Here is a 72,089-nt window from a genome sequence, read left to right as displayed (position 1 = left end):
CCTTTTCTTTGTTGAAGAGGGTCTGTGCAGTCTTTCTGCCTCGTCTGCCATCTTACTGGCCACCTCTTATGGTTTCTTGAAGTAGTGTTTTATAGTTTTCTTTGTACAGGTCTTTTGTGTCCTTGGTAAGATTTATTCCCAAGTTTTTTTGTTTTGTTTTGTTTTGTTTGTAGCTACTGTAAATGGTATTTATTTCTTTATTTCTTTTTCAGCAATCTCTTTGCTGGTATAGAGGAATCCAACTGATTTTTGGTTGTTGATCTTGTATCCTGCCACAATGCTAAATCTCTCAGTTCCAGTAGATTTTTGACTGAGTCTTTGTTGAGTTTTTTTCCAGCTGTTCTATCTTTCATTGAAAGTGGTGTATTAAAGTCTCCCGCTATGACTGTGAAGTTGTCTATTTGCCTTTCAACTCTTTTAAAGTCTGATTTATGTATTTTGGGGCTCTTTCATTGGGTCTGTAGATATTTATTATGGTTATATCTTCTTGTTAAATCGACCCTTTAATCATTATATAAAGTCCTTCCTTGTCTTGTATGGTGGTTTTTGTCTTAAATTCAATTTGATAAAAAATTAACATTGCCACTTCTGCTCTTTTTTTGGTTGCCATGTGCTTGACATTATCTTTTTCCAACCTTTGATTTTTAGTCTGTTTTTGTCTTTGTCTCTAAGGTGTGTCTCTTGGAGACAGCATAATGATGGGTTATAATTTCTTACCCAATCTGCAACTCTCTGTCTCTTGAGTGGTGCATTTAATCCATTAGCATTCAGTATAATTATCAACAAATATGAATTGGTTGCTGTCATTTTGTTATGTGTTTTTTCATGGTGTTTCTGGTTTCTTTGTTCCATATAATTTTCTGTGCTGAGCTCATTATGTTTATGAATTGTGTTATCCTTTTCTTTGTTGCTATTATTTTAGTATTTGCTAAATATTTGTGCTTGTCCTCTTTTTTATTGTGGTACGAAGGTTTATCATTTTTCTTTGAGGTTACCCTAGGATATATAATTTTCTCCCCGAGTTTAGAACAGTCCATTCTGTCTTGTAACTTTCTTGACTTCTTCCCCATTGAGAAGTTCTGTAACTATACTGTTTTCCCTCTTTTTGGTTTGTAGTTGTCCTCATTTGCCAATTGATTTCTCTGGTTCCCTGTTTAAAATCTTGTAATCTTATTTTACTTTGTATACGTCCACAGTTGTGTTGGTTTCTGGATTTTGTCATCTTGCTTATTAATGATAAGTTGTTTTTTGCTATTGTTGGTTATCTGTTCAAAGGTCTCCCTTTAGTATCTCTTGTAAGGTTGGGCTGGTTTTAACAAATTTCCTTAATTTCTGCTTATTTGGAAATCCCCTAATTTCACCATCATATTTGAGGGACAATTTTATCAGGTATATATTTCTTGGTTGGAAATTTTTCTCTTTCAAAGTTTTATATATACCATCCCATGGCTTTCTCACTTTCATGGTTTCTGCTGAGAAATCAGAGCTTATTCTTATTGGTTGTCCTTTATAAGTAACTTTTTGTTTTTCCTGTACTGCTTTCAGGATTCTTTCTTTGTCTTTGGTTTTGATGAGTTTGAGGATATGTCTTGGTGATTTTCTTTTGGGGTCTATCCTGTTTGGGGTTCATTGGACTTCCTGATTGGATATATTCTCATCTTGCATGATATCAGGGAAGTTTTCTTCCAAAAAAATCTTGGACAATTTTCTCAGTGGTTTTCTTTTTCTCTTCTTGTTCTGGAATTACAATGACACATAGGTTATCCGTTTTGGTGATATTCCACATGAACCTTAGGCTTTCTTCATTTTGTTTTGATTTTTTTTTTTCTAAGTGAAGTGATCCCTTTCCAAAGAAGTATTCGGGTATTTGTCTTCAATCTCATTCATTCTTTCTTCCATTGATTCAATTCTTCTCCTTTGCTCTTTCAATGTGTTATCTATTTCTGAAAATTTAGTATTAATCTTCTGGATTTCTATTTGTAGATTTCATATCATTTCTAATTTTTCATTTGTTTTGTCATTTTGTTCTTGTATTTTCTTCCAAAATTATTCTAGGGTTTTGTCTGTGTTTTCCTTAATTTTTTCAGTGTTTTCTCAATCTTTTGAAGATTCCTAAGTATAATTCTTTTGAATTCCCTATTAGAGAGTTCCAATGCTAAGCAGTGTTGCTCAGGGATGTGTTCTGGGTCTGTATCCTGCTCCCTGGTTTTTATCACTTTATCTTGCTTCTTTGTGTGGACTGTGATGGTCTGTTGTCTCTGAGACATTGTGACATTGTTGTATTTAGATCTCTGTTAACTGTTTGTTAAGAGAAATTAAGAGTGAGTCAGGCCCTTCTTGGTGGTTGTTTATCATTGACCTGTTGGTTGAGAAGGAAGTGGTGGCTCTCACTCAGTAAGTGGAGGTTTAGAAGGTGTGTGTGTAGTTGTGTCATATGGGCATTGTTGCTGTCTCCCACTCAATTAGACAAAAACAACAATCAAATAACCATCAAAAAAGTAAAAGCAAGTGGACAACAAACACATCATATAAACACAAAGGAACAATAACCAAAAAAAGAAAAAAGAAAAAAAAATGCCCTATTATCTGGGGAGAAGGCAATAAGAAGACAAAAGGTAGCGTAGGAGAATAATGAAGAAAAAAATGGGAAAAATGAAAAAGAGAAACAAGGAATGTGGTTAACCACTAAAAAGAGAAAAATGGGAACCAGGATCAGGGAAGAGAGAAAAAGCTGAAAACTAGAACCTGGGAAAGGAAGAATAAAGAATAACAATAAAAATGACCAAATAATAATAATAATAATTTTAAAACAGACAATTTTTAAACAAAAAAATACTAAGAAAAAAAAATCTGGGTAGGGCGGAGCAGGGCACCCAGGCTCTGTCTGAGCACACAGACTGGGATGGCATTCCTGCTGGCCCAGAAGGAGGGTGGGAGTGAGGGATGGCTGCAGCCCCGTTCACAGAGAGGGTGTGGGGTATAAGAGTAACAAACGGAAGTACCGCACCTTTCCAGTGGTCCAGGTCCGGAATGTCCTGGTGGTTCTGACACCTGGAGCTTATTCTTAGGTCCCTGGAATCTGAGAGAATGCTATTGCTTTAAACATCCAGAATGGTTGAACCACTTTCAAATGTTCAAAATTACTGCATCCTCTGGACAGGCCAAAGTCCATAGCTCAGCCCACTTTCCTCTTCGTTGCTTTCCCTGTTATTCATCAGTCACCAGTGTAGGCCTCTGTGTAGGCCATGGCTAGCAGGGCCAATTTTTAGGTTAATTCTTAGGTCCTAACACCATTCATTAATATCCACGCTGTCTGTGCTGTCAGGATTGGTGCCAGACTGCAGCTCCAGATGTCTCCTTTTTTGGTGTTTTCATGCAAGGTCTTCTACTGGTTGGAGTTTAGGCCACTTCTCTATCTTTCCGTTCAGAGATCAGGTCTCCAGGATTATCTTCTGTATCTGTGTTAATTGGCTCCCTTTTTATTTGTTGAACAGGGTCTGTGCAGTCTGTCTGCCTGTTCCGCCATCTTACTGGAACTCTCAACCATTCTGGAATGAACTTTCTAAGGGCTTCGCAGGGAAGCCCAACTGTCTAGATGATTGTATTCCATTTTCATCTTTCTATTTAATAAGCTCAACTTTGAAGCATTTTCCTGGATGGCTAAATAGAAATATAGGAAGCTAAAATGATTAACACAGAAAATTTAAATGGTAAAACTGCTCTGGCCAAGAAACTCAATCAAACCACACCAGGGTGCAGAATTTCATATTCTCCAAATCATATCCAACCATCTTTATAACTAATCCTTCCCAAAATGTGCCTTTTCAGCTCTGGACTTGAAAAAAAAAAAAAACTCAATTTTTTCCCATTCAGAGTGATCTTACTCATTTGTCTCATCTTCTTCTTGGTGTCACGGGAGTGTGGCACTTTTTCTAAGGAGGCTGAGGGACAGCACATAAGATATGCATGAGCAGAGCAAGCATAGCTCCTTGTAAAATTCTGCATCTCATAGCTTAGTGGTAATGGTGGCAACTCCCTAAGGATTCTCTTTTTCATGCTGCTGCTGAAAATGTGTATACAGATGGCTCCTGGAAGAAGAACAAACTCCATCCTAAGTCTGTCCATAAGTCGAGTTAGTACAGAGGTCAGAATGGTGAAGTAGGGTATCTGACGTCAGCTGGTCGCTTGTCTGTGTGTAGCATATAGGGCACCTTTTTATGCCTACAAACAGTAAAGAAACACTTTCAGATGCACTAAAGCACCCCAAAGTAGTAATATAGCAATGATAATAATAACATATGGGGGCGCCGTCACAAAGTAGTGCCCAGCTGTCATGGTGAACCACTGTGTGTACCTCAGATTTGTAATACAATAGCCTTTATGGGGGTGGTCAGTAACTGTGGATTATATGTAATTCACATGTGCATAACCTGGGGACTCCTCTGTACACACACACACACACATACACATACACACATTCACACACATATAGACACACATATACACAGAGACACACACAGACACACATGTATCTACACACATGTACACACATACACACATGCACATATGTATGCACACACACATACATATATGCACATACTGACACACATACACACACATACACATATACATGTACACAGGAGCTCTGGGGGCATAGTGCCTAAGGCAGTTGACTGCTAACCAGAAGGCTGGTGGTTAAACCCACCAGCCACTCCTCGGAAGGAAGGTTGGGCAATCTACTTCCTTAGTGATGCCACCTCAGAAACCCAAGGAGGGGTTGCTATGAGTTGGGTCGACTTCATGGCAGTGGGTTTTTTTTTAAATACATCTACACATCCCTATTCATATCCATATCCTTATCCAACCGCATCTACACATCCGTATCCATGCAGATGCTGGTAAGCTGCCTCCAATGCAGGTGGCCCCGGGTGTGTCCAAGCAGAGCTGGGCCCCATGGGGTTTACCATGGCTGCTTTTTCAGATGTAGATTGCCAGGCCTTTCTTCTGAGGCACCTCTAGGTGGATGTGAACCCACAGCCTTTTGGCTAGCAGCCGAGTGCATACATCCTCTTAAAGGATGAAGACAGAGAGGCTGGTCACCATTAATGGCACAGCACAAGTGCACAATTAGGGACCGTCTGCTGCTCACAGGACACACGCTGCCATGTGCCGCCCCTGGGTGCCCCCTGTGACACAGAGACCCCATTGGCACACCCTCACCTGGGACACAGGGCTTGCATCTTCCTTGCCTATCCTGCAGTTTGTTTGGCTTTGAATGTGACTTTAATTTATTAATGCATTTGTTCGGCATTACTAATATGGACTTGCAAGCAGGAGTTGATTAGCTTTATTTGTTTCACATTGGCAATTATTTTAAATTGGATGTTGAGTATTTTATAATTAGACTTGCTTCCTGTGAGCAAAAGGAAACATATAGCATGTGATGATGGCTACTTTAAACAGAAAAAATACTATATGTAATTATAAAATCAACGCGTGGCAGCCCCAAGTCACATCTGAAATGATTATAGGTAAAGCTGTTCAGGTCCCGAGCTTCCAGGAGCAGACTCAGGCTGTGTGCTTCCCGGGAAAGCAGCTCAGTGGAGGGGTCCAAATCATGGGAACCTCAGAGACCTTTGTGAAAGGGGATGAGTTGAGGCACTCGATTCACACACCCGTTATGTGAACAAGATGCAAGAAATAAGTTGTCTGAGATATCACTGAGCTCACTGGGTTACTGGCTCTGTCCTCTGGAATTAATGAAGTGGTGTTGCACACCCAGTTAGCGGGGTTGCCTCTGCAATCTTCCTCCATGCTCCCAGGAACAGCAACCAGCCTGTGTGGTGGAACACAATGGAAGGAACCCACATTGCCATATTGGCTTTCAAGCGGTAGCTTTTAGCTCTTCAAAATGATGCCCACCAATTCAAGGTATGTGATGGACACAGTTATCTTCCAGCTACAAATTATAATCCATATGCGAGGTTACACGGACTCCATCTTCTATGAGGCAGTCCTTATGAAAACAGTCATAGTTGGCCATCACCAGAGCGTATCTGCGATTAATCCTCAAAATGATCAATGCGAAGAATGTCCTTTTGCCGCCACATCTGGGTTATTGATGTCCTCCCATTAATTATGCCTAATTTCCTGTTGGCACCTCTCTTCCTAACGTAATTCAATTTAAGCATACCCTTCTACAGACTTATTAATAGGCAGGGTCATTTGTATTGTGTAGCACAAATATTTTATAATCCACTAATCTTGACAAAAAGGCAATGCCTTCCTCATAAAAAATGTATGGGGAGTAATGGTCCCCTATTAATAACTTATTAGGTCAGATCACACAGGTTGAAGTGTCTGTTACATCTTAATTTTATCAGATTCCTCCGTGGAGCGAGCCTGGCTTCCTTTATCTTTCCATTGCCTTTGTTTCACGCACCACCGGCACGAAGAACCAGACGCCTCCGTGGCTCGCCATTGCAGCCTTGTGTCAGGGAGCGTCCGTAGAGATTGAGGGGCTTTATCATTATCATTTTAAAGTGACTCTTTGCTCCTAATAAGAGATGTTGAAATGCGATAGATCTCTAATCGCCTTCGGTTAACTCACCCTTTCAAAAATTTAAGGAGGGCAACCAACTCTTTCTTCAGAAAATACACACATACACAGAACATTCAAATGCAATTTCAGGGGATTAATAGACCCCCTGAAATTAATCCATGAGGTTTTTAGGGGTTAGAGGAGCACCACTTAGGAACTTTGGTTGAGACCCTCTACATGTCATGACAGCTGGTGACTGACAAGTAAATCATGCTCTGGAGTCTGTGCGGTCTCCAGCTTTGACGTGGCCATATTTGATTTGCTCTGACCTGGACATAAAATGCTTCCACTGAGCCAGAGGGCTGCAAATGATCCCGTGCTGAGTCTGTCACAGGCCCGCCCTCACCTAGCTCCTTATCTACAGAGAGCAGTGGGACACACGCGGGAAAAGCGGACACAGTTTCCTAGGCAGAACTCGGTCTTCTCTTCTGTAAAGTGAGAGTTGAACAAGTCATTGGGAAAGGCCCTTCTGACTTCAATTTCTTAATGACTACGGATCCGATAGACACATGTGATGTGCAAATGCGAAAAACATAGAAAAGGGCTGCAATGAATACATGTAGGTAGACTTGACTTTTGGCAAAGAAACAACCCAACGATGTCCAGAGACACCGAGGAGTGGGCGCCTGGGAAGATGCTACTCATCTGTGTCCCACTGAAGGACCAGGTGCAGAGTGTGGGTCCTGGTCTGGGAGTGAGTTACGTAGGCACGGTGTGCCTGCAAAGTTGTCTCCTGGGGAAATGTGCTGTTGTTGCTCCCGGGGGCCGAGGGGCCGGCTCTGCCTCACAGCAACCCTATACAACAGAACAAAGCACTGCTGGGACCCCGCTGTCCTCACCGTCCGAGGCTGGCCGGTTTTCCCCTGGGAGAGCCTTTAGGGGCTGCCTTTGAAGAGACTTGAATGAGGTGACTGTCACCTAAAGTGGACTTTGAGGTTTCAAGTGAGGGAAGATTTGAGAAGAATACCCCGGTGAGGCTAAAGCTAGGATCAAGCTTGTGTGCCTTCAGGGGCACTGCCCGTCTGGACAGACGCATGTGCTAGATCTCCCTGAGAAAATGGGCTCCACTCATGCAGCTGTAAAGTGAGGCTGGATTTAAAAATGAAATTCTTCATTCTTTAAAGATAACTTATATTTTGACTGTTTTAAAGTCATTTTTCTATATTTTTGTTTTTATCATAAACATCAGTGTGTACCTATGAATATCACAATGTCCTGAAGAGTCATTTGAATGGAAGAAAGCATTCGGCTTGTGCATGTGTGTGTATTTTTTTCCCAAATGTACTTCTTAAGCTCATGGTTTGGACAAAGAGGCCTCAGTGATATCCATTACTCACTGCCATTGGGCCTGCTTTGATTCACAGCGACTCCTCCTTGGGTTTCCGAGGCAGTATCTCTATGGAAGTAGATTGCCCAACCTTCCTTCCAAGGAGTGGCTGATGGGTTTGAACCGCCAGCCTTCTGGTTAGCAGTCACATACTTTAGGCACTACACCACAGTGATATACCAAAAAAAAAAAAAAAAAAATACAAAAACCAAACCTGTTTTGGTTCATTGGATTCTGACTTGCAGCGCCCCTAGAAGACAGAGTGGAACTGCCCCACAGGGTCTCCAGGGCTGTGAGTCTTCACAGAAACAGACTGCCTCATCTTTCTCCTTTGATTGATACACCTTCTAAAATTTAATTCCTTGTGATTCTCCAATTATTTTCCTAGACACTTTCTCATCAAGTGGGCCCTGAGCTTGGTGCTAGCTGATACAGGTAGAGGGAGAAGTAAGTTAACCCAGGATCTTAGTCCTGACACAAGGTGACAGAACTGAGGTTGATGACAATGCTGTGTCCCAGTTTTTGCATGTATCATTGAGGCAGTGTTGGTGCACACGCAGATTTCGAAAGGCAACTCTGAGGAGTTACATGATTTACTCCACATCATACAGACAATAAATTACCAAGTCGGGATGCAGAACACATCTGCCGTGTTGAGTATTCCTACACTGTAGTCTCAAAAGTAGAATAATTGATGGCCATAAGCAATGGCAGTAGACAACCGGATGACACAGGGGACAGCTAGATAATTACTCCAGTACATCGTTGGGAGGATGGCTTTGGCCACAGCGGTCAGCAAATGATTCACAGAGGCGTGATGCTGATGAAGGGTGGGGTTTGCTCAACAGACATTCAGATCTTCTAGGCTGGTAGGATAACTGAAAAACCAATCCCACTGCCATGGAGTCCATTCTGACCCACAGCACCACCTAGAGGACAGAGTGGAACTGCCCACAGGGTCTCCAAGGCTGTCAGTCTTCATGGAAGCAAAGCCCAAACCACGCCCACTGCCCTAGAGTCCATTCTGACCCACAGCACCCCTAGAGAACAGAGTAGAACTGTCCTACAGGGTCTCCAAGGCTGTCATCTTTACAGAAACAGACTGCCTCATCTTTCTTCCATGGAGCTGCTGGATGGTTCAAACCACTGACCTTTTGGTTACCAGCTGAATGCTTTAACCACTGTGTCAATAGCTTACTGGAAGAAAGAAAGAGACAGCATTAACTTTGGTGTGATCTTTGTTGATCTCAACAGTGGAGAACGCTGAGGCACTGGCCAGGGCCTTGTGACCTTTCTCTGTGAGAACTCAGGTTCAAGTTGTCTGGAGCCCAAGTCTCCTGTGGTCACCACCATGAAGTAAAGGAGAGAAACTTGCAGCAATATTAGGATAGACCAGTGTGATCACAGAGGGGCTCCTGCAGCAGCACTGTAGATGTTTACACAAGATGAAACATGGTGTCTCCCTGGTGGGAAGGAGGCTTATGAGGAAGGCACTGTGGAGAACAAGTCACCAGACTTGCAGATCCACAGAGGACAAGCGCCACTGGAAGAAAGGAAGGACAGGGGGGTCTGGAGCCTGTGTGACTGGTGGGATGTCCTCTGGGGCAGCTCCACTCTGTCCTCTAGGGGCGCTGTGAGTCAGAATGGACTCCAAGGCAGTGGGTGTGGTTTGGGCTTTGCTTCTGTGAAGATTGACAGCCTTGGAGACCCTGTGGGCAGTTCCACTCTGTCCTCTAGGGGCGCTGTGAGTCAGAATGGACTCTAAGGCAGTGGGTGTGGTTTGGGCTTTGCTTCTGTGAAGATTGACAGCCTTGGAGACCCTGTGGGCAGTTCCACTCAGTCCTCTAGGGGCGCTGTGGGTTGGAATCAGCTCCACGGCAGTGGGTTTGATTTTTCTTTACGTAAATGTTGAAGTACTTGATTTGCAATTTCTTCATTGGTAAGACTTTTTAAGGTAGTAAATGTGATAAATCGCTTGGCAGGTTTCACATCTCTTAGAGATATGTGTCTTTATAATTAATTTTTATTTATTTATTTATTTATTTTCTTGTAATTTGGGTGAAAAATTACAGAGCAAATTGACTTTCCATAAAGCAGTGTGTCTCATGACATTGACCACAATCTACCCCAATGCAACAGCTCCCTTCTCACTTTGTCCCTGTAGTTACCTCTTCCCTGTGTCCATCCCTTTATGCACTCCTGCCCCCTGAGCTGTCTCCCTGTGCATAAACAGCCCTTCTTTCTCCCATGATTGTTCTCTCCAAAGAGTGTATCTACCTCAGGTAAATGTTCAACTCATATATACCTGTTTTTTGTTTGACTGGAAGCCACAGGTGTGGGCTCAGTTCCAGACCTGAAGGGCAGCTAGGGGCCATAGTCTCAGTGGTTCCACCAGGCTCTATCAGATCAGCAAACTTGATCCCCCTGCCCCCGCGCCACAAATGATTTTGAGTTTTGTTCCACATTGTTCTCCCTCTCTATCCAGGATCTCCTACATAGATCCCCCTCCGAGTGGTTGACTGTGGTAGCTGGGCACCATCTGGTTCTTCTGGTCTCATAGGTGCACAGGCTGTGGACTGCATAGTGTACCAGTTTCTAGGACTAATTGTTTCCATGAATCTTTGGCTTCCTTCATTCTTCTTTGCTCTGGATGAGAAGAGATACATATCTTAAAACAATGCTTAGCTCATCTGTATGAGAAAGATCAGGAGTGGACCCTACTGGTAAACTGAACTCTCCAGCTATACTTATGCCACTGAATATAGGTGATTGGACTTTGCCACTTAAGTTTATTAATTCTGTACATGTTTTAGACATATATGATAGGTTGCCCTGTCTTATGTTACCATATTTTGAGATGTGACCTGCTAAAAATGGATCAAACTGAGCAACAAGTTACAGTTGTGGTGGTTAGGAGCCGTCGAGTCGCCTCCGACTCACAGCGACCCTGTGTACAACAGAATGAATCGCTGCCTGGTCCTGTGCCAGCTTCACAATGCTTGCTACATCTGAGCCCACTGTGGCAGCCACTGAGTCACTCTCTCTCTTTGAGGGCCTTCCCCTTTTTGTCGACCCTCCACTTTACCAAGCATGATATCCTTCTCCAGGAAATGGTCCCTTCTGACAACATGACCAAAGTAGGTGAGACGAAGTCTGGTCATTCTCACCTCCAAGGAACATTCTGGCTGCACTTCATCCAGGGCAGATTTGTTTGTTCTTCTGGAATTCCATGATACTTTCAGTATTTTTTCACCAACACCACAATTCAAAGGCATGAACTCTTCTTCCTTATTCATTGTCCATCTTTCACATGCATATAAAGCAACTGAAAATACCATGGCTTTGATTAGGCTCACCTTAATCTTCAAGTGACATTTTTGCTTTTCAACACTTGAAAGAGGTCTTTTGCAGAAGATTTTCCCAGTGCAATACAATGTCTGATGTCTTGACTGTTGCTTCCATGAGTGTCAATGGTGGATCCAAGTAAAATTAAATCTTTGACAATTTCAATCTTTTCCACATTTATCTTGGCGCTGCTTATTGGTCCAGTTATGAGGATTTTGTTTTCTTTATGTTGAGGTGTAATTGCTACTGCAGACAGTGGAGTCTTTATTCTTCATCAGTAAGTGCTTCAAATCATCTTCACTTTCAGCAAGGTTGTGTCATCTTTATATAACATGCTGTTAATGAGTCTTCTTCCAATTCTGATGCCATGTTCTTCTTCATATAGTCCAGCTTCTCGAAATATTTGCTCAGCATACGGATTGAATAAGTGTGGTGAAAGCATACAGCCATGACACACACCTTTCCTGATTTTAAACCATGCGGTATCCCTTTGTTCTCTTTGAAAGACAGCCTCCTGGTCTATGTACATGTTCCTTGTGGGCACAATTAAATGTTCTGGAATTCCCATTCTTTGCAATGTTATCCATAATTTATTATGATCTACACAGTCAAAAGCCTTTCCATAAGCAATAGAACACAGGTAAACATCTTTCTGGTATTCTTTGCTTTCAAAAAAGATCCACCTGATGTCAGCAATGATATCCCTCATTTCTTATCCTCTTCTGAATCCAGCTTGCATTTCTGTAAGTTCCCTGTCAATACACTGCTGCGATCATTTTTGAATTATCTTCAGCATGACTTTACTTTTGTGTGATATTAATAGTATTGTTTAATAATTTCCACATTCTGTGGGATCATCTTTCTTTGTAATGGGTACAAATATGGTACCTCTTCATTCAGTTGGCCAGGTAGCTGTCTTCCAAATTACTTGTCATAGATGGATAAGTGCCTCCATCATAGCATCCGTTTGTTGAAACATCTTAATGGGTGTTCTGTCAATTCCTGGAGCCTTGTTTTTTGCCACATCCTTCAGTGCAGCTTCGACTTCTTCCTTCATTATCATTGGTTCTTGATCATATGCTGCCTACCGAAATAGATGAACATTGACCAATTCTTTTTGGTACAGTGACTCTGTATTCCTTTTATCATCTTTTGATGTTTCCTGCGTCATTCAATATTTTGCCCATAGAAACTTTCAATATTACAACTTGAGACTTGAGCTGTTTCTTTAATTATTTTAGCTTGAGAAATGCTGAGCATGCTCTTCCCTAAGTTAGAGTAAACCCCCAAATTCTCCCTTTTGTGGGATCCAAACACTTCACTTCTTCCTCAAAAGATAGTCTATGTTCAGTGATTGTTGTAAGGACAGCAACAATGTGTTGTGAAACAGCTTTCAAATTCTGATATTTCTTCATTAGTTTGTGTTCCCAGTTCATGACCTAAGCCAAAACTGTCTTTGGTTTAGATATGACAGCATGAATTTTTGTGAATTGAACTGTTTTCAGGTCTATCAGTTACATTCAAGTTGCACCAATTATTAAATCCATCCCTAGCAAATTAAGAATTTAAGGATTTAGGATTGAATAGTTTGCAAAGACAACAATATACAGAGATGACTGATGGAGAATTAAGTAACCACTCCTCCTTATAATTTTCGCCATTAACTTTGCACCCTAGAAATGTATTCTGGCTACAGAAACTTGTTTGTTTACCATCCTGAACTTTCCACATGCATTTTCAAATGGTCCACTGTGAGGCTGACAATCACTTGGCCCTCTTTTGATGCAGGAATTTACATCATTAGAAGAAAAATTATCCTACAAAGTAGGATTTATATTTTTGTTATTTATAGGGTCTGCCAACATGATGATTTTAAATTCTAAGAGAGTTTCATTTTCTACACAACTATTATCTCTTCACCACAGTAAGGAAGGGATGCAGAATTTCAGGCAGATTCGGTTGCATTCATACTCCCATCAGTTGTTTCAGTACAGTGGTACTCATACAATGGCTTGCACCCATTAAACCCGGCTTTCTATAGAAGAAGTCTAATGGAGGTGAGCGACTGCAGGGACCGTGATGCAGATAGAAGGGTGTTTTCAATCTGAAGATGCATTTTGGTTCATTTTGCACAGGGCTAGATATGTCACCAGTTGTGTGAGGGTGGTGTTACTGGCATGTTCTAATGTAGTAGATAAGAGAGAACTGAATGAGAAATGAAAAGGAAAATATCATTGTTGTCATACACAAATCATAAAATGACCTCGCTCTCCCTCAGCACCCTGATGGTTGCCTTCCCTCACGGCCCTCACGTTTCCATGTGTCCTGTCTGCTTGGCATCTGTGGGTCTTTGCTTTGAGTAATTGGTGCCCTTGTTTTGTTGGTGCTCTAAGCACGTGCTTACCTTGCTTATCAGGTAATGCATCGCTGCACCTTGAGTTTGTGTATCCGAGAGGAACTTTGTCCGCTGGAGTTTCTCATGTGGAGAGCCAAGGAGCTGTTGGACATAGAAACTTGGGTTGGTGCTCATCTGCATTGAGGTGCTAGTTTGAACCTTCAAGATCAATGATTTCCCTCCTGGAGAAAGGGACAAGGATAAGGAAACCAGCTTGGAGGGATGCTGACCAGTGGAGGAGTGAAGAAGGGGGGGCAGGAGAGGGGCCCTAGGCCACGGTGCCTCTGTTGGTGGTGGTTGCTATTTGGTAGACTCTGCCCATGGCGACCTCATGTGCAATGGAACCAGACGTTGCCCAGCGCTGGCCGTCTTCATCCAGGCCAGCAGGGTTGGTCCACTGTTGCAGCTGCTGGGACAGTCCAGCTCACTGAGGGTCTTCTTGCCCTCGCTGGCCCCCTACTTCACCAAACTTGACGTCCTTCTCCAGCAATTGAGCCTCCTGATGCACCCAGAGCAAGCGGCTGGGACAGGGCTCTGCTGTGACCCAGGAGGTTTCCGGTGACTAATTTTTTGGAACTAGATCACCAGGCTTTTCTTCTGTCTTAGTCTGGAAGTGCCACTGAAGTCTGTCCACCATGAGTGACCCCGCTGGTCCGTGAAACACTGGTGACCTAGCTCCCAGCATCCCAGCAGTACACAAGCCACCACAGTACAACAACTGACAGATGGCTGGTGGGGTTTGGCCCACAGACCCCAAGGAATGAGGACATTTGAGGTGTAAGGACTGAGCAATGCTGTTAATTTGCTGAATGAGTGGTTTCTTATGACCAGCGGGAGGTCATTTTAAGAGAAAGACTAACAGGCAGATTGGATGATGCTAAGGCATGTTGGCTAGCATTTAAATAGCAACAGCTGCATTGCCCTTTCATCCAAACAGGTGTTTGTGAAAGCAAAGGAAAAGGTGACCAGGAGCAGCAAGGGCCAATCAGGTGAAGGAAGCGTGTCACCTGGAAGGCATGGAACTTTGGAGGCGAACACCATGTGGGGAAGGTGAAGACACAGGCCTAAAGACATGCCTTCTCCACATCACACAACAAGCCGGGAGAAAGGTCACGACAGAGGTTCTTTATGAATTTATTAGACCTTGAAAGAAAGACAATAGTGCTTCCGCCAAGGAAGTGGTGCACACGTTTACTTTAGCTTGAAGATTGGGGTAATCACAGATGCTTGACGTGGGCATTCTTGTCCACGTCAGTAACAAAGAAGGAAGCCTTCAGCCAGGAGTAGCAGGGCTCAGACTGTCCCTCAGGGCCTGGAAGAGGGCATCACCCTTGGCAAAGTGGAGACTCAGCAAAGCAGAGAAAGTGCCTCCACAAGGTGCACTGGCGCAGAGCCTGCAACGTCGGCTCGGACGCAGCAGGACGGCGAGGACGGCCCAGGCCTGGGCAGCGCGTGTTCTGTTGAACGCGGGTCACTGGGAGCCAGCACTCACTTGGCAGTGCCTAACACCAACAGCAAGGGCTTGGAGGGAACTGCTCTCATCAGCAGAAGATCAATAAAATCCTCCTATGTGGCAGGCATAGGGCGCCTGTAGGGCGTTTTCCTGGAAAACAGGGGATGCTCCTGGGAGAGAGAGAGAATTCCTAAGGAGATGACTGAAAGGACCTCTGTCTGTAGTGGGCGCCAGTATTGTGTACTCAGTATTCAGATGTTTTAGGGCCATGAGGTCCTGGTCAGGTACGGGGAAAAGAATGCTTAAAGCTGCCCATTATTAGGACATTGGTCCACTAACCAGGAACAGAAGTCAAATGGCACAAGAGTTAGGATGTTACCTAAGGTGCTGTGTGAGCGGTGGATCACAACGCTCGATGGGGAAGGGATCTGTTATTCTAGTGAGTGCTGTGGAGTCCATTTAAGCGCTTACATACCTTCTGTCTGAGAAAGTAAAATGTAACCACAGAGAAGCTAAGAGGCTGGGTGAAATGAGTGCGTTAGGCCACCAGAGAGCAAAGTGAGAACAAAGACGAGCCAACTAAAGAGACTGTGGTCAGAGGTCTGATGGCACAGTGCCTAAGGCATTTGACTGCTGACCAGAAGGTTGGCGGTTCAAACACACCAGCCACTCTGTGGAAGGAAGACTAGGCAATCTACTTCTGTAGTGATACCGCCTCGGAAACCCAAAACAGGGCCGCTATGGGCCAGAATCGACTCTCTGGCAGTGAGTTTGGTTTGGTTTTTGGTGGTCAGAGGTGGGAAGCCTTGCGCTTGGGATTGGGGAGAACCAGAGGCTACACCTCAGGACCCAGCAGGTGGGTCTTAGCAGGAGAGGTCTGTCTGGGCTGGAAAAGGGTTCACTCACCCAGCGCAAGCAGACACAATCTGAAGTGTGACTGAGGGCTATGGCAGACACTACCCAGGTTGACCCTGGCCACCATCAGAACTTGGGTGTGGATATGAGGATGAAGTTAGAACACAGCCAGCAGCTGTTTGCAAACAGTGGCTGAGAAAAGTGAGACAGTGTGGTGTGAGACTGACAGGTCCCATCACTAATGATCACCTGCAATGGTGAGCTGCCCGGAATGGTCGCCACTCAAAGCAGGTGTTTGTGGAGCCCCCATGCTAGTGTGTGTGGCCCTTAGCCCCTGCCTCTTGGAGGGGAAGGGGCAGCTTAGAACCTGAGTTTCCTGTGTGGTTCTAGAGGCCCTGGAGAGGGAAGGGAGGAAGGAGACTTGAAGCTGCCACGGACCACTGAGGAGGGACTGGAACAAAGCAGTGTGGGTATTTGGAACAGAAGGTACTGCAACTCGGAACTCATCTATAGGGCTATGTGAAACTAATGGGTGCCAATTTCCCACTGGTTGTGACTCGGTCTTCTTTGACCTGGCGCGTGCTCACACTGGACACCAGGACAGAGCGATGTTACGGTTTATTGCTTTGCTCAGTAATCATGTGGAAAGAGCAGGAAAGAAACAGGGCCGTCTTTGACAAACAGGGCACCACATTGTCTGCGCAGCCAAATCCATTCCAGAAAGGAGGATGGTGCTGAGTTAGCTGCTGGGCGTTGATGGTCCACAGTGGACTAACTGGCGTTCCGACTCTCCAAAGGCTTGAGCATTTTCGTTTGAATTAATTATCATTAACAACAACAACAATCCGTGGTTCAGACCCCATCACTGTCTGTGCATGGCAGCCATCAAGGACCTGCCTTCCTGTTCTCATCTGAGTTGTCATTTCTTGTGTTTTTATTGGGATTTCAGAGCCCGGCTTTAAGTTACAGTGAAAAGACTGCCTCCGATTTGGGGAACTGCGCTGCGTCATTTCCCTAATTATTTTTACACGATTAATAATTTCCTCGGATGAATTGATGCTGGGGTCATGGACTGCTGATCCCCACTGGTGGGCTTTGAGACTTGGCTGCGGTTACCCTTTAACATAACACACAGAGCAGGCCGGCCAAGGCTCTTTGGGGTACCCGTGTGCACGTCAGTTCACCCACGCTGGGCCTCTCCATCACGCGCTTTTCCTAGAGTCGAGTGCACTCTGCGGAGATTCTCTGATAATCTGCTGCTTTTATTAAATGTCAAGTTGTTGCGTAAGGGAGCGCGCGCATCAGCATATAACACTGTTCCAGGGCGGTTCCCCGAGCTCCCCGCTGCGCCTGGATTCTGCTCCCCGAGATAAAACCTGACAGTGATCAGGCTATCATTCCGCAAAAGGATTCCACTCCGCCTCCCTCGTGCGAGAATATCAAACGGAAAATGTAAACAGCAGTCTCCCAAGGATGGCGCAAAATGGCACGCCTACGACCCGGAGGTGGGGCTAAAGCCTTCCTGGCTTTCGCAGCCTTGCAGCTGAGGCGGGCGCTGGTTGCTTAGAGAGAGGCTGCGGCATAAAAATAGGCGCTGGCACCGACTGGAAGCGGAAGCCTGTGAAGTTTCTTTACAGATTTAGAAAGTTCACTAATCACTATCAATTAAAACGCCTGCCTTGTAGCGCGTGAATTCCCCACGATGGCGAGCGCTGTAGCGAGGCCTTTCAGAAATATTTACTGTGGGCATTGCTGCAAAACAGTGAAATCCAAACGGATACAGACAAGAAAGCCTCTCACTGTGTAAGGACAAAGGAACCGGCAGGGACGCACCCTTACCAGAAGGCGTCTTAGCTGCAGCAGTGGTTGGATATGTGGCCTAAAGTATTTCTGATCCAGGAAACACTGCTAACAAATTCTGATGAGATGATAGCTTCTTTTAGTCTTCACAATTCAAAGGAATAGTATCCAGTTACAGTGTTCAATCTAGTGCGTTAATCTTATGCATACACATGTATATATGTGCATATATGTAGACATGCATGACCATAACTAACTGCATGCATTAACACTGATTGCCTTAGATGTCTTCATGGTTTCGCAAGCATTAGCAACTAAGGGATTCAAGGGAACACCCTGCTCTTTCTGCAGGGCCCTCGTGCTGTCCTCATGTCTGGATTCCTTCTGGTGTCGTCTGTGGAGTTGCTTCGGGTCCAGGAAGCATCAGGTAAGTCCTCTGTCAGGGCAAGCTGGCTCTGAGCCCGGCCTGGGCTCCCCCTCAAGCACCAGCCACTCTCTTCTTACAGAACTTGCTGGCAGTCTGTCTCCTGAGGGCAGGGTCCAAACGACCCCATCCGAAGAAGACGGCTAGGAGCGGGGGCACCTGGCGCCCTGACATCTCCTTTCCGGGGGCCGTCCATGCTGCCTTTTCCCGCACCTCCACAGAGCGACATCGCCAACCTGCTAAAAGTCGCTCTGAAGGGGCACAGCGACCGTGGAGCACAGGCAGCCACGGTAATCACGCTGTCATTAAAGATTGATGAAGACTTTCAATTAGAACGCGCCCTGAACCGAGCTGCTCCAGCCAGCCTGCTTGCCGTGACCTAAGGCTTTGCAATAAAGATAGTGGGTCATTGTAACGTATTGAATCCAGTCATGACTACATTTACCTGCCGGGAGCATGTGTTACATCCAAAAAAAACCTAAATTAAAATAACAGCACGGATTGACTCAACTCCGAGAGGACCGGGAGGCTCAGGAGGACAGACAGAGCGGATCGCTGACTAAGAGGAATTTGATTTATAGTCTCTTTTTGTGGCAGAAAACCCTCATGCAGATGCCCGCCCTGATGGACGCTGTGACCTTTGAGAAAGATTAGCCTTTCCTACCAGACGTTGCTCCCTTTGGATCTGGATTCTGATGAAACAGTGATAGCATCTGACATCAGATAATAAACACGCAGTGAAGCCACAACCCAGTCACAGTGCAACTGGTCTCATGCAGGACACATGCGTGCAGATACAGGGTGGAGTGTGTTCTCATGGTGTAACTTTCACAATGGCATTGGTGTTCTCTCTCCAGGGCCATTCAGCTGGCAAATGATTGTGTAGATAGGCTGCCAGCAACTTTAATGTCTCCACATCTTATAGTTTTGAACAGATAATTAAAGGTATTTCTGTTGAGAAAGATAGGCTCCATGTAATAGGACATATTTTAACAAAAGTTGGCCAATTCCTGAATTCCTGGTCACTGAAAGGTACCACCTGAAGCCTTCTCAAACTGCCCTGTTTCTTAAAATGTCTCCCATGTCTTCATAATCAATGACTGATTCATGTTTTCCCTTTGCTGAGAAAGGAATAAACTGTGCACTGTGCAGAACGCAGAGCTACTGGGAGAAGGCACTTAATGATGACACCTTGTTGCTTCTTGCTGAACACAATTGAACAAATATGAAGAAAAGGCAGTTTCAACATTAAAACTTGTTATTCACTAAGCTACTAAAAACAGGGCTGGGTTGTCTTTCTTTTAAGATAAAACACAGTATTATACATACGAAGTATTGTTTTTAAAATGTTACTTTTATACATAAAACAGTGTACTGTGGTGGATGGGTCTTGAACCGTGTGAACCTGGTGGAAACACAGAAGGTGCAGCCAGCGAAGGATTTCCAACCCCTGGGCCGTAGCTGTTCTAGCCGAAAGCCTCCCGAGCTAATGTGGCAGAGAAGGTGCCCCTCGGAAGAGCCTCTGAGCGCATCCCACCGGAGAAGGAATCACTGAATCTTGCGCTACTTAAGGATATTATTGCTGGTGTTGTCTTTACTCAATGCGAGTGCAAAGTTTCTGCGTCACGCGGGCAGGTTCTGATCTGAGGATTGAATTCTCCCAGGAACCTGCTTCAGTGCATTTGGGCAGCAGCCACACCGTTCACGACTGGGAGCCTTCCGAGCAGGGACCCCCATCCCCAAACCGGCTGAGCACGCTGGAGACACGTCTGCGTTGCCTGGTTGTTTTCTCAGCGGAAGACAAAGCGTGTGCTCACAGCGTGTGTGGGTGTCCATCAGGATCTGGGGTTTAAGATGGGCCCCGGAGGTGAGAATGTCTCTCTGCACTGCAGCCTGAGTGCGACCAGATGGTGGCAGCCTTGCACCGAGGCAGAAGACGCAGGCCGACTCCTGCAGGGAAGGCGGCTTCGGTTTCTCAGTGTCCGGGGGCTCGCAGGGCGATGCTGTGAAATTGTGCAGAGTAAACCCGTCGTGTGCTGTAGCACACAAATGGGATGATCACAGTGTGGCTTAAGTCGCTCCTGTGTCTAGCTCTGTGTCTGTGGCAGCCCGGGAGTTAGTCCCCTCCGGACAAAATCGCGTTGTTACCCATCTCTTGCCGTTCCTGGACTCCTGTCCGTATTTCAGATCACCTCTCGGTGCTGGAAGGAGATGCCATCCTTAAGCTCTCTCGGCTCAGTGTCCTGAAGGCTGACGCGTGACGATCCACACGGGATTTCAATGTCACCAAAGTCCCGTTTCGGAAATACCCAGCTGCATTTTCACTCATTGACAAATGATGGAAGAATGAGAAAATGATGTGCTCATAAAGATTAAGCAATGTGAGCTTCGAAAGTGAAAGTAGAGCTTCACTGCCTGGTCTCCGAGGTGTCCTCACGGGCGCTGGGGGCGTGCTTTCAGGAATATACGCCGTGTTTCACAGGGTGCGTGTGCTTGGTGCTGAATGAAAGACGTTGAATGTATGTCCGAGAGGTTTCCTTCGAGGCGGGGTGCACGCTCTTTCAGCACAATGGAGGCCTACATGGGCAGGACTCGTGCGCTGTAGAGACACATAACTAATGCACACATTAGGTGTTTATAAAAGGATTTTTTTCTGAGCTTCAGTTAAAATGGCCTGTTATTAAAATGAAGTACAAATAAAGTAAAAAAATAAGTCCAAGTGAAATTATTTTTCATGTCAAGCAAACTGCCCATCAGATGGTGACCCTGCCACAGACATAGGATGGAGGCGTGTCGTATGTAAGAAGGGGCGCCTGGGAGGGGCTGGCCGACACACGGGGCAGATGCCACCAGCCCCCAGCCCCCTCTGCCTCCTGGTCGCCTTCCTTCTGTCTCCAACACTTTTATCAGCTCTTCCAGCTTCTCAGTAACAGGAGAGGGGAGAACGAGAAGATGTTTTAAAAGCACAGCGACTCAATAGGGGACTCGGACCAAGCCTGGCGTGAGGAAGGGACGTTCTAATGGGAATAGGAGCTGTGTAGGCCCAAGTCATCCTGGCTTCTGCTTTCAGAACATCCTGTGTCCTGGCTCCGTCTGCGCCCTCATCCCCAATAGACAGGAATCCGTGCACTCGCTCTGACTTGCAGAAACACAGGCCAAGCACTAGCTTTTACGGGATGTAATTCTAGTCAGAATGGGATACGGTTGGGCTCCCACCTTTGAAAACCGACAACGTTTTGTACTTGGACCAAGTGTTTAAAAGTTGTGAGCACTGAAGTAATATAAAGTGTGAAAACAATTTGAAAAACAAAACAGAGTTATTTTGGGTCAGCCTCTGTCGCAAGAAACGCCATTAAATGTTCTAAGTCCTAGACCCACTTACTGGGATTTCGTACAGAAAGTTCAAATGGACCAAAATAGTTTTGCTGGTGATTTCAAGTCAATTACTGTGGGATTAACCTTTACCAGAGCTCACGGTCTTTTGGCCGTAAGGCTAGGTTAATGGTGAACGTTTGCAGAAGACTGAGAGCAGAGGCAGACACAGACATGGCTTTGCTTCCTGCTGTAACCCCGGGTGCCTCACGTAGCGCCAGGCACGCGGTGCAGGAGGGACGAGCACGGCAGAGAAGCGAGAGGAGGGCAGTCCGAGGAGGCCGGCTCCTCTCAGGGTCCAGGCACAGCTCCTCCTTCGCAGGAGTGTGAGAGCCACTGGTGCTGGTGCCAAGCTCAGGTGGGCAGCCTCCGGGTGGTGGCGGTGGTCAGCATGGCGGTTATGTCTCTGGTAGGTCTGAGGAGGGATCTAGACAATTAGTGCCAGGTTAGTCAGGTGCAGGGGCGACTGATGCAGGACTTTGGAGAGAAAACAAGGCTGTTATGTTCTGTAACTTTCATTAGCATTTGACATTGGCCTTTTAACTCTGCGAGTCACCACTGGGCAGTGGCTGTCCTACTCATTTGGGTTGTGAGTTTCTCATCAGTAGTGGAAACCCTTTGGTCCTGGATGGTTTAATAAAAGAACCCAGTGGGTACCGACTCTCCTGCCGCTGCATGTTGGCTGCAGGAGTTACGCTCACAGCCAGGATACTTGCAAACACATATGCTTTAGCCTAAACACACGAAGTACAATGAGCAATTACAGAAAGAACTGTGTTTACATAATGACAAAAATGCATTGTATTTGTATGTGAATACAAATACAGAATCCAATACATATACATATATATGCATATACACATAACATGCAAATATGCATGTACACATAACATAAAACGTGCAAATGTGTGATATAATCACATTGTGATGGAAGGAACAGTATTGAGGTAGTGTGACTTTGAAATATTTGCAGAAGGAAGGTGAAAATTAATGAATGAGTCATCTATTCCACAAGTGGCAACTGAATGCCTGCTCTTTTCTTTCTGGTCCTTGTGTCAGAAGCTAGGAAAACCATAATAAACAAACATGGTCCTTCACTCATGGAGCTAAAAAATGTAGTCAGGAAAATAAACTTTAATCAAATGATTTCACAAACAATTCTTATAGTTGTGATAAGTGCTACAAAATATAATGATTGTATTTAAACATTATTTATGAATTATCTAGTATATACAATATTTGTTTGTGTTAGTAGTATATTTGAAATACGAGTAGCTCTGAGCAATTTCCTTTTTTGATTAAGTCTTTTGCACTGAATTTTCAGGGAGACACACCTGAATAAGCCTAATAAAGGCGATGTCTGCGATGCGACTAGCAGACACGACTTTCATTTTTCTGCAGGTGTGACGCAGATGTTTGGGTAACATTCTAAAATGTCAGCTGGTGAATCTAGACCCTCAAAATTGTCAGCTGGTGAATCTAGACCCTCAAAATTGCAGAGAGATTGTGTGCAGGGAAGAGTCATTGCTTGAATTTTTCTGAATGTTATGTTATTACAGTTGTTTATTTACAAAATGGCTTCAGGACCATATTTTATTAAATCCCCAGAATTATTTCTCTATCCTCTACCCAAGTCTTTCCCTTATTCTTTTCTTTTTTTATTTCCTTTCTTCCTACCTATGTTGTTGACTGGACTACAGACCACCAGCCTAGGCAAGGATATTTGAGGGGCTTGATTTTCACAAAGGATTTAGCATTAAAATCATGTTGCCCTGAATTCTAAATTATTCTTATCTTCCGTGGCATCTCAAATTCCCTTTTGGGGACTATTTTTTGTAGCTCATTGTTCCTGGTGTCCAGACCCTTAATTGCATGGCCATCCCGAAAGTGATATACAGTATATTTAAAGATTACATGTTACTGTAAATCTAAGACACAGTGATTTGGTTTATAAGGCAAATTACAGCTCTATTGGAATCTTTCAAAGCTATTAGGGTTGCGCTTCCTGTTGCCTCTTCTTGGGCACAGTAAGCAGTGAGGAAAATAAGTGTTGATAAAAATCAACAAGGAAAAACTAAAGGAGTCATAAGATTAGCCCCCACACCCAACCAGATGCGTACAGCACCCTTTAATTTGGGTGAATTTCCATAGGAAATAAGATTGTGAACTGATTTTCCATCTATAAATCACATCTCTTGATAGCGTCCGTTCTGTAAATAGTACGGAGCCAAGTTACAGAACCTCCTGCCTCGTGCTTGGATGGACTGAATATTTGTGTTCTCAGCCGGCACTCCGTTTGCGGGGGGTGTGATGAGGCAGGACCTGCTTGCCTGCCTGACACCCGTCTCCTCACTCCCTTCCACCACGCCGAACTTTCAGCCGCTTAAAATGTTGTCTTCTTTTTAATTGTTGCTGAGGATATACCCAGCGTAAGGTGTAGCAATTCAACACTCTCCACACGTAGCCTTTAGTGACACTGACGACATTGTCTGAGTCGCGCAGCCCTTCGCACCTTCCTTTCTGAGTTGTGCCTCCCTCGCTGACGCAAACTCACTGCCCTCTAAGGTTTCTATGGAACCTTTGGAGTTGCTGTTGTCACGTTGGTCTCCTGGCAGCTCGTCAAAGGGCACAGTGCGCCAGGCAGTCCTTTCCTAATTGAGGCGAATCGTTTGGTTTTAGGAAGCCGTCAGAGGGCAGCTTTCTCTTGTTTTTGTACAAACAAGCACAATACAACCACTGCCTTGGAGTCAGATTCGACTCCCAGTGACCTGTCCTTGGGTTTCTAAGGTGGTGTCTCTACAGAATGAGATTGTCCAACCTTCCTTCTGAAGAGTGGCTGGTGGGTTTGAACTGCCAGCCTTTGGTGAGCAGTCAAATGCTTTAGGCACTACACCACCAGAGCTCCTGATGTACTGCCTCTGAGAGAGGCAAGGACAAGTGTGAAACCACAGGTAAAGGAATATTGCTCATACCGTTTTGTTTGATAGAAAAGGGCAAAGGGAGATGGTCGAGAGGAATTATGGTGGCAACATTCGTTCGTTAGAAACACACTTTGGGTGCCAATGAGCACGCACCCACAGTGGCCGTGACCCCGAGGAGCAGCCCTGCTTGCTTCCTCAGTAGCAGGCTTCACCAAATTTCTTGATATGTGTTAATTTTCCATTTCAACTCAAAATGAAAAATTCGATGATAATTGACCAGTTCAGTAAACAATGGGCACAGGGATTTCAGAGTGTGGATCGATACTGAGAGTCCTCTCCATCAGTTTTCCGGGAACCCCTGTAGAATAACTGATACAATTAGGTATTGATGGGCTGTCACATGCTTTTTATGACAGGCAAGGAGCTCCAATACTCAGCAGTGTTTCCTCCCAGCACATGTGTCTGTGTGCAGTGCATGTCAGTGACCATTACATGGCAAGGGGTTTATGAAAATGATTCCTCACCAGCCAGTTAGCCTCCAAGGCAAGGGTGTTCCTGGACATTCGCACATTTCCCAATCACTTGGCTGCTGCAGCTGTGATACGCTGGCTCCGGGTGGGCACCCTCCACCCCACCTTTCAGGAGGGGCACCAGTGCTCTCAGAGGTGTGCCAGGAACAGCTCTCTGCCACCTTCCCGCTTACACCAACCCCTCGGAGCTACCTGCCCCCTCCTGTCAAAGCCAGTCCCAGCCTCTTGGTATGTGATGGAGGCCTGAAACTGTCAGGGCACCTGAACAGTTCAGGGGCAAGTCAGGCTTCCTATGAAGGTCAGGGCTTCCAGTTGCAAAATTTTCGCCAAGGCTTGGCCATTTTGAGCTGTTATGAACATCAATATGTCCTGTGCATCTTGATGAATTTACCATTGTGTATTTCAGTTTTACGTCTTACAGACAATAGCACTTAGCAGTCTGTTATCTGTGAAGAAGGGAGAAAAATAGTTCTCTCGTAGCCAGGCAGTGTTTGCTGCCTACGTAACTACATCTAGATTTATGTCTTTCACGGCCCTTTGAAAACTTGCTGTAAGCATTGTAGCATTATATAAATGCTGATTATGATCCATCCAATTAAGGAGAAATAGGAGTATAAGACCAGAGAGGCAGGAGCTGTTTCTAGGAAGAGTGGCATTTACGCCAGGGCTGGAAGGATTAATAAGATATAAGTAGGTAGGCTACAGGCAGGCTGTGGGAACCACTTGATCAGCTGCCCCACCAGGAGTCAAGGACCAAGCTGGTGGATTCCACGGCCTGGCAGGTCACTGGACAGGCAGGCCAGCTGTGATGAGATGGTGGCCGGGGAAGAGGCAGAGCAGATTAGGTCTCTGTCCCCAGTGCCCAGCTCACAGCCTGGTCAACACAATGCCAAGAAGCTCCTGGCTCCTTCAAGTCACCTTAGACAGCAACGCTGCAGAGAGAGAAAGAAGACATCACTAAAATGTTTCTACTCTTTTGTCTCTTGTGTCTGACTTTCAAGTTCTTCTATCACCAATGGCATTTGTTTGTTTGTAATTTGCTGGTGACATCCCAAGCGTAAGCAGCACTTTTCCACCGGGAGAACCCGTGAGCTAGCTGCTCACACCTTGGGTAGTTGTGCTTTGGGCAACAGGTATGTTCCATATGGATGGTTGCCATTACTAGAAGCTTACAGAATATGACATATATACGGACATCAACCAGACTCACTTGTTAGGTTTACGAACGTAACTTACATTTTTCTGTTGCAAAAAGTTGTCATACTCTTGGCCTTTCTTTGGGAAATCAGCATTGTAGCAATGCGTTGTGTGTGTGTCTCTGTGTGTTCTTTGTTTTCCAAAATGATGCTCCAGATAAGAGTCCCCAAGAGAACCTTCTGATACGATGCACATGCTCTCTGCCCCCACTGCCTAATGCTAACTAATGCCCAGGCCGCCTCCGACAATACTCCGCATGTGTGCTTCTCTTCTGTTCTTTCACGTTCATGCTATCGTCCAGGAAATGCTGGCAACAGAGCCTTGCACGTCACAGGCACGCAGTAACCATTTACTGAATTGGATTTAACATGCCATCACGCCTGTTCTCCATATTGATTCGAATCTGAAAATATAAGAATTATGAGTGTATTTTCTTAAGAAATAGGGAGCCCTGGTGGCATGGTATTTAAGCACTCAGATGCTAACCAAAAGTTCAGCTGTTCAAACCCATCAGCTGCTCTATGACAGAAAGATGAGGCAGTCTGCTTCCATGAATATTTACAGCCTTGGAAACCCTATGGGGCAGTTCTCCTTTGTCCTATATGGTTGTTGTCAATCAGGATTGACTTGAAGGCAGCGGTGTTGCATTTTCTTAAGAAGTAACCATCCTTTGGTTTTTCCTTTGGTTTCTTTTACAAGTGTTTATTCAAGAACTATACTTATGTTTCTGGAACTGGGCTCTACTTTAAATTGCTATGCAATTAAAATCTTTATAACTTTATTATTGATTTGGAGAGATTAACCCAGCTTTTTTCACTGCAATTCACAATGAAGACATATGTTGCCATGAGTTGGAATCAACTCAATGGTAACTGGCAGCAATAATAGACACACACACACATCACTACAATTAGGGAGCTTTCTAATTGGATATGGCCATAAAAGCGAAGCTGACCTCTTAAAAAACAAAGGCGTTAACAATTACTTTAATTGGATGGCGATAAGGACAATATTATCTTAATCTCTCAGCAGTGTGCGAATGGCATGGCTGGGCCTGTTACATATTTAGGATCTGCAGATCTCTTTGACTGGGTTTCAGTCTTCCTACCAGTTGGAATCTTTGGCCCGATACAGTGGCAGCGGCTGTTCATGTCTGTGCATTTGGGATCTAGATGCCGATGTTCCGCTCAGATTCCTTCCTCCGGATTTGAATCAGTAGAATAACTCGGAGAAGCTTAGTTTGCTCTTCCTGCAATTAGCTTCTTAAACACAGTGTGGCTCCTTCGGAGTGAACCCTTGAGATTTCAGCTAACTGTTTCCATTGTGTTGATGACTGTCTTGTGGTCAACATCAGGGAACACAGCCCCCGCATTATCCATTTGGTGTTTGCTGTTGGAAGTCTGTTTAGGTACAGAAAGTAAGAATTAGGACCCTGGGATCTGCTTCTTAAGTGAAAAGTAAGAATATTACCGGTGATGCTAAGTAAGGTATGCTCTGGAATTAAAATAGCACTTGCCCACTTATTTCCCATGAGGCCGTGGGGTTTATTGCACCCAGATAAGCAAGCACATTGGCTCCCTCCTCTGCACCGCCGCAGAGACAGTGCTCCCTGAACACCAGAGCACAGCCACCCAGAGGCTGAGTCCGTCAATCAACGGGGATCCAGCTCCCAGCGGGGTCTACCTACACAACGCTCTGCTCGCAGGACAAATGTGTCTGCTGTTACTTCTCCGTCGAGGTGTCAATAAAGAATAATCAGAGACCTGGACTCTTGGGTCATTCAGTGCCGATCTAGTCTGCAGAGAGATAATAACTAGTGAGTTTACGGAGATGGAGGATGCAAGGCCCACAAGCTAAATTTGTTTCATCCTTCTCCATAATTTATTTGCCTTTGAAATTCTTGTGTACGGTACTTTAAGGAATAATTTTTCTCAATCATTTTATCTTTTTCCTGAATCTTGTTGTTTCCTGGTATCCCAATCATCTCAAATAGGACAAAAATATTCCTGTCATCATGCCAACTTAATTCAACACATAGATTAATTAGACCACTTGACATATATTCTAGTTTCAGTGATGGGGTTAAGTTTGAGGCAAGACACTCTAACTAAATGTTATGAAGCCTGTTAACAAATCCAGATATAGTCCCAAAATGTGCTGCTTAATTATTTCATAAGATATGATAGCATTTTAAAATATGTTTTTATAAAAGTTATTTCACTTTGAGATGCGGCATTGAATCTTTTTGTCTGAGTTGGAATTTTTTAATCTGCTTCCAATTCGACATTTGGGTGAATAGGCATATCACAGAGGTCATAACAAAAAAAGTGGAAGGGACAAGACCAAAGTGGAGGGTGAAACACACAGACTGTTATGTTCCCCCATTGGAGGAAAAACTTACTTTCAGATTCAGACTTCGTCTCACCTGCTTTGGTCATGTTGTCAGAAGAGAACATTCCCTGGAGGAGGATATTATGCTTGGTAAGGTAGACAGCAGAAAACGGGAAGACCATTGAAAAGATTAACGCAGTGGCTGCAACGATGGGTTCAAGTCTAGCAGGAATTGTGAGGATGGTGCACGACCGGGCAACGTTTCGTTCTGTTGTACATGGAGTTGCTATGAGTAGGAGCCAACTCAACAGCACCTACCAACAACAGTTTGAGGTGATTTTAAGTATTCAGGTGAGAACTATGAGCCACGAAGCTGGTGGAGGACACTGAAGCTTAGAGCAGGGGTCTGGGCCCAGTTTGTGAGCAGGCATCAGGTTAGGGAAGTGAGATCCCAGCAGAGTAGCATGGGCCAGATAAGCTGAAGAGCATGTCCAGTAGGAAAAGGACCACTCTTTCAAGGGCAAGTGGAGAATATGGAAGGCTAACTAGTCCTGAGAGGAGTGAGTGAGGTAACCAAGCAGAGGCCCTGGGAGAACTAAGGGAACGTGAAGGCTCATCAACGTGAAGTTGGTGAGATCACTTCACAGGATGCCCTCCAGGAGCACGTAGTCTCCTGCTGTGGCTGGTGGATAGCTGTGGCAGCAGCTTACAGCTCTGAGGAGATCCTGCACCCTAATCCCTGAGTGTGATGAGGTACTACTCCCATAAACGTTACCTTACATGACCAAGTGTAATGCAGTTGACCTTAAGGGAAGGAGATTATTCTGGGTTCTTTGGGAAAGACCCATGTAATCTCAGGAGTTCATACAGGAGAGGGAAGCTAGGAGATGCAGCTGGGGGAAGCTGGGGTATTAGAAGCATGAAGAAGTGACATTGGCTTGAAGACGGAAGGGGCCATCAGCTAAGGAATGTGGTCAAGGTTATGTAGGAGGACAGAGGTGATGAGACGATTAAGAAACTAGAGAGAGATCTCACAGGCTGATGAACTATTCTAGGAGGAGCCAAAGTAGCTTTCTAAGTACCTGGTTTCCTTAGCTCATACCTCCAAAGCCAATTCTTGTTTTAAAATCTTCATTGGTTCTCTGTTTTCCCTTAACTTAAGTTTTCATTATTTAGATGCTCAAGGTTCTAACTATCTGCTTTTAAATTATCTGACCAACCCTATGTCTGTTGTACATGAGGTCACTATGAGTTGAAACCAAGTTATCGGCAGCTAACAACAATAGCTCTCACATTACCTTTCACTCCGGCCCAACCTGTTGTCATAGATAGAGTTGTGGGTCCTGCTCCATCCCTCTTCTCTAATAGGATCGTGTATCTATGTGGTGGAAGTGACCTCAGCATGGAAGAATGTGTTTAGGCTTGGTCTTTTTATTTCTTTCCTTTTAATTTTATTGTGATCTGGGTGAAAGTTTACAGAGCAAATTCATCTTCTATACAGCAGCTCACATACACTTTATCTCACGACAATGATTATAATTTCCCACAATGCAACAGCTCCTCTCCCACTGCCTCCCCATAGCTACCTCTTCACTGTGTCCTTCCCTCCATGCCCTGCTGCCCCCCTGAACTGCTCCCTGGGCATACACAGCCCTTCTGTCCTCCCATGATTGCTCTCTCCAAGGAGTGTATCTACCTACTGTAAATGTTCGGCTCATATGCCTGTCTTTTGTTTGGCTGGAAGCCATAGGAGTGGGTCCAATTCCAGACCTGAAGGACAGCCAGGGGCCATAGTCTCAATGGTTCCAAGCTTCTATCAGACTTTTTTTTTTTTTTTTTTTAATGATGTTGAGCTTTGTTCCACATCGTTCTCCCACTCTATCCAGGGCCTCCTACATAGATCCCCCTCAGAGTGGTTGACAGTGATAGCTGGGCACCATCTACTTCTTCTGTTCTCATAGTCATATAGGCTAAGGGTCACATGGTTTACCAGTCGCTTGGACTATTTGTTTCCATGCATCTTTGTTTTTCTTCATTATTCTTTGCTCTGGATGAGGGGAGACTCATCGTTGCAACTAGATGGGTGCTTGCAAGCTTTTAAGATCCTGGTTGCTAGTTGCCAATGTAGGATGTGGAACAATGTTTTTGTGTAGTATGTTATGCCAACTGAGCTTGATGTCCTTAGGCTTGGTCTTGAGGCTTGATCTGGGCCATGGGATATTAGCAGACATGATTTGAGAAGAGGCCTGAAGTGTATGCCTGCTTTGAGTTCTTGACTTTCTACCTTTGCCATGAAAAGAAGGTGCACAAGCAGCCACTGCCCTCCTCCAAACCAAATATTGGCCCCAGAAAGAGACTCGTTGGAGCAGAACTGCACCTACCTACCAGCTGATACATGAGTGAGGGATGAAGGCTCCTGGTGGTGTGCTGCTGGGATCTGGTTCTTATGGAGCTAAACCTTCCCATCGCAGCATTACAAGTACTTCATGTGCCTTCCTGCAATGTCTCCTGGCGTTCTTCCCCACACTGTCCATGGAATGTTTCCTTCTTTTCTCTTTAGTTAGGAAAATCATCTGTACTCTTCCTGTACAGAGCACCTCTCTTAAACTGCCACCCCCAAAGCCTTTTTGCCACTAGAATCCAGAGAACACTTCTACCTGCATGTTTTATTTTCTCCAATAAAATGAATTCTTATGCATTATCTCATTTGACCACAAGACTGATCCTATGGGATGAGCAAGACAGATGACCTTAGTTCCACTTTGTAAATGATGAGAAAATTAATGCTCACATAGACTTAGTGGCTCACTCTGAGTGACACAACCAATAAGGCGCATAGATGGTTTCTCAACTGGAACCCAGACTCCATGTCTTGTGCACGCACGCCTGATGGAGTCTCCAGCAACTTATAAACTCCTTAGGAGTTATTCCTCATGACTTTATGTTAGCACCATGTGAGCTTATTGCTCAACTGTTCAGCACATGGCCCTGCACAGAACAGATGTGTATTGGATGCGCTTTCACAGAAATGACGTGAATGGAAGGTCATCGAATTGGAAGTGAATAGCTCAGCGACACAATTCTTTTCATCGTGATGTAAATACACATAAACATTCAGCAACTCGACAGTTCCCAAGTGTGTCACTCAGTGACACTGACTATATTCTTCGTGTTGGACCATCATGAGCAGTACTCATTTCCAAATCTTTCCACCACCATCAACCCAAGCTCAGGGTCTCTGACACAATGTTTCCCCCTTCTCCTCTGGTAACCAGTAATGAGCTTTGGTTTCCATTTACCTGTTTCACAGAAGTAAGATCATGCAGTTTTGTCCTTTTTTTGGTCAGTAATGTCTGTACCATCCACACTCAGCGTGGGCTCCAGGCTGCTGGTCATGATGCTTGCAACACTGTGCACCCTACCTTCTTCTTCCTGATGGGATGGTGCCAACCTGACCTGAAGAGAGGCTGCTTTGGATTTCCATCAAGTTTTATGACTACCAACAGTGGAAGGGGTTGAGAGTTGGGTGGCTTTTGCCCACCTACTTTGCATATTACATTAACTTCAGGGGTTATAATAGGACACGACTATGTGTTGTCCTGTTAATTTCCCACCTGAGTTCTGTGTACTTGCTGGGAGTACAATAGGTATTACCTGAGCAGCTGACTCATTATTTAACTGTGGAAACTGAATTTGGGTCTATAGGACCATTTTTCTTACACTATGTATCTAGAGCAGTAATGGAAAAACACCCCCACTAGTAATGCTTATCAATACTTAGTAATATTTCACCTACTTTTGTCAGGAAAGTGGCATATATTTGTCCTCAGTGCTTTTATTCATAGCTTTAAAATTACCATACAGTTCACTCGTTTAAAATGTATAGTTGAGTGGTTCTGAGTATATTCACAAAACTTTGTAACCTTCACTGCTATCTAATTCTGGAATGTTTTCAGCACCCCAAAATCAACCTTGTCTCCATGAACTGTCACTCCCCGTTTTCCTCTCAACTTCCCCCAAGGTCTGGCATCCACCAATGGAATTCCTGTCTCATTGGATTTGTCCACTCTGGACATTTCACACAAGGTCTTTTGTGACTGACTTCTGTCACTTGGCATAAAGCTTTGATTATGAGGACTAAGGTCCTCCTGACCCCAGCCAAGACATTTTCAATGGCCTTATATGCATATAACAGCTCTTGGGTCCACTTACCTGGGTCAGAATTCTCCGTGGTTCGTAGTTTGGCAGTTACTTGATGCTGTTCTCATCCTCCATTTTGTGATCTGACATAATATAAGATCCATGAGGGGATCTGCCATGAGCAGCCAATCCGTGGAGAGAGTGTCCTTGGGGGTGGGCTTGCATCCAATATATGAGGGCATTCTGGCAAAGCTCTTTGGCTTTTTCCTCACTCTGGATCCTGCAGGAGGCTTGCCATCATCTAACCTCTGGTTCTTGAGCCAGCAGCCTGACCCCTGGCCTGCCAATCTTGGTTTTGCAAGCCCCTATAGCTGCATGAGTCAGTGAAGCCTCCAGCCTGACATCTGACTCATGGACTTGGGAATTGCCAGCCTCTGGAACCGTGTGAGCCCTTTCCTTGAGATCACGCTCTCTCTATTTATATATATATACAACTTCACTATGAGCTCTGGTGGCGTAGTGCCTAAGGCATTTGACTGTTAACCCGAAGGCTGGTGGTTCAAATCCACCAGCCATTCCTCCAAAGGAAGGTTGGGCAATCTACTTCCATAGTGATACCACCTCGAAACCCGAGAAAGGATCACTATCAGTCGGGTCCCACTTGACGGCACATAACAACAGCAAACAACATAACCTTACTGATTTTGCCTCTCTGGAGAACCCAGCCTAAGACAAAAGGTCAGTGAAAAACAGAAAGACCCTCAAGGGTATGTATGAATCAACACAGTGGCTGCAACAATCGACTCAAACACAGCAATTATGAGAGGATGTGTAGGACTGGGCAGCATTTTTTTTGTTGTATGTAGGATCCCTATGTGTTAGAACTTATTTGATGGCACCTAACAACAGTGTTTCCAAGTGCCATCCATATTGTAGCATGTATCAGGACTTTATTCCTTTCTATACTGGAATAGTATTGTATTGAGGGATCCCCCACATTTGTAGATCCTTTCATCAGTTGGTGGGTATTTGGTGGTTTTTACTTCCCAGATACCATCAATAACGCTGCTGTGGACGTTGGTGGGCAGGTTCCTGTGTTAGTGCACATTTTCATTTCTCTTGGGTTCATACCCAGGAGTGGACGGTGGTTCAAATGATAACTCTATGTTTAACATTCTAAGAAGCTGTCAAACTCTCTTCCAGAGTAGGGGCATCATTTTATATCCCCACCAGCAATGGGTGGAAGGTTGTTACTTGCTGTTTGACTACAGCATCATTGGTTACTTTGGGCAACCTAATGTTCTATTCTGCCAAACCAAGTGGACAGTCCTTCTCTGAAAACAATGATGGAGAAATAGGCCATGTGAACTCTCCAAGGTCTTGGTCAGATCTCATGGTGGTGATTACATTATTTTTCTTATTCTGTGAATATGGGATAATGTGTGAATGGCAAACTGTAAGAACACCTTCAGTGTCAACTTATCCATTTCCCTGCTCTGTGCTGTGCTGAGTCTAATGCTTTGCAGCCTCTGGAGTCATTACTGTGGCCTGTGGGGCACATGGTACATCACACGGAGCAGCTTTTCCTTTCTTTAGGGGTCCTCTTCTTGGTGGAGGAAGCCATTGTCTCTCATTCCTATAGGTCTTTTGAGCTTCCAGATGCTATATTTGAAAATGGATTGTCACCTTTTTAATGACTGCACCACTTCCCTGAGATGTGATCCTACACCCAGCTACCACTTCTACCACCAGCCTTAGGTCCCTTACTGTTGTTCAATGTCCTGAGTTGGCTGTGACTCTCCATGGCCCCAGGAACCACAGGTGTCCTGTGCTGTCCATGTCATCACTGAGTCGTCATTGACATGCTGCAGTCCATTGCGATGGTTCCTGGCATTCTCAGTGTCTTCCAGCACAAGGGGCTCAGCTTCCAGCAGAGTATCAGGATAGCCCATTGTGATCCAGAGGGAAATCCTTGATCTGTAGGGAACTCTTTGATCCATAGGGAAAACCTTGGTTAACTTTTGGAAGTAGATATCCAGGCTTTTCTTCCTAGAGTGTCTCAGTCTGAAAGCCCGACTGAAACCTGTCCACCATGGCCGACCCTGCTGGTGTTTGACATCCCAGTGGCATAGTTTCCAGAATCATAGCAACACGTGAGCCCCCACAGTGTGACACAGTGACAGGTGAGTGGTTTTATCTTAATGTCTAAAATTACAGGTGCCTGGTGGCCTGAAGTGCTGGCGATGACCAGAAGTTGCTTTGAAAGATGGGGCTCTTTAGTTGATGAACATTCTCATACTTACATGACATGCGAGACTACTTAGATTCCATGTAAATTGTATTTTAGGCTAACGTTGCTTTCCATTTCTCATTTGCAGAAGAAATTTGGTAGAATAACATTTATAATAGTTCAACTAGGATAAATTTGACCATTAGTAGTGAAAAAAAAAAAAAAGAGAGAGAGAGAGGAGATGTGCATATTCAAAGAGAATTTTAATTCTGAAAATAATTATTCTCCAGAAGAATGAATGATTCCTAACCCCAGCCATGTTTGGATAGGTCCACAGGGCCTAATGTCCTACTCAGTATGTGAAATCACAGCTAGCAAGGGACATGAACTTGTGCCCATGCAGCTGGAGTCCCCGTTGTCCAGACTCTTCAGGATACAACTACACTTGCAGAGCACAGTGGGAGGCTCGGGATCGAAGGTTTTCAGAAAGTGGAAGGGTTAGCCTTGCTCTCCTTGTCCTTATTCGTCATGCCACGTCTCCTTCCGTCTTATCTTCCCAAGGAATATTATGCCCTCTCTGCCACCCACACTCTCTGCCTGGTCCATTGTAGGTGTCCCCTCAATGCTATTGAGCTGGGTAGGTTCTGGTAAATGACATAGGATTTCTCTGCATCAGCGAGATGTTGATGCCAGCATTGTGACTGAGGGCGACCCTCTGCTTACTTGGTCTTCCTGTTTTCTTGCAGGCACATGAGATGCCCAGGTCTGAGCAGTGCTTGATTTCTGTGTCGTGGGAGGCGGATGGCCAGTCCTCATATCCAGTTGCCCCTTCTGTCTAATTTCAGGCTCACAGGCATCCACCAAGAAAGCAAAATCCCCTTGAAGAAGGTATGGAGGGTGCTTACAGATGGCTCTGTCAGGTCCCAGAAATGTTCTGGCAGGTTCTGTTTCACTCCGAGGGAAGGGAAGGTGAGATTTGATATAACGCTTTCTTAAAAACCCCGAGTGAATAAAGCCGTCTGCAGAGAAGGTTCCCAGATATGGATTACCTATAAAAGGGATAAAAGGGATGAGCACAGAGGAGTTTCCACCGCCGGAAACAAATAATCTGCGATGGCTGCGCGTCCAGCCACAAATCGGAGCCGGAGCTGGAAGGGCCCAGCCTCCCGGCAGATACATACATCACAGTCTGCTGTAATGAAGACCACCTGATAAAGATCGCAATATGACAGCTTTCCTTTGGCACCGGCTGCTGAACAGCCAGAAACGGTTTTCTGCGGCCGGCCAGCTATTGATCCAGCCCTCTCTTGTCAGTGATGCAGTTAATGGGAATTCCACAGGCAAATAAAAGCTGCATTTTGTCTTCATTTTCATCTGAAATATGAGCTGGTCCTTTGTGCTCTCGACAGTCATTCGTTACTCATTTTCCTTATTGATGTTTATGAGCTGGAGCGTAAAATGACTCTCAAATGTCGCTTAATTGGGGTGCAGTTGACACCATGACCATGATTACGGCTACGCCGTCGCCAGCACCGAGTCCATGAATCAAAGTTTGCTTTTCATTGGTCTTGGAGGCGGCGCATGGTGGAGGGTATCCTTAAAAAGCAACTGGGCTGGAGCAGAGGAAATATGCCGATTTATCTTCATAGGTAGCGAGAGGGAAAGTGTCCCGGGTCGCTCCCAGGCAGATGTGGAACTGCCAAAGGTTTCCCGGTGCCTGGGGAAGTTCTCTGGCAGGAGGACTCCTGGTTCCGTCTCTAAAATATTTTGAGCTAAATCGTTCACCCTCAGAATGCATAGGAAGCTGTGCTTCTGGACACACGACACACGCACACACAGCAAGAGGGGCGGCTGGGCCACTCAATTCATTCGTAAAATGGTAAGAGCAATCAATACCGGGAGAAGTATTTTTTATATGCAGTTATTAACTCATAAACTACAGTATATCTCATCTCATTCCAACAGCAGCTGAGGTCTCCATTTCCCCCTGGAGACCCCGCAGGTCCCATTATGAGAATCATAAATAATAAGTGCTAATGAGATATGAATTGATTACGTTGGAAAAGCTGACATTTCCATCCATCATTCTAAATGATGTTTAACAATGGATTACCAGCCAGTAATTCCTGTGATATGAGATTAAATAAAAGAGCCGGCTGTTTCAGCAGGCTGGCTCAAGGAGCCGGCAATAAATCTGCTCAATTACTGTATTACCAATCCGTTTTTCACTGCTAAGGATATTATTATTTCATTTAGACTTGTTCATGCATCATAGATTATTTTATTTCCGTCAGTCAATGGGCGAAACCGCAGCGTTTTATTCACCCAGCCTCAGCGCAGTGAGTTTTGCTAAGTACAGTAACTGCCCTCGGCTGGCTGCAGACTCCCGAGGAAGGGTGACCCCATGGCCTTGGGGCGGGATGGCCCTGCCCACGCCACATTGCAGAAAGGAACATTCTGCTTGCAACCTAATTTTCTTTACTTATCTGAAAAGTCTCCACTAAAGGATAGTGCCTAAGAAACTGATCAATGGAAACGAGGTTATTAGACCCTCTGAGATGATGTGGTCTTCATCTCAATCCTGTAGCAGATTGAGAATCAGATCACACGGGCCATCCTTGGGCAAATTAGATTACGGGCCACCACAACACAAGGGGTGGCTTTTCCCCTTGTGCCAGACAGACAACACACACACTTTATTGATGTGCAAACTGGATTGGTAGGGCGTGCCCCGTGCCTCCACAGGATCACTCATGCTTTCTACCCACCTCAGTAGCTTTGTACCTGAGCTCAGCTGCTGTCTGTGACAGTAGAATAAAGGTGGGACATTGTTGTTGCTGCTGTCAGGTGGTGCCGTCAAGGCAGCTCTGACTCACAGCGACACGATGTCGGACAGAACGAAGCCCTGCCCGGTCCTACGCCAGCCTCAGGGTTGCCATGCTTGAGCTCATCGTTGCAGCCACTGTGCCCATCCATCCTGTTGAGGGTCTTCCTCTTTTTTGCTGACTCTCTACTTTATCAAACATGATATTCTTTTCCAGGGAATGGCTCCTTCCGACAACATGACCAAAGTAGGTGACACCAAGTCTGGCCATTCTCGCTTCTCAGGAGCATTCCTGCTGCACTCCTTCCAGGAGAGCTGTGTTTATCCTTCTGCAGTCCGTGGTATTTTCAGTATTCTTTGTCCACACAATTCAAAGATATCAACCCTTATTTGTGATACGCGTTATCTGAATTAGGGATAATAATTCACCGATTCACTCAGTCATTTCTATAATCACCCATTTATTAATTTACTTGATAAGACCAAGACTGCACCTGCTGCACAGCTGGATGCACACCTGGGCTGAGCTGGGGGCCCACAAAAGAGACACAACAGCTACATGGTGCCGGCATCCCTGGCTCCGTCAACAACCCCTACATGCACCGCCCCACCTCCAGGGCAAGATGTGGCTCAGTAGCCAGCTCTGTGTTGTCCCGGGCCCATGTCGTGGGAGCAGGCAGCCACACGCACTTCCAGGGTTCATCTCGGCTTCTGTTCCAGGCTCCTCGTGGGCATGGAGGCCATGGACCACAAAGCTCTGAGCGTCAGGGAATCCGTGCTGCACATGACAAATAGGAGCTGCAGGGTTAATGAAACAAGTCACAGCCCCCACTGCTGCAGTTGGTTCCAAGGTTGTGATTGAAATCACCACCTCCCTTTTGGGATCTCCTCATTCTCAGTCAACATCATGGGCGGTGGAGGCTGGGTGGCTCCTGCCTTTAACACTGAGTGATCTGAGGAGGCCTGTGTAGGGCTTCCCAGGACACAGCCTCACAGAGCAAGCATTCAAGACTGCCACCACAGGGCCAGCTTCGTGAGGCACTTTCACCATGCTCTGTGCTCCTTCCTCTTCTCAGTGCCCTCCCTTGCCCCACTCCCTGGCATTGCACCCCAAAAGAGCAGCAGCAGTCAGTGAGCTCTGGTGTGTGGGAAACCCAGCTAAGCCAGCCAACCTTGAGATGGGCTTTGGAGTTGGGTGACTCCCAGGTCTGGCAGGAGGAAACCCACCGTGACTGCTGAGTGAGGCAACAATGGCCTTGGTCGGGATGCTATGCGACTGTTTCCAGGGCTGCTGCCTGTGGTTAACAGGGATAAAGTACACACAAAGGTGAGAATGTTGGGGAATGTGGTTGTGTAAGGAGCTCTGGTGGCATAGAGGCCAAGGCATTTGGCTGCTAACCAAAAGATCTGTGGTTCAAACCCATAAGCTGCTCCACAGAAGAAAGATGAAACATCTTTCCATAAACATCTGCTTCCATAAAGATTTACAGCCTTGGAAACCCAATGGGGTTGCTGTGAGTTGGAATTGACTCAATAGCAGTGAATGAGAAGTTAGGACATAGGATGGAGTCGCTGATCACTGTGGGATTAAGACTGTGGAGTGGACTGATACGGGCAGCATTTCTGGAAATCTCGGTGACTGAAAATGAGCAGTCTGAAGGCGTTCCTTCTCACTCCAAACATTCTTCAAAGGTCAGTGCCTTACAGAAGCTCCACCGATGGCAGGAGGCCCATGTCCAACTCAGGGCCAGGCCCCAGTCAGGAGGTAACATGGGGTGAGCAGTCTTTCAATCCTCTGTTCAAAGGAGAAATCAGGGTCCTGACACCTGGTGGGGCCTTGGACAAGACAGACCTGAGAACCTTGAACCCACAAATTCTTCAGAAGCTTTAGAGGTGCAAGAAAAAGCTCCCCTCTGTACCTGCCAGTGAAGAATGGCCTTTTCCTACCTGAGGTCTCACCTACATAGGTGCTTGAAAATGATGTGTTTTCCTCCACACCTGCTACCGCCCCCAGCAGTGTCCATTCTGTACTGAGATCCAGTCTCTCAGCAAACAGGCAGGACGGTGCTGTCCCTGCCCAAGGAGGAAGCAGCTTATCTGAGAGGGACAGACCTATATATAAGGCATTTATGGTGGCACAGAACTAAGTATCACGCTGGGCTCAACTTCCCTCAGGTGATAGGAAGTTGAACGTTTTGTTCCAGTCAGTGCAAAAGTGATTATCTGATCAAATAACACTTGTCCTGATATTCTATAGAAAAGGAATGTTAGGTTGCATTCAAAATATTAAAAGAAAAGGGAAAATACTGTGTGGCTATGTATCTATGGCTAGATGATAAATCCTTTATTCCTCACATTAACTTCACAATAGATATTTAAAATTTTGATTTATATGTAAGAAAATCAAGGATCAGAAAATTAAGCTATCCTGTCCAGAATCATAAGAATAATGTGTAGGAAAGCTGGAGTGGAGATCATTTTTCTTCTTTCTCTTTTTAATTATTTAAAATGATTTCAGGAAACAGGCTTGGTAATTCCTGGTGGTCTTATCAGTTTCTCTACTAAAGTCTATTTAATAAAAGGCATGCATTTTACAAACAGTAGTAGGAGCTCTGGTAGCATAGTGGCTAAAAGCACTTGACTGCTAACCAGAAGGCTGGCGGTTCAAACCCACCAGCCACTCCTTGGAAGGAAGGTTGGGCAATCCTACTTCCGTAGTGATACTGCCTTGGAAACCCAAGGAGGGGTCGCTATGAGTCGGGGCCGACTCGACGGCACATAACAACAACAACAACAGTGTATTAGTATCCATTGGCCCAAAAAAAAAAAAATTGTGAAAACGACAAAGAAGTACTACAAATATTAACCTTTTTACTGATCAATTGCTGTTGTAGTTATGGGCTGTTGAGTCGGACCCGACTCATAGTGACCCCTCCTTGGGTTTCTGAGGCAGTAACTCTATGAAGTAGATTGACCAACCTTCTTTCTGAGGAGTGGCTGGTGGGTTTGAGCTGCCAGCCTTCTGGTTAGCAGTCAAGTGCCTTAGGCACTATGCTACCAGAGCTCCCACAAATTAATTAGCATTTTTTTAATCAAAAAAGCATCAATATATATTGGAAACATAGTGACAAATATGTGTGGAAAACCTATAATTTTTGGAAACAAATTTAATTCTCCTAGGGATCTATAAAGGCCTTGTCAGTACTTTTTAATGTTACTGGTGGGGAATGACCAATTTGGGGAACACCAGGTGCACAGAGGGGTCCCACCCAGGTAACCAATGGGCAGGAAGGACAGGTCCTGGAAGTGTTTCTCTCGTTGGGGTTTGGCAGGCATTGTACAAGGACGTAGGTGAGTTATGTTGTCTGTGAGGTCTGCAGTAGGTTTGTTAATGGCTTCAAGTCTCGATCCTGCATTGCAGTGAGGCATTGTGGGCAGTGTTTCCACACCTGGAATCTGGCTGGCCTGGAGTCTGGGTTGGCTTCATTGGAAACTCAAGAGAATATATGGCATGATTCACTTATATAAAATCATAAGACACAAGATGAAGACACACAATACACAACAAAATACCATTGCCTGTGTTTCTATCATCATGCTCACTCTGCAAAAAGGCATAAAGCTGGCAGGGCCAGTGAGGGGTCTCAGCCAAAGAGCCCTGAGCAGCTGACACACCCCCTTTGTGCCTTGCGTGACATGAGTCCATGGCTGGAATAGCTTGCTGGAGGGTGAGAGATTGGGAGACATTCATGCCACCATCCAACCCACAGTCAGAGACCAGAGACACATGTGAGTCCAGCGGGGAACAGCCAACCCCACCAACCGCAGACCTCAGACTGCAGGCCCAGCTGAGTTCAGGAGGAACAGCTGTCACAGAGCCCCCATTCAGGTGAGCAAAAGGGCAAGGCCATTTCTGTGGTGACAAACTCAGAAGGTTGGGATGAGAGAGAGAAAGGCACAAACACATGGATCTTCAGAGGCCTTGGTGTGTGGGATGGAACTCAGTGCTAAGAAAATTCTTTCCAGTCACAGGAAAAATGTAAGCCGAAGAGCCAAAGGCAGGCACTAGTCATCCGGTCACTGGGACAAAGGCCTACAGACATAGATGGACCTAAGGTAGATGATGAATTCCGTGGGGTCATGGCATTTTTATGGAGCACTCTTTCTTGTTAATATGTGAGAAGGAAATGCAAATGCTTTTTGGAAATATCGAGTGAGAAATGCTAAAGATTTTCACTTTTTAATGTTGGGATTTTCAGCGCCCAATGTACATTGTGTATGGCCAAGAGTTGAGGGGGCATAGTATGTGGGATTCCATGTAACTGTGGAGCCATCTATATTTTTAATGGAACTTTGTTGTTGTTAGGTACCATTGAGTCATCACTGACTCATTGCGACCTTACGTACAACAGATCAAAATTTGTTAGGATCCCAGAATTTAAGAAGTAATTATCTGGAGGTTCCAAATTCCTTCTGCTTGAGTTTTTGGCAGAAGAAAGGGATATGTCTGGGTGCCTACATATGTAAACGTTGGGCAGAGAAAGACACACCAATTAGAGAAAAGGATCAGTCCTTGTTGGTTTGGTCAGACCATTGTTACCCAAATGCTATACTTTAGGAGTGACATTAACAAATTTGACTGCGTCCAGAGGGAAATGCCAAAGCTCACAGACTACAGGCTCGGTACACTGTCATGGGGCCAACATAGATGTTCAGAGAGAGAAATTATTCAGAAAACGGCACCGTTATTTCAGAGGAACAAGGAAACATATTACAATCCCACAGCAATAGTTTCAAGTAGGATTTAAAAAGAGGTAGGTTAAAAAAATAAGACAAGATTGTCCTTTTCCCGGGAGTATAAATCTTTCATGTGATGCCTCAAGGCTGAAAAGGTCTCTCCTTTTTCAAGGCAGAACTTGTTGTTTTTGTCATGTGCCATCGAGTCAGCCTTGACGCATAGCGACCCTTCCTTGTGTTTCCAAGGAAGTAGATTGCCCAATCTTCCTTCCAAGGAGTGGCTGGCGGATTTGAACCACCAACCTTCTGGTTAGCAGTCAAGTGCCGTAGGCACTACACCACCAGAGCTCCTAAGGCAGAACTCAGTCACCTGCAATTGCCATGCCACCTTGACATTTGTTTCATGGTGTCTTCCAAATTCCATTGTCTTACTGTACGTTGTAATTAAGTACTTTTGTTGAGTACAACATATATGCAGTATATCTTTTTACATGTCCAAACGTCCTTTTAAGATACACGGGGTCCCTGCAGATACCAAACTAACTTAGATGCTTTTGATGAAAGATTTGCATAACCTTCTGATAGCAAGATTACCTTGAATTAGTCATGTGGAGAGGTGTCACCTCTATTGAATCATCTCACCAAACTATCTTTTCCCAGTGCACAGCTTTAGCTATTCAATTTAGCCCAAAATAACTGTGGCAAATCTAGCAGCATCCTGCAGGTTTCTGACAGTAAGACATCACACTCAGTTATCAGAAACACAGCTGCACAATTCTTGTGGCTTGACCTCGTTTTTTCACAGATTATGTCCTATCTGTTATCCTCCTCACACTAAACTCTCACCAAGTCTGTCTCGTTCCAATAGTTGTTTTTGTTAAGTGCGGTGGGGTTGGTTTTGACCCTCAGTGACCCTGTGTACAACACAGTGAAACAATGCCTCACAATCATTGCTGTGCTTGAACCCATTGTTGCAATACTTCTTGTTGAGGGTCTTCCTCTTTTTCCCTGGCCCTCTAGTTTATCAAGTGTAAAGTCCTTCTCCGGGTCCCTCCTGACAACATGCCCAAAGTACGTAAGATGAAGTCTCACCATCCCCCCTTCTAAGAAGTGTTCTGGGTGTTCTTCCAAGAAAAGTTGTTCATTCTTCTGGTGGTCCATGGTGTATTCACCAAGAGCGTAATTCAAATACATCAGTTCTTCTTCAGTCTTCCTTATTCATTGTCCAGCTTTCCCATGTGTACGAGGTGATTGAAAATACTATGGCTTGGTCAGGTACATCTTACTCCTGAAGGTGACATCTTTGCTTTGTAACACTTTAAAGAGGTCTTTTGCAGCACATTTACCCAATGCAATATGTCATTTGATTTCTTGACTGCTGCTTCCTTGAGTGTTGACTGGATGAAAGTAAAATGAAATCTTTGACAACTTCACTCTTTTCTCCATTTATTATAATGTTACTTATTGGTCCAGCTGTGAGGACTTTTGTTTCCTTATGTTGAGATGTAATCCATGCTGAAGGCTGTAGCCTTCTATCTTCATCAGTAAGTGCTTCAAGTCATCTTCACTTTCAGCAAACAAAGTTGTGTCATTTGCATGTTGCAGGTGGTTAATGAGTCTTCCTCTAATCTGATGTTGTGTTCTTTTTAATATAGTCCAGATTCTCAGATCATTTACTCAGCATACAGATTAATAAGTATGATGAAATGATACAACCTTGACACATACCTTTCCTGATTTTAAACCTTGCAGAATCCACTTGTTCCGTTTGAACAACTGCCTCTTGATCTGTGTGTAAGTACTACATAAGCACAATGAAGTGTTCTGCAATTCCTGTTCTTTACAATGTTATCCATAATTTATTATGACCCACACAGTCAAAGGCTTATGTGCAGTCAATAAAATACAGATAAGGATCTTTCTGGCATTTTCTGCTTTCAGCCAAGACCCATCTGACATCAGCAATGCTACTGCTCCTTCCACATCATCTTCTGAATCCAGCTTGAATCTTTCCAATAGTAACAGCATGTGTGTGTGTGTGTGTGTGTGTGTGTGTGTGTTTTGCTGAGCAAGGGAATGTCTCCTTTTTAACAAATGCAAACTTCAGAGCAGTGAGCAGAACTCATATTATAAGGGACTCCATCTCTACCAACATGTAGGCAAAATGATTTGCATTACTGTAAAAATATCTTTCAGAATCAATTGAAATAAGATGATTTTTCTATAAAGTAATCCAAATATAGTAACATAGCGTTGGCATGTATGAAGAAAAAGAAAAACTGTCTGTGATTCCTGGCTGTCTAGAGATAGAAGAACTTTGTATTCTTATTCTATAAAGCACATGGCATGAGAAATAAAAAGGGGGAGCCAGAGAAAGAGGGGGAACTCAGATTCATTATAATTATTAGCTTGCCTTTATAGGGTACCAAATTATGGTGGCTACAGGATGTGGTGTGATAGCTTTAATACATGGTAAGCATGAATAAGTCCCTCAAGAATCAACTATTTGTAAAGTATTATGTGATCATGACATGTCTTTCATTACGATGAGCAGAAATTCCAAGATTCATCTCTGTTCCCTGCAACGTCAACTTGAGAGACACATTCATGATGCACAGAAAGTGCTTGTCATAGAAGGATGGGCAAGGCCCTTTGTCCTGGAGGAAGAGCTTGAGTCAAATCCCTAGACATTTCCTGCCTTCTACCTCTTTCCCTTCTTGAGTCTAACCTACCAGTGCATCTGTGCTAAGCCATGATGAATGGAGGCTATTCTAATCAAAGACAAGCTGTTAGTTCTGCTGAATGGGTGCACGGTACTCTATGGAGAGACACCAATAGGAAAGCTTTGCAGCTGTTGCTCAGTGGAGTGAACACAGATAGGAGATTTTTTCAAGTTGCCTCACTGTTATTAAGTCAACTCCGACTCACAGACATCTTCCATGGGCAACAGATTTCAAACTAATGAAGTGATAAAACTGAAGCCCCCCCCCCCCCAAAAAAAAAAAAAAAAACAGATCAAACCCACTGCCAGTGAGTTAGGTCCGAGTCATGGTGACTGCCATAGGGATAGAAAGTTGTCAGTCTTTATGGAAGCAGACTGCCTCATTCTTCTCCTTTGGGGAAGCTGGTGGGTTAAGCCTCACACCTTTCGGTAAACAGCTGAGTGCTTTAACCACAGAATGAGATGCTACCCTATCCTGCACCGTAGCCATGATTGCTGGTATGTTTTACTCCATTGTTGCAGTCACCATGTAAACCCATCTCTGACCATTTTCTGCATTTTTTTCTGACTCTCTACTTTACCAACCACGATGTCCCTTTCTAGTGATCAGTCTTTCCTGATGGTGGTTCCTGATGATGGGTAAGCAAGGCGAAGTCTCACTGTCATGCATCGAAGGAGCTCCCTGGCTGTCCTACCTTCAAGACAGGTCTGTTCCTTCTGACAGTCCACGGTGCGTTCTGCATTCCTTACCAGCACCACGGTTCACATGTGTTATTCTCCTGTCTTCCTTTGTCATCACCCAGTGTTCACATGCACATGAGTTGACTGAAATCAAAGCGGGTACCTATACCCAAAAGCATTAAGTAAGTTTGCATTATTAAAAGAGTGTTTTTTTTTTTTTTTCTCACAACTTTAATAAATGTTACTGATATTTTCATGGGGACAAATGTTTTGTGCTAATCCTGAACTAGGAGCCAGTATCATAATATATAAAAGGAGAATCTGAAAAGTCTTACTGAAGGAATCCAAAGATGTGTTTCACATGCATCTTTGCAGAATGGGCCATCATGTGCATGTTAGTTTTGTAAGGAACATCTGTGCTAATGAGTGAATAAATAGTTGTCTTCAGAAACCAATGATATCTGCTATTCCTTAAGTCGACACAAGCCCCACATACATGTCTATAAAATAGATTTGAGAACATTTTTTTAGGCTAACAGTAAGTCTATGCTCAAAAACGGTCACTTGTACAAATGTGACCAGTCACATAGATCCAGTTGTCCTATTTTATTTGCCACAGCAATTGGAGAAACCAAACCTTTCAAAGGAAGTCTTGGTGGCACAACCATTAAAACCTAAAAGAAGGCAATTCAAACCCACCAGTGGCTCCCCAGGGAAAAGATGTGGTAGGCTTCTTCCATAAAGACTGCAACCTTGGAAACCCTGTGGGATGGTTCCACTCTGTCCTCTAGGGGTGCTGTGAGTCAGAATCCACTCCATGATAGTGGGTATGGTTTGGGCTTTGCTTCTGTGAAGACTGACAGCCTGGGAGATCCTGTGGGCAGTCCCACTCTGTCCTTTAGGGGCGCTGTGGGTCAGAATAGACTCCACGGCAGTGGGTGTGGTTTGGGTTTTGCTTCTGTGAAGATTGACAGCCTTGGAACCCCTGTGGGCAGTTCTACCCTGTCCTCTAGGGGCGCTGTGGGTCGGAATGGACTCCACGGCTGTGGGTGTGGTTTGTGCTTTGATTCTGTGAGTATTGACAGCCTTGGACACCCTGTGGGCAGTTCCATTCTGTACTCTAGGGGCGCTGTGAGTTGGAATCAACTTGATGGCAATGCACTTTTTTTTTTTTTCACTTTTGAAAAGATGGGATGATGTGGTAATAATCATAATCAAATTCATGGATAATAGTATTGAATTTCATTTCATTTTCATGCTTTGATGTAAATATTGTGATTGCCAACTTTGAAGAGAGAAACCACTGAATCTGAGAGAGCTTTGGTCATGTGTCCAGGTCACACATGGGCTGAGCTGTGGAGACAGGATTGAAATTGGTGTCTCTCTGAATAAAGCTTCCACTGCTGAACAGCTCGTGGCTATCAGCTATTAGATTTAGGTAATTTCTCCATTTCCACTCAGTCTTAGTCTCTGACTTTACCTTAATTCACCTCCAAATCAAATAGTTCAAATCAAAGCAAACCACGGGGAGTTCATTTAAATCTTTGTGCAAATTGATTATACAAATCGGTTCATCTAAAGTGACTTAACCCTACTGTAGGCCAGGTAAGGAGCTCTGGTGGCACTGTGGTTAATGCAGGTGGCTGCTAACCGAAAGGTTAGTGGTGTGAACCGCCAGCCACTCTGAGGGAGAAAGATGAGGCAATCTGTTTCTGTCAAGATTTACAGCCTCGGAAATTGTATGGGGGCAGTTCTACTCTGTCCTAAAGGGTCACTATGAGTCAGAATTGACTCAATGGCAGTGGATTTGGTCCACGCCAGCTAGTATTCTTAGGCACAAATGGTGAACATGCCTGATTACTAAGTGAGAGGCTGAAGGGTCAAGTATACCTCCTGCAAACCCCATGGAACATAGTCCTACTCTGACACACAGGGTGTTGCCATGAGTTGGCACTGACTGTTGGCAACTTTGCTTTGTTTCACGCCAGGTCTCGTGCTTGGTGCTGAAGGAAAAGGGATGAAAGGCAAGATGCTCAGTCTTGAGGAAGTCAGTACAGGAGAGAGACACACCTGTGCATGAAGGATAGAGCACCTGTTATCAGGGTGGTGAGGAACGGGGCCAGAGATGCCCTCCTCACTCAGGTCGCTGGGCTCAGCGAGGTGCAGAAGGAAAGACAATCACTATGAAGGGAAATGACAGGATGTCCTGGTACCTCTTCATTTCTACCTGTAGACACACATAGCTTGACATCAGGTTAGCATCACTTGCAGTGGATGGTGTAGTGTGTAAGGCATTTGACTGCTAACCAGAGGGCTGGTGGTTCAAACCCACCAGACACTTCTTAGAAGGAAGGTTGGACAATCAATCTACTTCCATTGCCCATAGTGATACCACCTCAGGAACCCAAGGAGGGGTCGCTATGAGTTGAAATCCACTCAGCGGCAGTGAGTTTGATTTGGATTCTGAGGCAGCTCTGGAGGGCAGAGAGAAGCAGCACTAGATATCTTCTCTGGGTTCCATGACCCTCCTGGTGACTCTGAGGGTTGGGTCAAGATGTGGGACTTAGGTTTGTGCCTCTGCCTGTGGAAGTCCAGCTCACCCTCTCTTGGTTAAGGCAGCTACTTAGTTATCCTTAACATCATAAAATAGGATCCCTGCTAGTGCAGTGGTTAAAGTACTCAGTTGCTAATGGACAGGTCAGTGTTTCGAACCCACCATCCGCTCCATGGGAAAAAGTTGTGGCAGCCTGCTTCTGTAATATTACAGCCTTGGAAACCGTATGAGGTAGTTCTACCATGTCCTACAGGGTCACCATGGGTCAGAATTGTCTCCGTGGCAATGGGTAACATAATGAAGCGTGATTCCTCCCACTTTTTTTTTTTTTTTTTTTATAAAGTTGCTTAGGCTGCTCTAGGGCCTTTCTCTCTCCACAGAGAGAGCTGTGGTGAGCCTGAGGATACCTACGGATGGCGCTGCAGGGCTTTTGATAGTGATTGCTTAGGCGGACAGATTCTCGGAGGAGAACTGACATGCTCACTGTGTGGAACCTTCCAGTCTGTGAACACAGTGCCTATCTCTGTGCAGTTAGGTCCTGGGATTTTTTTAAACCAGAATTATGTAATTTTCAGCATATGAATCCTATACATGTCTTGATAGTATTGGGTTTTCAACTTTAGTTTCTGCATTTTTATTGGCCATAGAAATATTGTGATCTTTCTGTGTTGCTCTTGTGTCTTGTCATGTTAGATATTATATATTAGTTGAACTCACATGTTAGTTGTAAGAGGTGTGCTGTGAACTCTTTGGGATTTTCTGTGTAGATAATCATGTCACCTGAAAGCAGGGACAGCTTTTCCCCTTCCTTCTCTGTGCCTTCTCTCTGCCTTGTCTTAATTCATGCCCACACTTTTCAGTACTGTGTTCCATAGCAGAGGTGGGAGGGGGCAGCCTTGCCTTTTCTTGATCTTAGAGGAAATTGCTCTGTCTTCCCTTAGGAAGTATGGTGTTGGCTTCAGGGTTTTGGTAGGTGCTTCCAACGAACTTGTGGTTGTTCCCCTCTAAGCCTTGTGTGCTGAGATTTTTTTTTTTTTTTTTTTTTTTAAGTCTGGAATGGGGATTGGATTTGTCAAGTGCTTTCTCTGCCTAGGCCATCCAAGGACTTGTCTTCTTGACTCTTAGGATATGCTTGATGATATCCACTGGTTTTCAAATATTTTGAAGTGAAAGTACCTGCTTTGTGGGGTCCGATAGGTAACAGATCTCAACCTAATTATGTAATAAAGCTGAAGGAAAAAAAACCCGACCAAACCCACTGCCATTGAGTCAATTCCAACTCATAGCAACTGCCATAGGGTTCCCAAGGCTGTAAATCTGTATGGAAGCAGGCAGCCTCAACTTTGTCCTTTGGTGAGGCTGGTGAGTTAAACCTCACACCTTTTGGTAAGCAGCTGAATGCTTTAACCACTGTGCCAGCCACCAGAGCTCCTACTAAAACCAAAACCACCATGAAATTGCACTGGCTGGGTGCTGAAAGCCCCCTGCACAAGTTGATGAACTGAAACAAGTGTGGAGTTCTTGGGGGTGACACTCAAGCTGAGGCTGCCGGAGTAAGCCCCCTCACAGTGACGTGTGTTCAGTGTTTAGACAACAGCATGATCTAACACTTTCCGTCCAGTTTCCGCCTGTCTCATCCACCATGGTTTTAGTTTTCTGAGATTAACTCTTTATGAGAAATTTAACTTTAATCACATCAGTTTGATTTGCTTTACCCATCACACCGCTTACTCCAAGACCTGTGTGTTGGCGAGTTCCTGATGGATGAGGGGATAAGGCCCCGCAGCAGTGACAAACTTTCCTCCCTCTGCCCGAGAGCAAGTGAAACGTGACACTGGGTTTAAGGGCCCCCCTCATTGTTTCTTGTTGGCGTTAGGCCCACATCGATCATGATTTACCTAAATATGGTGACTTCCTCTCCATGGCTAATCCTGAGGTTAGGATGAAGACACTTCTGGAGCCCAGGCCGCAGACCCTAAAGCCAGCTTCAGTTAGGAGCTAAACGGTATAACATTCAAGCAATTTTCAGCTATATTTGTCCAATATCATTCTATGATTTTAACTGATGACTAAACATTACTAAGAATCCTGTATGGTCTGGTATGAGAGGGGGTCCTTGGTGGGGTGACACAAGGAGTTCTGCACTGGGTGACACCACTCCCCATGGGGCCACTGTCTCTACATGCCTTCAGGTTTATACTTCCCCTTTGAAATGCTCGCTTTCGGAGGACTAAAATAACCCAAGTCAATTCCCACTCCTAGTGACCCTTAGGGTTTCCAAGGATGTAAATCCTATGGAAGCAGACTGCCTCATCTTTCTCCCATGGAGCAGCTGGTGGGTTTGAACTGCTGGCCTTTTGGTTAGCAGTTGGTTGCTCTAACCACTGTTCTATCAGTGCTCCTATTGGGCAGTTTAGTCTGTTGCAGTTATGATTGCAGCTCTTTCTGGTATATTGAGAGGAGATTCAACTGGGTAATGTGGGCTCTGCCAGATGAAAATTTGTGCTGGTCTAATTATGTATGAAGCTTGGGAAAAGGTTTAACTAGAAACCTACACAGGAAAGAGGTTGAAATTGGAAAAGCAGTTAGATCAATAGTCCCCAGTGTCCAGAGATTGCAAAAGATTCGATGTGCTCCGGGCAGCACTGGGGAAAGGGGCTGGTCTCCGGGCCTCCTCCCCAAATTGCTCCAGGGTGAAAGAGATTGGAAGCCAGCTCCAGCTGATGGGAACCTGTGAGTTGCTCTTCTATAGCTCTCCCTTTTCCTTTAAAAACAATTCAAGAGGACACAGAGACACCAAAAATGTGAAGAACATGGAAGGACAGGCAATGAGAAACAAGTCACTGAACCCGCTGAGCCCAGCGCACCCCTCGTTCAGCCTCCGGGGAGCAGGCCCCTCTAGTTCTTCCCATCGTTCCCTCCCAAGTCAACACCTATGCACACACACAGCACCATGTCACCATTAATCTGTAGATGCGATACAGTGACTCCGTGGTGTGCTGGGCATGTAACACGCTCACAGAGTGCCTTGCTTTGCTTCCTCTTTTCCCTACCATTACACATAAAAAGTACCCTATTGGTTCCTTAGGAGCTCTGGTGGCTCAGTGCCTAAGACATTTGACTGCTAATCAGAAGGTTGGCGGTTCATACCCAGCAGCTGCTCCATGGAAGGAAGATGGGGCAATCTACTTTCGTAAAGATCTACTGCCTTGGAAACCCAATGGGGGACATTATGAGTCAGAGTTGACTCAGTGACAATTGTTTACTTACAATGTGTTTTTAACTGTGGAACAATTACAGGTGCCCAGGGAGTTACCAAACAAGTAGGGTGAAGTCATGTCCTCTGCTCCCATTTCGCCCACTGGTTGCCTCTTGCTCATCTACAGGACGACACCAGACCGAGGACACAGACGGATACACAATATGTGTGGACAGTCCCATGCCGTCTGGTCACATGTACAGATGTGTGGAACCCCACATCAAGCAGGGCACAGGACTGCTCCCACCACACCCATCTCCCTCCTGTTGCCCCTTACAGTCACACCCACCCCCTCTACCCCGTTGTCTCTGCTCCGTGACCACTAGTCTGTTCTCCCCATCTGTGCTTTTGTCATTTCAGGAATGCTTTATAAATGGGGTCACTCAATGAGTAGCCTTTTGAGACTGGCTTTTTTGGCCCCATTGTGACCTACCCCCGATGCACATAGCAAAGGCAGCAACCCAGCCCTTTCCTTTGGCGTGGATGTGCGCCATTTCCTCGGCCGCTCAGCCACCGCAGGATCTTTTGGCTGCGTCCAGCTTGGCGTTGTGATGAAGAAGACTGCTGTGTTTGCATGTTGGAACCCTGCTGCAGCTGTTAAGCACTGGTGGCTCACTGAAAGATCAGCACTTTGAAGCCACCAGCCACTTTGAGGAAGAAAGATGTGGCGATCTGCTTGGGTGAAGGTTGTGTCCTTGGGGACCCTATGGGGCGGTTCCTCTCTGTCCTGCAGGGTTGCCACAGAATCCACAGCAATGGGGATGTTTGGAAACATTTGTGCACAGGGTTGTGTGAGACCACAAGTCATCGTTTCTCTTGGATTAATGCCCTGGAGGGCAATTACCAGGTCATATGGGATTTGTATGTTTACTGTTTTTAAGGCAACACCAAACTGTTTCTCAGGATACGGGTACCATTGCACATTCACAAGCAATGTCTGACTGGCAGTCTCTCCACATCCTCATCAGCATTTGGTGTTACCATTGTTAATCTTCACCATTCTGATAGATGGCAGGGGTGTCACATGGTGGTTTCAGTTTGCATTTCTCTAATGATTGTGAGACTACATAATTTCTCATGCTTGTTCACCACCTGCCTGTCTCAGTTAGTGAAATCTCTGCATGTCCTTTGCCCACTTTCTATTGGATCATTTGCCTTTTGGCTGTTGAGTTTTGAGAATTCTCATCTATTCTAGAGACTAGTCACTCGTCAGGTGGACACTTTGCCATCCGTCTGGAACATCTGAAGCAACAGAATACCTGGAAACTTGCTGTCATCCTTCCAGTTCTCTGATCCTGGCCAGTCTGCCTGCTCTCCATCTTTTAGTTTTCTTTGTTTTCTAAATAATGCCTACAGTCTTGACTTGTTTGTAGTGGGGAACAAGGCAAAGACCTCCACTCATCTTTCTGGAAGCAGAGGTCTTCACTGGCTAAGTGTTAAATGGTTCTTGATTGGTTTACCTTTGATGATATTCTGATGGTCTACCCCTTCACGGCTTATGGAGACTACCTACAAAGTCACAGGTTAATACAGTGCTTTGCTTTTCCTCTCGCAGGAGAAACATGGAAGATGTAGTTCTGAATTCACAGTGGATGTAATGTTATGATCCTTGAGAGAGCAGCTGAGAACAGACATCTTTCAGACTCTGGAGAGTGTGTGTGTGGGGGGAGTTAGGTGGAAGGAAACGGACTCCAATCTTTGCTCTCACCATGTTTCTGGAAAGTTGTGTGGCCATCAGTGCAACTGGTATAAAGATAAATCATATTTTCACCTCTCGACTTGCCAATTCTTATCTCGTCTCCATCTAGCTCGTGCAGATGAACCTCTCTTTAATACTGGGCTCGATCTCATTCACACCCAAAACCCAAAATCAAACCCACTGCATGGAGTGGATTCTGACTCACAGCACCCCTGGAGGACAGAGTGGAACTGCACCACAAGGTTTCTAAGGCTATCCATCTTTACAGACGAAAACTTCCACCTCTTTCTCCCAAGGAGCAGCTGGAGGGCTCCAATCCCCGACCTTTTAATTACCAGCTAAGCCTTTAACCACTGCACCATCAGGCCTCCATCATTTTACACCCAGAATCAAAACTCTCCACTTGGGCAACAAAATAGTCAGCCCAGCCTACAGAACTTTGGGGTGTGACAGCAACCGTGGCTTCTTCTCAGAAACTCTGGCAATGTGTTTCATTTTGCTGCGACCCGTCCCTGCCCTGAGGAAGACAAGTTGCTTATATTTTTTCTCTTCTGCCTGAGTCTTGGTGTGCCCTGTATGCTCTCTCTGCTATGTGTTCCCAGGACTCTGGCACCTTGGCTTGGCGCTGGCTTGCCCACATCTCTTTGCCCATGCCTTCTTAAAGCACAACCCCACTTTCCCTGGCTCTGAGCCATCCTCTCTCCTAGCATGACATTCCTGCTTCCTTGGTTGTTCTCTGAGAAAAGATGCTGGCTTTGCTGAGGGAGCTGACATCATGAGCAGAGAATCCTGCCTGCAGGGTGCTGAAAGGGGCAGGAAGGCAGTGGCAGTAACTACAGCTTCTGTCACCTGAAGGCCCTAAGCCCTGCCACCTCCTCCTGGAGGCCCAGAACTCAAAGCTGGTGTTGCTGGTGTGGTTTGTCCTCCACTTGGTTGAGTTGTGACTGTTGTTGAAATTGCTGTAGCTGTTGTCAAGTCACCTCTGGCTCACAGAGAGCCCGTGTGAGAGAGTAGAACTGCTGCCGAGGGTTTTCACGGCTACCATCTTTACAAGAGCAGATTGCCGTGTCTTTTCTCTTGCAGAGCCACTGAGTGGGTTTGAACCCCCAACCTTTAGGTTAGCAGCTGAGACTTTAACTGTTGCACCAGCAGGACTCCTTACCTGGCTGAGGAGAGGTTCAGAACCCAGTGTATTTTGAGTCATCAAAAGAAAGAACAATTCTCATGTGTTCTGCAGCACTATGCATCCTTACCGCCACTTGGTCCAAAGTCTTTGTAACACAGAAGCAGAGATGTCAGGGTGCAATGCCACATTGATACTGCAACACCCACCCCTTTCCCCAACACCTCCCTTGGTCCCCAGGGCCCTGCTGTATCACTGCCCAGAAGTCCCTGTGCCCCTCTTGCATCCCTGTGGACACCATGCTCTACGCACAGGTGAGGTGGCAATACCCCCCAGTTCTGGGCAGCATCAGAGGGAAGACAGAGCTGTCCTCGGTTTGTGGGTGCTGCACAGCTCCCACCCCACTGTCCCAAATGATGCTTCTGATGCCCACCATGGAGGGACACGGCAGGCGAACCAGGCCCTGCTGGAGGCAGTACTGAAGGATGGCCTCCGGCAGCTGCGTGGATTCCTACCTCCACTTCAGGCATGGCCGGTTTTTAGGGGTTTCTTTAACAAGGTGATAGCATAGTACAGTGGGTCCTGAACTCCATCCCATACAAGTGGGGTGTTATAGAAAGAGAACTAGACACAGAGACACACAGGGAGGGTGCCCTGTCACAAGACGTGGCTGTATCTACAAGCCACTGAACACCACGACATGCCCATGGCTGCCAGAGCTGAAAGAGACAAGACACAGAGCGGCCTTGCTGGCACCCCATGTGCACACCCCTGGCCTCCAGAACTGTGAGGCCAGGCGTTGCTATTCTCCGGGGTCCCTACTGTATTTTGTTACACCTGCACTAGGAGACTAAGACAGTAAGGAAGTTTCACCGACGTGGGTGATCCATTTCTTACCCATAATCTGTAGGGAGCTGTGGGCAGTAACCACAGATTAATACATACAGCACTCTCAGGTTTGGCTCCTTACATTTTAATCAAGAGGCTTAGCATGTAGACATGTTCAAATGTCCTGAACACCCTTTCTGGCTGCGGGAAGGCCTGAGTGTCACCAAAAAGGGCCCAGAATGAGGCAGTGAACTCCATCCCCATGGGTGGGTGGGAAGCAAGAGGAGGCTCACACATGTCGTTGGCTGTAGGCTTATTGTTTTTCTACCACTCCTCATGCTTTCAATTAAAACCTTAAACTTTGTGTTTAAACAAAAAAATTAACAAGGCAGAGACTGTAGGCCCTGGTTTCAGATGGCCTTCCATCCAGTGTTCGCATGTAGTTGGCAGCTGGAATAAACTAAAGCACATGCATACACACGTGTGCACACACAAGTGCACACACACACACACACGGATGCAAATCCAGAACTCTGGGCAATGGTTGTGCCCTTACTATGACAGCAGGTCACAGTGAGAGCCAGGCGTGACAAGGAGCATGTGCCAGCCTCCGCTGCAACCACTGTCTGCAAACATACCTGAATGAGCACCCTCCTGCATCACGTGCTGGACAAGAGCTGCTCTCCGGGACCCCGCGCAGCTGGGAAAAGTGGCCCCGCCGAGACCCGTGCTTCCCACACCCCAGCAGGGCTGCAGCGTCATCCCCAGGTTGCCCACACCCCCCTTGGGCCTACACAAGGCCTAGCGGTTCTTCCTCAGGAGGGACTGGGAGATTGTCAGAGGAAAGCAGGAAAAGGCAGTAAAAGTCGCAGGCATTCCAGGCAGGCAGTTTTATTCACTTGCTACTCATTCAATACTTGTTCAGCACCTACCATGTGTAAAGGAGCCATGGCGGACAGGTTAAGTGCTTGGCTGTCAAGTGAAAGGTCAGCAGTCAGCAGTTGAACCCAACAGCTGGTCTGTGGGAGAGAGATGGGGCAGTTGGCTTCTGTAAAGATGAGAGCCTTGGAGACCTTATGGGGTGATTCCACTCTGTACTCTACGGGCACTGTGGGTCGGAATTTATTCAATTGCAGTGAGTTTGGTTTCAGCTTTGCTTCCTTAAAGATTGACAGCCATTGGAGGACATTTTCTTTGTTGGTTACCAGGGGTGGGAGGGAAGGGGAGGGAATGCTGTTAGATAGATAGAGATAAATATTGATTTGGGTGAAGAGAAGGGCAATGTACCAAATGTGAGTGACCAATATGGCAGCATTGAGGATGAGAAAGACATAGAGAGTTACATGGGCAGTACAGACAACAAATATGAACCCCTTTGCATATACAATACTGAGTTGTCAGTGAAAGCAAACATGGGTATAGGGACGGATAGATGGGTGAACAAGCTAAACAATTAGGTATGTCTAAACAAAGAGTGTATCCAAGATCATATACAGGGTTGGCAGACAATGGGCCTATAAGTTCATGTGAATGATCAGAATTCCCAGGTGTATAGTAGAGCTGACAAGGGGCAAGGTTATGGTCATTACTTGGTCACAGCCAGCTACCCAGAGGGACCGAGTAGTTGATCCTGCGGGCTTGGGACCATAGTCGCAGGGGACATCAAGCTCAATTGGCATAACATACTATACAAAACATTGTTCCACCTACTACTTTGGCGAGTAGTGACTGGGACCTTAAAAGCTAGGAAGCTGCCATCTAGATGCAACAACGGGTCTCTCCTCGTCAAGAAGAAAGAAGAAAACCAAAATTAATGGAAACAATCAGTCCTAGCGACTGGTACACCATCCAATCTGCAACCTATACAACTATGAGACCAGAAGAACTAGATGGTGCCCAGCTACCACTGCCATCCACTTGGAAGGGATGTAGGAGATCCTGCATAAAGAGGGAGAACAATGTGGTACAAAACTCAAAATCATTTGGAGGCAAAAAAAAAAAAAGAAGGTGGGGACCAGGTTTGCTGGTCCAATGGAGCCTGGTGTAACCACTGAGACTATGGCCCCTAGCTGCCCTTCAGGTCTGGAATTGAACCCACAACTGTGGTTTCCAGCCAAACAAAGTACAGGCATGTGAGTTAAATATTTACCTCAAGTAGACACACGCCCTGGAGAGAACAATCATGGGAGAAGGAAGGGCTGCTTATGCACAGGGAGATAGCTCAGGGTGCAGAAGAGTATGAAGGGATGGACACTGGGAGGAGGTAACTATGGGGAGGAAGTGGGAGGGGAGCTGCTGCATTGTAAATTTTGGTCAATGACATGAGACAAAGTATATGTGAACTGCTGTATGAAAAGTGAATTTACTCTGTAAATCTTCACCCAAATCCTAATTAAAAAAAAAAAAAAAAAGATTGACAGCCTTGGAGACCCTTTTGGACCATACTATTCTGCCCTACAGGAGCTCTGGTGGCGCAGTGCCTAAGGCACTTGACTGCTTACCAGAAGGCTGGTAGTTCAAACCCACCAGCCACTCCTTGGAAGAAATGTTGGGCAATCTATTCCCGTAGCGATACTACCTCAGAAACCCAAGGAGAGGTCGCTATAAGTCGGGTCCGACTCGACAGCACATAACAACAACAACAATTCTGCCCTACAGGGTTGCTATGAGTTGGAACCACCCTGACAGCAATGGCTTTTGTCATATGCAAGGGAGTTTCTGGGTAGTGTCGCTGGTTAAAGTGCTCAACTGCTGATCAAAAGGTTCAAGGATTGATTCTACCCAGAGGCACGTTAGATGAAAGGCCTGGCCATCCACTTCTGAAGGCTCAGCCTTTGAGGACTTGATGGAGGGGAGGGGAGGGTGGCCGTGACACCCTTGGGATGGAGAGGAGGGCGGCTGTGACATGCGCGGGATGGAGGGGAGGCCGCTGTGACACATGGGACGGAGAGAAGGGCAGCCGTGACACACGCGGGATAGAGGGGAGGGCGGCCGTGACACGCGCAGGTTGGAGGGGAGGCCGCTGAGACACACATGAGGTCTGGTGACTCGGGTTCGACTGCACAACGACCAGATCACATGCAGAGTCATTTGAGAGACTTGGGTGCGTTGGTGGACAGAGCACACAAGAACATCCACTGTTTCCACTCTGGAGGCAAAGGAATTCTGCAGTGAACACAATAAGGAAGGAACAAACTGTTTGGATGTGAGGGGCATCGAGAACAAGCACACAGACAGTGAGAGGAGCCTGTCCAGCTCAGGAGGTGGGATTCGTGGTGGTGGAGAGGCTGCTGTCTGCCTTCCCCGACCTGGGGAGCTCCCTGCTCTGAGTTCCACACCGAGCCTGGGGGCAGCAGGTAGGTGAGGCAAGTCCATGTTCTGTCTCTGTGACTCAGCCATTGGCTCAGCATTTTCAACTTTGTAGATTCTAATACAACTCCCCAAAATGCTAATTTTAGGAGCTCATCTACCCTGAAAAATAAGAATCCACCCAGTGTTCACACGAGAAACCCAAAGGGATGGAAGCAGGGCTACGGACATTTTCTCTACAAGGTTGGAAAGTGCTCTAAAGGCAGAAGGCCAGTGCTCCCCCTGGGGATCAATAAATGTAAGGGTGGCCTAGATGGAAGGTGACTGTGGAAAATAGTACAGGGGTCATCTGGGAAAATTCACCTGGCAGGTGGCAAGTTGTCCCAGTCACCTGGTGTCTACAGTTCCCCTTCTTTCTAGAGAGTTCCAAGAAGAACAGGGAAACCAGCAAACAGCACCTTCCCGCCCTGAGAACAAGCTGTTAGCATCCAGAGTGAGTGACACAGAGCTAACTCATGTTAGAAAAGCCCCATGGGGGAGCCTGCAGCGTTCATGTTTTCTTGTCCTTCCCAGTACTTTTGTCATCAAGGAGCTCTGGTAGCGTAGTGCCGATGGCACTTGACTGCTAACCAGAAGGCTGGCGTGAATCTGATTCTTTCCATACAGAAAGCTTCTAAGTACATGCCATTCCCCATGGAACTTCATGTTCATCATCCTCTTCTTTGCCAGTCCTCACCCCACCTTCAGCATGCAAGCCTTGACTGCACAGCACCCTTGGAGATGTGTTTAAGTTTAGCTTCCATGTCATTTTGCATATGGTTTCCAGGTAATCCTTTGGTCTGAAAATGTAATCCTTCCCCTCTCATTTTGCTCCTTGAATGGATTTTTCTCTGTATCCTTATATCACTTTTTCTCTCTGATTTCTGAAATCTTTCATGCATATTCTTTTGATTAGCTGTTATTCACAACCACTCGTTTTCTGTTATGTTCAGTTGGCCCATCCTAAATATGACATGCTCGTTGCCCGGATGCTCCTCACTCTGGTCCTCTTGTCTGGTTGGTAATTTCTTACCCAATGACTATGGTTCTCCTACCCGTCCTTAGAAAACAAAACACAGCCAAGCTCCTCTACAAAGTTTTGCTGCCAATGGCAGGACTTGTGGGCTTGTTTATTAAACCAGTACTCTGAATACTCATTGAGTACCCAGTGAGTACTGAATGCTGAGTGTCAGGTTTAAGGCAGTGGCAAACCAAGCAATACTATTATGCAGTATTTAGTCAGCAGGTATGTATCCACCACTCATCTGTCAGTTTTTATTACTACGGTGGTTTCTATGGAGCTGTGATGCTGGAGCCTATGCCACTGTTATTTCAAGAACTAGTAGGTCACGTGTGGTGGACATTCGGTGGAGTTTCCAGACCAAGGTAGACCAGGAAGAGAGAACTGGACATCTGCTTCTAAAAACATTATCCTCTGAGAACCTTATGGAAGGCAACAGAACATTGTGACAGAGTGCCACACACTGTGGACGCCATGGGATTCTGACGCAGTGCTGGGACATAAGCTCCTCGGGTTGGAAGGCACTCAACCATAAAGGAGGAAGCTTCCTTTTCAAAGCAGAACCATAAAAACAAAAACAAATGAAGCTCACTCCCGGTGAGTGGGTTCTGACTCAATGACCCCTCTTTGGGTTTCTAAGGTGGTATCACTATGGAAGTAGATTGCCCAGTCTTCCTTCTGAGGAGTGGCTGGTGGGTTTGAATCGCCAGCCTTCTGGTTACCAGTCAAATGCCTTAGACACTATGCCACCAGAGGTCCCCTCTGAAAATAGAGTGGACCATAATGACATGGTTGGAGTAAAGCTTCGAGGACCTTCATTTGCTGATGTGACATGCCTCAAAATGAGAAGAACCAGGTGCAAATATTCATTAATAATCAGAATGGGGAATGCATGAAGTAGGAATCTCAGAAAACTAGAAGCTGTCAAAAGTGACAAGGAGCACTTGAAGATTAATATTCTGTTAGTGGGTTGAAATGGACTAGTTTTGTCCATTTTGAATCAGACAGTCATATGATCTACCATGCCCAGAATAGTAAACTGAAGACGAATAACGTTGTATTCATTTCCAAAAAGCATGTTTCAAGATCTATCCTGAAGAACAATGTTGTCACGACAGAACAATATCCATATGCCTACAAGGAAGATCTGTCAATACAACTATCATTCAAACTTACACACCAAGCACTAATGTCAGAGACAAAGAAATGGAAGATTTTTACCACCTTCTGCAGTCTAAAATGATCAAACATGCAATCAAGATGCATTGATAATTACTGATGATTAGAGTTTGAAAGTTAGCAATAAAGAAGGATCAGTAGTTGTAAAACATAGCCTTGTTGGAAGAAATAATGCCAAAGATTTTATGATGCAATTTTGCAAGACCAATGACTTATTCATTGCAGATACTTTTTTTTCAACAACATAATAGCAACTACCATGTGGATCTTGCCAGATGGATTACATAGGAGTCAATTCAACTACATTTGTGGAAAGAGATGATGGAGAAGCCAGAACAAGGCAAGGGGCTGATGGTGAGATAGACCATCAATGGCTCATGTGCAAGTTCAAGTTGAAGGTGAAGAAAACTAAAAAAGTTGCCTGACAGCCAATGTATGACCTTGAATATGTCCCATCTGGGTTTAGAGACCACCTCAAAAGTAGATTTGACACATTGAACACTAATGACCCAAGACCAGATGACTTATGGGATGACATCAAGGACATCACACATGAAGAGTATTAAAAATGTCATTAAAAAGAAAGAGAAGAAACAAAAGACCAAAATGACTGTCAGAAGAGACTCTGAATCTTGTTCTTGAACAGAGAGTACCTAAAGCATGTGGGAGAAATGATGAAATGAAAAAACTGAATAGAAGATTTCAAAGGGCAGCTCGAGAGGACAAAATAAATTATTATGATGAAATGTACAAAGACTTGGAGTTACAAAAGAGGAACCTGTACTTAAACCAAGAGTCATTCAAACAGAACAAGGGGATACTGCAGTGTTTAAAATCAGTAAGATATGCAACAGGGCTGTATTATTTTGCCATACTTATTCAACCTGTGTGCTAAGCAAGAAATTGGACACTATGAAGAAGAATGCAACATCAGGATTGAAGGCAGACTCATTAACCTAAGATATGCAGATGACAAAAACTTACTTGTTGAAAGCAAAGAGGACTTGACACATTTACTACAGAAGACCAAAGACTACAGTCTTCACTATGGATTATACCTTAATATAAAGAAGAAGAAGAAGAAAAATCTCACAACTGGACCAATATGCAACATCATGATAAATGGAGAAAAGATTGAAGTTGTCAAGGATTTCATTTTACTTGGGTCCACAATCAATGTGTGTTGAAAAAGCAGTCAAGATATCAAATGACATATTGCATTGGTCAAATCTGCTGCAAAATACCTATTTGAAGTGTTAAAAAGCAAAGACACAACTTTGAGGACTAAGGTGCACCTGACCCAAACCATGGCATTTTCAACAGCCTCATACACATGGGAAAGGTGGACAAGGAATAAGGATGAGTGAAGAAAAACTGATGTGTTTGAATCATGGTATCGGCGAAGAATATTCAAGTTACCATAGATTCCAAGAAGAATGGACAAATCTGTCTTAGATGACGTATAGCCAGAATGCTCCAGAAAAGTGAGGAAGGACAAACTTTATCTCATGTACTTTGGTCATGTTATCAAGAGGGTCCAGTCCCTGGAGAAAGACATCATGCTTGGTAACATAGAGGGTCAGGGAAAGAAAGAGGACCCTCAACAAGATGGATGGACACGAGGGCTGCAACAATTTCCTAAAACGTAGCAGCAGTTGTCATAAAATCCTTTGTCATGGAATTGATTCTGAGTAACAGTGACCCCATCGGACAGGTAGAACTGCCTCAAAGCATTTCCAAGACTACAATCTCTACAAAAGCAGATTGCTGTATCTTTCTCCCTTGGATCCACTGTTGAGTTCAAACCCCTGATCTTTCAGCAGTTGAGCACTTAATCATTGTGCCACCAGGGCTCCTTTAGTTTACAAACAGAGAAAATAAAATCTGTCAACTCACTTATGATATGTCAAAACTAGAGAGTAAATCTACCTCCTGGATGCACCTAAAACTTGAAGGTACTAATATTCTTTGAAAAACTTTGACAAAATAAATATGGACATAAGCTTTATGTAGAATTTGTCAGCCCTCAGTTGTCAGCTCCCACTGCATGACAGAGGACTCTACAATACCCACATCCCAAAAGAGATGTCTGTGTGTTGACAGTGTGTGTGTGCTGTGTTTGTGCTGTGTGTGCTCTGTGTGTGTATGTGTGAGTGTATTGGTGTGTGTGCTGTACTTTGTGTGTGTGTTGGTAAATGTGTGTTTGTGTGTGTGTGTTGGTATGTGTGTGTGTGAGTGTATTGGTGTGTGTGTTGTGCTGTGTGTGTGTGTGTGTGTGTTTGTACACATACCTATGTGAAAGGGCTCCGGAAAGGACGAGATTGAACTCTGTGTCCCAGTGTATTTCCTAGATGGTTCAGAAGTGAAGAGCTCCTGACCAGAGTGCCATCCCCATAGTGCCATGGGTACGTCCAGTCTTCTCTCTACATTTCTCCATGTCCTTCCCTAAGTCATGGATAGAAACACCACCAACTGTACACGGAAATATACCATGCAGTTTTTGTTGGCTATTTGCCTGCTAAACAGAAGGCTGGGGTTCAAACCCACCAGCCACTCCTTGGAAGGAAGGTTGGGCAATCTACTTCTGCAGTGATACCACCTCAGAAACCCAAGGAGGGTCAGTTTGAGTTGGGTATGACTCCATAGCACATAACAACAACAACAATTTTTACTTGTGAGTCTCAGGAAATTAAAATGTTAACCTGTAATTAATTGCATTTTCTGTTATGAGTATTTATTGGTTTTATAATTCAAGCATGTTAGTTTAAAGAAAAACACATGTAAACAAAGAGATTAGGGGCACCACACAGAGGGTTTGGTAAACCATTGTTTCATCCTCACCAGGCATGGATGGATTGATAGTCTGTGCACTGGGGTCATCACCAGGCGTGGATGGTTTGATAGTCTGTGCACTGGGGTCATCACCAGGTGTGGATGGTTTGATAGTCTGTGTGCTGGGGTCATCACCAGGCGTGGATGGTTTGATAGTCAGTGCACTGGGGTCATCACCAGGCATGAATGGTTTGATAGTCTGTGTGCTGAGGTCATCACCAGGCAGGGATGGTTTAATATCATACACTAGGGAAGTAGACGTGTTGGATTCATTAATGATACAGTGACTTCTTAACTAAAGCCATACAAATGTGGCAACATACACCAACAGTTTTAAAAAATACAAGCATTATCTAGAAATAGTTCCACTTCTGGAAATTTACATTAGGGACATATTCATAGACATTTAAAATATAAACAAATACATAGTAAATCAAAGCCATATTTATAAAAGAATAAAAACTCAGAATCATGTAAATGTCTAATTAAATGGGATTTTCTTACCTTTTTTTTTTTTTTGGTATTACATAGTCATTAAATTTGATTTTGTAGAAAAATATTGATAGGCCTGTGGAAATGCTCCTAATACATTGCAAATTTTAAAAGTTTCTAAAGCCCACATGAACCATGGCCTCAGCCTGAGACCAGAAGAACTAGATGGTGCCTGATGTCACCACTGATTGTTCTGATGGAGACACAATAGAAGGTCCCAGATAGAATGGGGAAAAATGTACAAAAAATTAAAATTCCTAAAAAGAAGTCCAGACCCACTGGACTGAAAGAGACTAGAGGAACTCCTAAGATAATCCTTTAACCTAGAAGTGAAGCTATTTTGGGGATCACCTTTCTGCCAAATACTAGATGAGCTTGTGAGAGAAATAATATCACCTGTAGGGTGCCAGACGGTCAACATTTCCTCAAGAGCAGAGATGTGAAGGTGAAGAAGGGAAGGGAAGTTAGATCAACGGAAAGAGCGGCAACAGAGGGAAATAATAAGAATGCTGACACATTGTGAAAATTGTAACAAATGACATTGAATAATTTTTATAAAAATGGTTGAATGGGAACCTACTTGCTGTGTAAACTCTCACCTGAAACACATTGAAATATTATTTAAAAATCAATAATAAAAAGTATTTATAAAATTTATGGTATTTTAAAGTTACATGTAACTGTACTTTCCCGTTTCCTTTGTGGCTGTCAGTGCCTGAGTTGGCGCCTCCTTCTGGCAACCCTTTGTGCTGCGGGCGAAGCATGCTGCCCCTGGGCCGTCCTCATGGTCCTGGGCATACTGGAGCCCTTTCCTGGTCCCTGGGTAGCTGAGAGCCTTCCAGCCCAGGGAGCTTGTCTTCAGCACTGTACTGGCCATATTCTGTGGGGATCCATGGGGTTCTCACTGGCTCATCTGCAGAAGGAGATCACCAGATCTTTCTTCCTGGTCTGAAAGCTCTGCTGAAATCTGTCCACCATGGTGACCCTGCTGGTATTTGAAATATCAGTGCCGTGCTGATGCCGGAACTTTGCCACCGGTACTTCAAATGCCTGCAGGGTCACCCATGGTGGAAAGGTTTCACCACCTGCCCGTCAGTTTGTCAGACTGTGGCTGCTTGCGTGTTGCTATTTTCTATGTCAAATGATGTGATAAGAAGTATAGGGATATATTACAGATTAGAAAAAAAAAATACTGATAACACATATGTTGGAAAAATCTAAGTGACCACAGATAGATTTTGACAAAGATAATGAATAAAGACAATGAATGGACAATTCACAGGGAAGCCAATGCAAATGGCCAAAATACATGCAGTAGCATTCAAAGGTATTATTAATCAGGAGGAATCAAATTAAAAAACCAACTGAGTCACCTTCACTCCCCGCAGACAGGCACAAAGGCAGGAACAACTGAATTCCGGGCTGGTGGGGTGCTGAGGATCCTCCGGGACTCCCTTCAGGGAACCCACGAGTCGGGCATGACACTGATCACATGTGGATGCTTCAAGGAGACCCTGCAGAGCTGCGGTTGGGGGCCCTGTGGAGAGGGGCGCTGTGAGACAAGGCCAACCCACGGGTCTCCGCTGGTACTGGGTCTTCTGCGCCTTCCGGGCTGCATGGCCCTGCCTCCCTCCCTGCTCAGCTCGCCTGCCCCTTTAAACAGAGCAAAATCCAAAAATAAACCGACCATAGAAGACCCGGTTGTCATCTGGTGGATTCCAGCTCACGGTGACCTCGTGTGTGTCCGGGCAGCGCTGTGCTCCACACACTCCAACAACTACGTGTTGTCTTTCAGAAGGAGATCACCAGGTCTCTCTTTCGGGGTGCCTGTGGCTTAACCTGAACCCCCACCCTGTGGGTTAACTGTGACGCCAGGGACTTCCTTGCTGTTTAACAGTGATGCCGCCAAAGGCTTGGTTTCAGGGCTCTGGTCCTGGTTACTTTCCCTCTGCCCTTTGGGCACCGCCTACAAAATCAGGGGTTTCCATGTTCTGCTTCTTCCCAGAGCCGCTGTTCTGAGTCTCAGCCTAGCACCTCTCACAGGCTGTTGATGGATCCCACAATCACACTTAGTTCACTGTCTCTGAAGGACTCAACCCATTCTGCCCCACATCAGCCCCCCGTTCCTTTGCCTCCTAGATTCAAACGTGTAGTGTTTGTGCTCCTTCCTGTCCTCACTTACACCCAGGTAAAGGCATCCTTCATTCCCCTTTCTTTCTTCACTGTGATCCAGTCACCCCATTCATTTAATTTTTCTTGTATTGTCATTTGCACATTTTCCTTTTCCATTTCCAATGTCACTGTGTTAATGCAGGCTCACAATAAGTTCCTAATAGATACATCAGCTTCTGGTCCCTTTCTCCTCTCCTGCATGAACACACAACGGCCAAGGGAATTTAATTAAAATCCTGCTTCTATAGTTCAAAATGATGGCTGAATTAATAGACAGAAACGCTTTACCTATAAAACCTTTACCTGGCAATGCCAAGCAATTTAGCCTCAAATTTTCTTCCAGTACCTTCCTACCTAGACGTCTCATTGGGCCCAAGGTCACTTCTCTGACATTTCCACACACATTCCTATTTGTATCCTTTGATTGCATTCATTCAAGAAGTACCGATAATAGTTTTGTTCCGGGCACTTGGTTACACAGTGGTAAACAAAGCATAGACCATCACTGACCAGCTGGCTGTTTGGTAAGCTCAAAACCAAAACCGAAACTCATTGCTGTCTAGTCAGATCCGACTCAGTGATTTAAAAGTTCTCATTCAAGTAGCTACTTTGATGCAAGAAAAAGTGGGAGCCAGAGAAGTTCTCTTTGAGGAATTAGAGAAGCATAACATTGCCCTATAAGTGTTTAGTCTCCTGGATAAAACATGGAAGGAGGCTTCCAGAGGAGGGGAATGTCATTTTCATTCATAAGGTGGGTCCCCAGAAAACAGAAAGGATCAGTATACCCACAACACAGAGAGCAGGGTGGGTTTGGTAATGTTGATGCAACATCCGTCTTTAAGGCTCTGTAGCCAGAAGAATGAACACACTGGTCTTGGAAGTACAGCTGAAATGCTCCTTTGTTGTTGTTGTTGTTATGTGCCATCGAGTCAGCCCCGACTCATAGCCACCTCTCCTTGGGTTTCCGAGGCAGTATCACTACGGAAGTAGGATTGCCCAACCTTCCTTAGAAGTGTGAATAACGAGACTTCTTCTCAAGAACTTTGGACATGTGGTCGGGCGAGTCCAGTCCCTGGAGAAGGACATCATGCTTGGTAAAGTAGAGGGTCAGGGAAAAAGAGGAAGATCCTCAATGAGACGGATTGATAAAGTGGCTGCCACAGTGGGCTTAAACACAGTGAGATTGTGAGGCTGGCGCAAGGCCGGGCAGAGTTTCGTTCTGTTGTACATAAGGTCACTGCGAGTAGGAACTGACTCAATGGCACCTAACGTGAAGACGGACAGAGTCCAGGATTTGGGGTTTTCTCTTAAGGTGGCGTAGTGCCTAAGCAGAAGGCTGGCGGTTCAAACTCACCAGCCACTCCTCAGAAGGAAGGTTGGGCAATCTACTTCTGTAGCAATACTGCCTTGGAAACCCAAGGAGGGGTCGCTGTGAGTCGGATCTGACTTGATAGCAGTGTGTCTCAAGGCCAGAGAAGGCCATCCACCTGTGCTGAGATTTCCTTTCTTGCCGTGTGTGGGATGGACTGGAGCAAGGCCCCAGGAAGGAGGGATTGCATTTGGGGGCCTGCTGCACACTAGTCAAGGTGAGATATGGGGTTTACCGTCTAATGGGAAATACGATCTAATGGGTAATTACTGTTGTCAAGAGGGTTCCTGGAAACAAGTGCAGGATGCTATAAGGCCTTATATCAGGTTGATCTAAATTACATTGGAGATTAAGAAAAGGCTTTCCCACAGAAGTGATGTCTAATCTGGGACCTGAATAATGAGCAGAAATTACTAGGCAAAGTGATGGAAACAGTCATTGTCAAGGATGGAACTGAAAAACGGAGTGGCTCTTTTGGAAGACAGAGAAAAGGCCTGGGTGGTTGAAATGTCTAAAGCAGACCGGACAAGAGCAGCCATGAGACCATTAAGAGGTATGAGTCCGATCACACAGACGCTTGGATATGCTCAGGCCTTCGGACATTGCCCCGAGAGCAAAGGGGTCCATTGGGTGGTTAGGCAGGGCAGCAGAGCCGTGTCCGGCTTTGAACTGTCGCTCGGCTGCCGTGTGTGGGACGGCTTGAGGGAAACTATGGAGGAGGCTATGGATGTAGCTGGACTGAGGGTGGGGCCTGGGACAATGGTAGTGGGAGCTGATCTGGTCGGAATCCAGAGGTGCTGTGTGTTTTTAACTTCTTATAGTGATTTCAGTGAAAGTTGACAGAGAAAACTGGTTTTCCGTTGAACAATTCATACAAATTTTGTCTCATGACATTGGTTGCAGTCCCCAGAATGTACCATCATTCCCCCACTTGCTCCCTGTGTTTCTTCTGGCCCTTTGTCCTTCTTTCTTGTGCTTCCTTGTCTTCTGATCTCCATCCCTGGGCAAAAGCTGCTCTTTGGACCTCGTGTGGCTGACTGTTCTAAGAAGTGCTTACCCCTCTACTGTTACTGTTCACTTCATAGGGCTGTCTATTGCTTGGCTGAGAGTTGAGCCAGGGGGTGAGTTTTTCAGTTCCAGGCTTGAAGGGTCACTAAGGGCCACAGTCTCAGGGGTTCCACCAGTCTCCACCAGAGCAATAAGCCTGATCTTTTTTCATGGTTGAGTTTTTTTCCCCACATTTTTCTCCCACCATCTATTGTGAACCCTTTCAGATTGATCAATAGTGGTAGCTGGGCACCATTTAATTCTTCTGGTCTCAAGGTTGAGGAGACTAAGGTTCTCATGGTCCATTAGTCCTTTGGACTAATTGTTTCCATGATCTTTGATTTTCTTCATTCTTTGTTCCAGATGAGAAGAGACCAATAAGTGCACCTTAGATGGCTACTTGCTAGCTTTTAAGACCCCACTACTCGCTAGCTTTCAAAGTCACTACTCACCACAGTAGAATGTAAAACATTGTCTTTCTAAACTATGTTATGCCAATTGAGTTAGCTGTTCCCTGTGACTGTGCTTCTAAGCCCAAAAGCCCAATGCCTTATTATCTCAAGGAGTTTGGTTATGGCAAAGAAGTTTTTTTTATAATTTTGCCCCCTGATTGCTCTACTATATACATGGATATTTTTACAGCCTTGGTGAGTGGCTAGGCAGCTGGTGGTAGTTATTCCCCACAATGAGACTGGCAATCAGCTCCATGGTGGGATCTACCACAAGCAGCTGAGTAGCTGCTTTAGGGCTGTGGTCTGCTTCCTGTATATAAGAAGCAGCTTTGGGAATGGTCTCTAGCATTTTGGCATGCTTGAACCCTGCATGTAGCCATGTCATTGTTCAGCAGTCTGCCATGCTCTGCCGATCTCGGGACATTTTCTGGACTTGAATTAGTGGCCTGCCATGTTGTTTGGTAACATTGGGGCTGTGCCTTTTCTCTTGTCAACCTTGGGGTTGTCAGCCTCAGCAGCCAGCAACTGGCTGAGGGAAGAAAAGCCTCTAGCTTCGGTGGGCCAGGAGTAAGAGGAAGAGCTGAAGACCAAAGTCAAGGGGCATTCACCTAGCCCCTACAGCCTGACACTTGGAACTCAGACTTAAAGCCTCCAAATTGTAAGAGAATAAACTCCTGTTTGTTAAAGCCATTACATTTGTGGTATATTCCTGTCAGAGCAGCACTAGGAAACCAAAACATATCCTCCGCCAAATCTATATATGTCATTGTTGTCAGGTGCCATCAAGTCATCTCTGACTCATAGCGACCCCATGTACGACAGAATGAAGCCCTGTCCAGTCCTGTGCCCGCTTCTCGCTGCTTGCTGTACCCGAGCCCATCATTGCAGCCACTATGTCAATCCATCTCATTGACCCTCCACTTTACCAAGCATGATCTCCTTCTCCAAGGAATGGTCTCTTCTGACAACATGACCAAAGTACATGAGACAAAGTCTGGCCATTCTTGCTTCCAAGGAGCATTCCAGCTGCACTTATTTCAGGACAGATTTGTTAGTCCTTTCAGCAGACCATGGTACTTTCAGTATTCTTAGCCAACACCACAACTCAAATGCATCAACTCTTCTTCAGTCTTCCTTACTCATTGTCCAACTCTCACATGCATAGGAGGTGATTGAAAATACCATGGTTTGGGTTAGGTGCACCTTAGTCTTCAAGGAGGTATCTTTGCTCTTCAGCACTTAAAAGAGGTCTTCTTTTCTCTTATTTCTTTCTTTGTTTCTTTCCTTTCTTTTTTTTTAATTGTGATTTCAGTGAAAGTTTACAGAGCAAATTCATTTTCCATACAGCAGCTCACATATACTTGGTCTCATGACTTTGACTACAATTTACCACAATGCAACAGCTCCCCTCCCACTTCCTCCCCATAGTTAACTCTTCTTTGTGTCTTCCCTCCCCTCCTCCCTTCTTCTTTGCTCTCTTTCTTCTTTCTCTCTCTTGCAGTGGAGTCAGGGCCAAGATAGGAAAGGGTCTTAACCTCTCAATCAGGGCTTTTTTTTTACCCCCTCTAGTCTATTCACTAGGAGCTCTGATAGCATAGTGCCTAAGGCGCTTGACTGCTAACCAGAGGGTTGGCAGTTCAAACCCACCAGCCACTCCTTGGAAGGAAGGTTGGGCAATCTACTTCCATAGTGATACCACCTCAGAAACCCAAGAAGGGGTCGCTATGAGTCGGATCCGACTCGATGGCACGTAACAACAAACAACAACAACAGTCTATTCACTGATATAGATATTATTCTGTCACTGACGGTATTGTGCATTAGGATAGATCTTGAAATGTTCTTTTTGACAATGAATGCTCTGTACCATTCCTCTTCAATTTGTCATTTGCAGCATAGCAGACCGTATGATTGTCTGATTCAAAATGGTCGATATCAGTCCATTTCAGCACACTCATGTCTAGGATATTGATCTTCAAATGTTCCATTTCATTTTGACAACTTCCAATTTTCCTTGATTCGTACTTCATGCAGTCCACATTCTGATTGTTAATGGATGTTCACAGCTGTCTTTTCTCATTTTGAGTCGTGCCACATCCACAAAAGAAGGTCCTGAAATCTTTACTCCATGCACGGTATTAAGGTTGACTGCACTCTGAAGAGGATGCTCTTCCCCATTCATGTTTTGAGTGCTTTCCAACCTGAGGGGCTCATCTTCTGACACTACGTCAAACAAAATTCTGCTGCTAACCATAAGGCTTTTGCTGGCCAATTTGTTTCAGAAGAATATCATCAGATATGACCTTTCTAACCTCTGCAGTGGTTGTCATCGCCACACATCCCGAAAGCCTCTGTGAATAAGTCTCTGAGAACAGCCCTGAATTCTTCTCAATGGCTTTAAAAAATAACACATACTGTAGAGGAACTTTCTTTGGAAATAAATTGCATCCTTCCATAGCTGCCATTCAGTCCATTCACAATAACTTCCCCCATGAACTGTGAGGCTCGTTCCTGCATTGCCCATCAAGCAAGCACTGCTTAGCTCACTGAATGTGCATCCTGCCCAAGTATCATAACAGGAGTCCTCCCCATGACTCCCAGATCGTGAACTGCAGTGGGCGATGTCTCCTCTCCACTTCTATTGTCTCTGAAGCACAGGCAGCTAACTACTGTTGTGATCCTGAATGACCAGCTTCCATCTATGATGCTATGCCCCTCCTAGCCAATTCCCAGCAGTCTTCTCTTTAACTGTTTGTATCCCCCAGGGAGTCCTAGTTTCATATGGAAGTCCTAAGTCTGACCTCTGTCCCTGATCATGCTCCTAACGTA

The sequence above is a fragment of the Orycteropus afer genome, unplaced genomic scaffold (assembly GCF_000298275.1).
Source record: "Orycteropus afer afer isolate SDZICR_OR568_19922 unplaced genomic scaffold, OryAfe1.0 scaffold00385, whole genome shotgun sequence".
Lineage (NCBI taxonomy): Eukaryota > Metazoa > Chordata > Mammalia > Tubulidentata > Orycteropodidae > Orycteropus > Orycteropus afer.
This window is presented reverse-complemented; position numbering follows the sequence as displayed.